A 72089-nucleotide genomic window follows, 5' to 3' on the forward strand; every position below is an offset into this window, starting at 1 on the left:
GGACCATGTCAGAGGCAACAGTTCAATTGATTTTGAACAGAACTGAAAGCACTGACTATGGATATAAAAATGAAAGACACTGATTTGTTTTTGTGAGTAATTTTTATTATGATTAAAGTTTATTTTGATATAAAAAATGGACACTGTCAACATTTTAGAGCATATTACATTCCAAAATTTTAATCATGTATGAGTCGGCTAAGCCCTTGTCTTCTGTACTTCCAGATGTACAACTGTGGTGTGTTCCATTTGTCTGGTGGTCATTCACTCACCACATAGTGACCACAGTTCTTAATAGGCTTAGCATCAAAATTGACTAATGTGAAAGTATATCTATAACCCCGAAGTCTTTATGAATTTATACCTCTGTAAAATGTAATGTGGCAAAATGGAATCTGTGTGATCTCAGAGTGTTTTGTTGGGGTGTTGATTTGTTTGGAAGCTTGCAGTGTATGTGTTTTATGGCATGGCTTAAAGCAGAGACCTGCATACTTACAAGACCTAGCTTAACAGTACATGACGCTTTGGAATGTGGTGGTGAGTAACTGAAGGACAGTTTGAGTACACTCTTCTATTAAAGGACAGCTCTGATAAAAAAGATTGTTCACAACATGCAATGTTTCAATGCAGCAGGGAGAGAATGTGGCAGTGGGAGATTTCTAAGAATGGCAGCTGTAAATGTAATCTATGCAGAGGATGCAGAGTTTAAATACAGAAGGTGGATAGGTGCCAGGTGCAGGATGCTTTGAAATGTAGAAGGTGGATTGGAGCCAGGTACAGGAGATTTTGAGATTGTTCACTTTGTGAAGTGAATAAATAATCAGAACTCCTTTAGTGTGTTTGGAACGTGTAGGTGTGCCAAGGAGTTGAACAGAGCTGTTTCGAAGTTCAAAGTAAATTTATTATCAAAGTATGTATACGCTATGATATTCTACCTTGAGATTAATTTTCATACAATAGAATTTTACAAAAAAGCTATACTGGAACAGCAGCAAGGTTACAGCAACCAGCAACATGGGTTCAATTCCCACCACTCCCTCTAAAGAGTTTGTGCATTCTTCCCATGACTGTGTGAGTTTGCTTCAAGTATTCCGGTTTCCTCCCATATTCCAAAGGCTTGTGGGTTGGTTGGTTCATTGGGTGTAATTGGGCAGTGTGAAGTCTGATACTGGGCTGTCTCTCTAAGTAAGAAGTAAAAGACAAACAACCAATGTTCAAAGTACAAACTGTGCAAACAAGTATACTGAGAACCTGAGTAATAAAGAGTCATTGGGAACGAGTCTGTAGGTTGTAGAATTAATTGAGAGTAGTGGTGAATGTAGTTATCTGTGCTAGTTCAGAAGGCTGATAGTTGCAGGGCAGTAACTATTCCTGAAACTAATGGGTTAAATGCATCTCTGGGGTTCATCGAGTGGTAAAATGCATTTGGTTGTATTGGAATACAGGAAGGAGGAAGTTTGGCTTGCGAATGTGTAGTTTAGATAAATTGGTGAATTGGTTTATTACTGTCTCCTGTACTGAGGTACAGGGAGAAACTTTGATTTGCACTCCATCCACACAGATCATTTCATCACATCAGTTCATGGAGGAATTACAAGGGAAGACAGTAACAGAATGCACAATACAATGTAGACTTACAGAGAAAGTACAGTGAAATCAGACAGTAAGGCCTTTCCAGCCCCGCTTAACAACTCACCTATTTAACCCCAGCCTAATCACAGGGCAATTTAGAATAACTAATTAACATAATAACTTTGGACTGTGAGAGGAAACCGGAGTACACAGAGGCTGGAGGAAATCCATGCGGTCACAGTGAGAATGTGCAAACTCCTTACAGAGGCTTCAGAACGATCACTGAATTCTGATGCCTTGAGCTGTAATGGCATTGCACTAACCACTATGGCACCGTACACCTTACTGTACTCAGAACTGTCTAAACCCAAAACAAATTGGTAGAGGAGGAGGAAGAAATAATACATTAAAGAAGGAAGGACATGTATTTCCATAGCAACTTTCAAAATATCTAAAAACATTTAACCATCAATAAGGTACTTTTATTTGAACATATTTTTTGCTACAGCAACAAAAGTATCACTGACATTTTGTACCAAGCGCACTTCCACAAAAGACCATGTGAATAAACAATGCTGTTTACATTGATCTAAAAGTGACAATAGCCTCACGGGTTATCATTCTATCAAAGTGATGGCATTTCCCACAGATCTGCACTCCCTCAGTTCAGCACTGGAGCATTAGAGATCTTCTTTGTGGAATGGGGTATAGATCCAGAACCAGAACCATCTGCCCAGCCCAGGGAGAATCGAAACCACTGAGCCATGGCTGAGATGTGACTACCAATCAGCTGAGAAAAACTGGACATGAAAGAGGAAGAGCGTGCAAGTGACTGCAATCTGGAATGAAGATCATTGTGTTAAATCAATAACAGCTCAAGAAGAAAATCCTTTCACCAGAGGACAAAGAAACTAGATTTGAATTTGCTACAGAATGGGGGCTAATATTACTGAAACACCCAAGATACTAAGGGTAGATGTTGAGATGTTTCCTCTAGTGGAAGAGCCTTAAATTGGAGGCATGGTTATAAGATTAGAGATTGTGCGATAAGTTGTGCAGAGAGTGGAGTGTTATGGAGAATGGGTCAACAGAGGCATGAAAGGGGAAGGAAAATTGGGGTATCTAGGGTGTTGGGAACTGGCAAAAGCAAGGGAATGAAGCCTGGAGCCAATCACATTGAATGGTGAGGTAGGCTTGAGAGGCTGAGCTCCCACTTATTTTCTTAGATTCTTATGGAAATGACATCTAAAAATGCTTGCAACACAAACAAAACACTGGAGGAACTCAGCAGGCCAGGCAGAATCTATGGAAATCAATGTTTTCGGCCAAGGCCCATCATCATGACTGGAAAGGAAGGAGGAAAAAGCCAGAAAAAGTTCCCCAATATGAAAGACTACCTGATTGATGCACGTTACGAGGATTGGGTCTCATGCACTATTTGCCTGGTCATCTATAGGATGGTGCCATGTTTAGGGAAGATATTAACTTGGGCTGGTGAGTTCATTTGGGTTGAATTGGTAACTTGAGGTTCACTTGAGTGGAATGGGATAGGGTTGAAGCTAATGGATTGAGATAAGAATTCTAAGTTGGAATGGATTGAATTGGGAAAAGATGAGTAGACATAGGTTGAGTAGAGATAGAATGAGTTGAATTGGGATGGCGTTGAGTTGGGATACGGTTGAGTTAAGTTAGGTTACAGTTGAGTTGAGTTGGGTTACGGTTGAGTTGAGTTGGGATGGGTTATGGTTGAGTTGAGTTGGGATACGGTTGAGTTGGGTTGGGATACAGTTGAGTTGAGTTGGGTTGGGATATGGTTGAGTTGAGTTGGGTTGGGATACGGTTGAGTTGAGTTGGGTTGGGATACGGTTGAGTTGAGTTGGATTGGGATATGGTTGAGTTGAGTTGGATTGGGATATGGTTGAGTTGAGTTGGGTTGGGATACGGTTGAGTTGGGTTGGGATGGGTTACGGTTGAGTTGGGTTGGGTTGGGATATGGTTGAGTTGAGTTGGGTTGGGATACGGTTGAGTTGAGTTGGGTTGGGATACAGTTGAGTTGAGTTGGGTTATGGTTGAGTTGAGTTGGGATGGGATACGGTTGAGTTGAGTTGGGTTACGGTTGAGTTGAATTGGGATGGGTTACGGTTGAGTTGGGTTGGGATACGGTTAAGTTGGGTTGGGATACGGTTGAGTTGAGTTGGGATACAGTTGAGTTGAGTTGGGTTATGGTTGAGTTGAGTTGGGATGGGATACGGTTGAGTTGAGTTGGGTTATGGTTGAGTTGAATTGGGATGGGTTACGGTTGAGTTGGGTTGGGATACGGTTAAGTTGGGTTGGGTTGGGATACGGTTGAGTTGAGTTGGGATACAGTTGAGTTGAGTTGGGTTGGGATACGGTTGAGTTGAGTTGGGTTGGGATACGGTTGAGTTGAGTTGGGATACAGTTGAGTTGAGTTGGGTTGGGATACGGTTGAGTTGAGTCGGGTTGGGATACGGTTGAGTTGAGTTGGGTTGGGATATGGTTGAGTTGAGTTGGGTTGGGATACGGTTGAGTTGAGTTGGGTTGGGATACGGTTGAGTTGAGTTGGGTTACGGTTGAGTTGAGTTGGGTTGGGATACAGTTGAGTTGAGTTGGGATACAGTTGAGTTGAGTTGGGTTGGGATACGGTTGAGTTGAGTTGGGTTACGGTTGAGTTGAGTTGAGTTGGGTTGGGATACGGTTGAGTTGAGTTGGGTTACGGTTGAGTTGGGATGGGTTATGGTTGAGCTGGGATGGGTTACGGTTGAGCTGGGATGGGTTACGGTTGAGCTGGGGTAAATGCAATAAGGGCAAAGGACCCAATTATCTGCTATGTAACTCGATGAATAGGGGCGGGAAAAGTTAGGGAGGCTGCAACTAGGATAGAATGTGACGAGAGAAACTGAACTGAGTTGAATTTAGAAAATTGGATTGATGTGAATTAAATTTGGTCAGCTTGATTGAAGTGTAATACATGAAAGCTCAACGCACAGAACTTCTGTCACAGAACCAACACGCAATGTGAGCTTGTTTGTACTTTTAAGACAGGTTTTGTGAAATTCATACTGTGTCTTTCTCACAGATCCATTTGAGTTCTGTGGAGCATTTATTGTCATTCCACCATCCTTTAGCATCAAGGTGGGCACAGTCCTCGTTCTGGAAGGCATCGTTGGGCTCTCCAGTAGCCCAGAATCTTGAAACAAAAAAAAGTCGCAGTTACTAATTGGCCTGATACAGAAAATTGCCTTGGAAGTAATTCATTTGTAAAGGTCACCATAGTGATCGTATTCAAAACAAATACACAGAAAAGTAAAATCAAAAGAGTACAAGTACTGGAAATACATTCAGGCTGATTAGATAGTATCTGCAGAAAGAGAAACACAGTTAACATTACAGGTTGAAGAAACTTTGTCAGACTGGGAGAGTTGGTTTAGGTTGCAGAGAGGGAGAAGACAAATAAGCTAAGGAATGGAATTATTCTCAGACAGGGGCTCAACCCTACCCACCATTGAGGACATCTTCAAGAGGTGGTGCCTCAAGAAGAGGCCATTATGAAGGTCCTTTACCATCTGGGACAAGGCTTCTTCTCATCAGGAAGGAAACACAGGAGACTGAAGCCACACACTCAATGATTTAGGAAAAGCATCTACCCCTCCACCATCAGGTTTGTGGCTGGCCCACGAAACTATAAACACTAACTCACTGATCCTTCACTTCTGAACTGTTTACTTAATTTTGTAATTTTTGGCAATTTTATCTGATTTATGCACTTTAATTTTAGGTTTTATGCCTTTGCACTGTACTACTGCTGGGTTGAGAAGAATAATAAATCAGCCACGATGATAATGCTGAATAGCCCAATACTGTTGATATATCTTACGGTCTAAAGTCTGAGTCTGAACATCTGAATATTTAATGAAGGTTATCTTTTTTCTCTTTGCACAATAAATATAAGTAGAGCAGTGGAAAGGGTGAGCAGTTTCAAATTCCTGGGAGTCAACATCTCCAAAGATCTATCCTGGGCCCAACAAATTGATACAGATACAAAGAAGGCACTCCAGTGGCTATATTTTATTAAGAGTTTGAGGAGATTTGGTATGTCACCAAAAACTAACACATTTCCATAGATGTACTGTGGAGATCATTCTAGCTGGTGGCGTCACTGTCTGGTGTGGAGGGGCCACTGTACAGAATCGGAGAAAGCTGCAGAGGGTTGCGAACATAGCCAGTTCCATCACAAGCACTAGCCTCCCCACCATTGAGATCTTCAAAAGGTGATGCTTCAAAACAGGTGGCATTCATCATTAAAGACTCACATTACCAAGGCCATGCCCTCATCTCATTACTACAATCAGAGAAGAGGTACAGGAGCCAAATGATACACACTCAACATTTTCAGAACAGTTTCTTCCCCTCCACCATCAGATTTCTGAATGGAAGGCGAACCAACCCATGACACTACCATAATTCTCTTTTCGCTCTACTAATTTATTTTTATATATATTAACCCCATCTTGTTCACTTATAGCTTGTTCCAGTAGCCAATTGCTCGCCAAATCGTCCCAGTTCCCCAACCTTTGGCGCCGACCTTGTTAATCCAGGTGATTCTGAGCTGGCATGCCTCTTCTTGCTCTTGTTGCTCTCTGGAGGTATTTGTGGGCAGATGTAGTGGAAGCATGAGGGGTCCAGCCCAAGACCCCCATTGGGCTGCCAACAGGACTCGAAGCCTGGGTCACCCTGCCACAGAGCCTGGATGGTTCCCGGTGTTGGCCTCCGAAGCATCTAGACTGAAACTTGAATTAGCAAGGCCTAAAAGGCTACCGATGCACTTAATATGGGTAAATGGGATTAGAGTGGACATGTTTTGTGCTGTATAAATCAATTACTCTATATCTGACTCTTTATTGGGGAAGGACAAAAAAAATGTTCTGAACAGAAGTCCATCTGCACACTTCACATCCATCAGGAGCATCACCTTTACAAGGATGTTGCCTGGACTTGAGCACCTGAGTTACAGGTAAAGTGTTAATAATTTAGGACTTTATTCCCAGGACCACAGGAAATTTGATCAAGGTACAATATACAAAATGATAACAGGTGCAGAAAGGATTAATACAAGTAAGTTTTTTTCCCACTCAGTTGGGTGAGACTGGAACTTGAGGTCGTAGCTTAAGAGTGAAAGGTGAAATACTTAAGGGCACCTTGGGAAACTTCTTCACTCAGAGGGTGGTGAGAGTGTAATACGAGCAGGCAGTGGAAGTCATGGATTGGAGGGGGAGGAACGTACCAACTCACAAGAAGTCCATGCTCCTTGACAGGAGACACGTCAGCAAGTTATGGTTATGAGGAAGCTCAACAGGCAGATGAGGAGAATATTCACGTGCTCGTAGAGGAAACAGAAGTCACCCGATATAAAAATAACATTCACTAATAAATCAAAGTAATCCTAATGTTTGATATTGTTAATTGATTAATTTCATCACTGGCAAGCAGTATTGATGCAAAGTCAACACTTATTACCTATCCATCATTTCATTTTATTTTATCTTTTATTGAGATACAACTCGGAGTAGGCCCTTCTGGGCCTTCAAGCTGTGCTGCCCAGCAATCCTTGATTTAATCATTTACAATGGCCAATCAGCCTACCATCTGGTACACCTTTGAATGTGGGAGGAAACCAGAGCTCAGGGAGAAAACCCATGTAGTTGTGGGAAGAACATTCAGATTCCCTTCAGGCAGTGGTGGGAACTGAACCTAAGTCGACGCTACTGTAAAGAGCACCACCCCTACTAATGCCCCATTGGGCTTGTTTCAGAGGATTGTTGAATCATCTCAGAGGATAGTTCAGGGCAGTCAGAATTGGTTTGGATGGCATACAGTATCTCCTAAGTCGACGCTACTGTAAAGAGCACCACCCCTACTAATGCCCCATTGGGCTTGTTTCAGAGGATTGTTGAATCATCTCAGAGGATAGTTCAGGGCAGTCAGAATTGGTTTGGATGGCATACAGTATCTCCTTCCTGAAGATGTGATTTTCTTTCAGTAAGATGGTGGCTTCTATGGGGCCAACCAGAAGGTGGCATTGTCTTTTTTTAATGCATTTTTTATGATCACAAGACCCTGCTGGACATTAAGAATTTAAAGTATTGCAGGTCTACCCCATCAGCAAGTTGCTTGTTGCCATAGAAACTGAAGGAGCTGGAGAGGCGTTGGGGTCAGTGGGTGGAGGCAGTTTAACAGCGAGGTATTGTCTTTGTTGGTTTTCTGATGATTGCAAACCAGTTGGACATTGGTAATGTGGGATACTGCAAGTCCAGATACCTGGTTTATAAGCGAGTGGCGGGGGAGCTGTGTGATCTCGGTCTTTACAAGGACTAGGCCCCAAGCTGCAGTATCACCTGCTTGCAGCTGTCCAGGAGAGAGCTATCGGAGTAAGTGCCAGCCCTGCCCTCAGTTCTCACTCTATTCAACTGCAGACTGCTACAATATTCATGGATTCAGGGACTTGGACCATATTCTTTTTTTGTGTGTGTGACTGTCCAGTACTGCTAACTTATACGTGCTATATGTGCCTTATGCTGTGCAGACAGTGGAGGAGCTGTGTGTCCTTGTTTGTGGCGTTGCCTGTTTGTAACTGTCTAGGAGAGAGGCGTTGTGCTGCTTTCCAGTGTTTGCTCACTGCTGTATTGGGTTTGATTGCAGACTTCTACAACATTCGTGGATTTAGGGACTTGGACTATATTGTTTTCTGTGTGACTGATTTGTAGTGCTATCTTGTATGTGCTTGTGCTGTGTGTGACTGTTGGTATTGTGTTTTGCATCTTGGCCCTGGAGTAATGCTATTTGGTTTGTTTAAATACAATAGTGTTCATATAGTTGAATGATAATTAAATTTGAAATTGAACTTTATGAGAACCTCATAGTTCCGTGCTTGCTGTAAGAATATTTTACAAGGCCGAGTTCATTCACTTAACTGTAGTAAAATTCTGTTAATCTGGAATGCACTGGTGCTGAACCAGCAGATTTTACAGTGTTGCTCTTATGGGTACTCAGCACATTTTTATTCCATTCTTTTTTATGTAGCATTTCAGGGGACATGCTAAGTGTAAAGAGAGTGTGGGAAAGAGAACTAGGTGATTGTGAAGGACATGTGAGAACTGGGGCACAATGAGTAGATGGAGAATGTGTTGAATATCACTTGGTGACCAGTGCTGCACCATTAGGATTTTCCAAAGCTTGGATAACAGATTGTTGGAGTTTCACTACCATCAATTTTCATTGATGCACCATCAAAAGCATCTTATTCGGATGTGTCATGGCTTAGTATGACAACTGCTCCACTCGAGACCAAGAAACTGCACAGAGCTGTGGACACAGCTCATTGGTGGGTGCCTTGGGAAAACTGCCAACGTAATCAAAGACACCAGCCACACTGGACGTTCTCTCTGCTCCTCCCTCCTGCCTATTGATCGGAATAAAGAAATGCCTGAAAGCAGGTATCACTGGGCTCAAGGAGAGTTTCTGCCCCACTATCATAAAACTATTGAATGCTTCCCTGGTATGATAAGAGTCAGAATCAGGTTTAATATCACCGGCATATGATTTCAGGTTTCAGTATTCATTCAGAAATTGGCTGGTAGAGGGGAAGAAGCTGTTCCTGAATTATTGACTGTGAGCCTTCAGGCTTCTGTATGTCCTTCCTGATGGTAACAATGAGGAGAGGGCATGTCCTGGGTGATGGTGGGGAATCCTTAATGATGGACATTGCCTTTCTGGGATTGCTCCGTGAAGCCCTGGATGCTGGGGAGGCTAGAGCCCATGATGGAGCTGGCTAATGTTACAACTCTCAGCAGCTTATTTTGATCCTGTGGAGTAGCCCTGCCCCAGCTTCCGTACCAGATGATGATACAGCCAGTTAAAATGCTTCCACAGTAGATCTGCAGACATACCAAATCTCCTCAAAGTCCTAATGAAATATAGATGGATTTTTCACCTCACCATCTACCTCATTTGTGATTTTGCAACAGATTACCTGCCTGTACTGCAATTTCTTCGTACTGCCACATTTTATTCTGCACTCTTTTACCTTGTAGTCTCCCAGTGCACCATTGTAAAGAATAGATCCATATGAACAGTACAAGAGAAGTTTTTCACCGTAGCTCAGTACATGTGACAATAATAAACCCATTTAACGTTTTACTAACAGTACCCAGCTGCCAGTTTGGGATACGAACTGCTAACTTTGAATCTTCAGTTTACTATGGAAAGAGGCAAGAAAGTGAATATGAAATTAGGTATTGGAGGTGTCAGTGGAGACCGATATTATGGATAAATGCAAGGGATGATGGATAAGTACAAGGGAGAAAGGAATAGAAAAGTGTTCTTTTTTAAAACAGGGAAAGGGAGAAGGGCTATTGGGCAATTGGTGAAGAACTTCTGCGTACCATAAACATGAGAGATTCTGCAGCTGCTGGACATCCCAATGTATGAAGTACAGAGAAGCCAGAGTTTCATGGCTGACCAACTCTCCTAGCTGAAAGTGGAAGGCAAGGTTAGAAATGATTGAATTTAAAAGAAATGCATGGAATTATAAATTGAGGACATGCTGTAAGGGGAGACAACACCAGATTGGTGGCCAAGGGTTCTGAGGATCCAAACTGAGCAAGTCTCAAGGCACCTTGCATGGTGGAATCGATCACTCAAACACGGTCCCTGCACTACAGAGAGTGGAGATCATCGGGCAAGGGAATTCCCAGCTCTCGTACAAGCAAGTGCACTGTGTTTATCTCTGTAATCATCATAAGGACCTTCAAGACAGTGACCATCTTCTGGTAATCTACTGTAACATTCATCGGCCCAGCAACTGATCAATATCGTGTTCGATTTATCACTTCAGCAAAGCATGCATTTGTGTATATATGTAGACCCAAGGAGAAAGAGGAGGGGACGACCCAGGTGGAAGTAATGAGCAGGTGAGAAGAGTCTGTGTACCATAAAAAAAGTACCATCAATGGTTGCAGAGAGACTTACCGTGGTGTTGAATCATAGCTTGTGCCATCTTCCCACTGCCAATTTTTTTCCATGGCAGAGTCCGACAAGCCAATCCAATACATTGTGGGTGCCGATATTTTTTTAATAAATGTCTGTAAAAAATATTAAACAAGACAGGAAATGAACAAAAATACCCTTGAGTTGATGTAGCACCTTTACTGCTCTTGGGTTGTGGAATCTGATGGAAGAGGAGCATTGCCCATGGGACTGAGTGACACTAAGCACAGGAGTAGGTGACTCTGACAGGAAGTAATAAAATGAGAAAGTAACCCTCGGCAAGGGGCAGCACCAGGGCGTACAACAGCGCAGTAGTACAGTGAGCTGTTGAGCCAAGCTTAAAGTGGCACTGCATGGGGAGGATGAAAAATGCTGAGTGGTTGAGGGTCTGTGGAGAGGACTGGTAAACATAATGCACAACGTTTACCAGAAAGAACACCATTAGAACAATAAAACAGTCTAATTTAGTGCAATGCAGTCATAGTGTTGCTAAACTATGGTGATTAGGGTTTTTGCCTTTTGAGTGGTTGAAGGGAAGTAGCTGCTCTTGAACTTGGCGGTATGGAACTCCAGGCTTTTGTCCCTCCTGCTAAATGGTAGCTGTGAGAGGATGGCCTGGCCTGCATGGTGGGGGTTATTGATGATGGATTTTGTCTTTATGAGGCAATGCCTCCAATAGATGGTTGGCAGGGATGTGCCCATGATGTATTGGGCAGAGTCCACTACTCTCTGCAAATTATGGTCCTGAACATTCAAATTGTTGTACCAGACCAGGATGCAACAATACATATGATCACTGTGCTTTGTCACCAAAACACTGACAGATCTAAATGTCCTATCTGTAATGGAGGGAAGCACCCCTCCATTACACATTTGGTATGTCCCCAAAGACACTCGCAAATTTCTACAGATGTACTTTGGAGAGCATTGTAACTGACTGCATCACTGTTTGGTATGGGGGAGTGGGGCAGAGCTACCGCACAGGATCAAAGTAAGCCTCAGGGCAGCAAACTCAGACAGATGCCTTAGGGTCACTAGCCTCCATAGTATCTGCAGTATCTTCAAGGAGCGGTGCCTCAAAAAAGAAGCATCTTTCATTGAGGACCCCCATCACCCAGCTCTGTTCTCATTGCTACCATCAGGGAGGAGGTACAGGAGCCAGAAGGCACACACTCAATGATTCAGGAACAGCTTCTTCCCCTCTGCCGTCAGATTTCTGAATGGATACTGAACCCGTGAACACTACCTCACTATTTTTTTAATTTCCATTTTTGCACCTTATTTAGCTATTATATACACACAATTATTATAATAGACATTTCCTGTAATTCACCGTTTTTTCTCTATTATATGTTGCATTGGACTGCTGTTGCAAAGCGAATACGTATAATGACATAGGCTGCTGATATTAAAGCTGATTCTGCTTCCTTGCAGCACCTTTCACAATTTCTCACGACTCCTGTACACCTGCCCACACTGCAATATAGAGAATTTATGTACAATTCATGCTCAAGTTATTTTTTTCCTTGTGATGGTTCTTGTGTGCCTGTGATGCTGCTGCAGGCAAGTTCTTTATCACACATGTGTGTAAATGAAGATTCGGATCAGATGAGATTCATTTCTCACACGCCCATCAAAATATACAGTGAAATAAGTTGTTTGCATCAACGAGCAACACGGTCCGAAGATGTGTTGTCGGCAGCCTGCAAGTGTCACCCTGCTTCTGGTGTCGATATCTTAAAAGCCACACATCTTGGGAATGTAGGTTGCAACTGCAGCGGTCACAGGAAGACAGCAATGGGATTGAAGCTAGGTTGCTCACTCTGCGATATGTTACACTATTGTGCCACTTTCCTGTACCTACGCAATGACCTTGACACTTACTTGCTCTGAAACGCTGTTGATCACAAGCAGATGTGAATCCAGCAAGGAACACCTTCGTTTCGCAAAATGCCAGTTGCCTGAACTGGTGGAGAAGAAGTAACACGACTGGTTGAACCTTACCCAGTTTCCAGGACATGTGGTCAAAGAACAGTCTAGAGAGAGAGAGGAGGGGATTCAGAGCTACTAAAAAATCATTTACATTTACTGTACATGGTTGAATAGAAGTTTTTTAAAAATGTGGGACACCCAGTGTCCAGTTTATTAGCCACCTCCTACACCTAATAAAGTGATAACTGAGTGTATGTTCGTGGTCTTCCGCAACTGTAGCCCATCTCCTTCTAGGTTTGGCGTGTTGCGTATTCGGAGATGCTCTTTAGCACTCCACCGTTGTAATGTGTGGTTATCCGAGTTGCTGTCACCTTCATATCAGCTTGAACCAGTCTGGCCATTCTCCTCTGGCCTCTCTCACTAGTAAGGTGTTTTCACCCACAGAACTGCCAATCCCTCAATTTCTTTTGTTTCTCACACCATTCTCTGTAAACTCTAGAGACTGTGTGTGAAAATCCCAGGAGGTCAGCAGTTTCTGAGATATTCCAATCACTCCATCTGACACCAACAATCATTCCACGGTCGATGTCACTTAGATCACATTTCTTCCCCATTCTGGTGTTTGGTCTGAACAACAACAGAACCTCATGACCAAGTCTGCACGCTTTTATGCATTGGGTTACTGCCATGTGATTGGCTGATTAGATATTTGCATTTATGAGCTAGTGTACCTAATAAAGGGACCACTGAGTGGAATAGTTTAAAATGATCAAAGATTGGACAGAGTACTCACAGAGCAGTTATTTATTACTGCAGAGTCTAGCACAAAGGATACAGTTTGTGTGTGTGACCATCCTGTCATTAAACAGGCTGTGGGAATTCACTCAGAGTGTGAACTAAATGCATTGTTGATACTCAAAGAAAGGGTTGTGTTAAATTGGAGGGAATATTCACAGACAATGGGAACAAAGTGAGGCTGTACCGGTGACAACCAAGGTTCAAAATTAGTCAATGGATCAGAGTGTTCATACTTACTGATTTTCAGCTTGGACAGCTTCTTGACCATGATGCTCTGGGTTCTCTGAAATTCAGACACTGAGAAGCAAATACGGATCAAACATTAACAAGTGGAGATGATCTGATCTTTGTCTCAGGTTCTTGGATGTGCTGTTATAGAAGTTTAGCTTGAACAGGCAGTGGGAATTCACCCAAACTAACTCATGGTGTGGAACTGATCAACTGTTGGCACACATAAAGGTGGGGGTAGTGGTAAGTTGGAGAGGATGTTCACAGATAAGTTACTGACTTCACTTACTTACTGCCCGTCTCACCACTGGTGTTTATGACGGCGGTGAATATCTTCTGTCTGTATAGAGGATTCTTTATTGCTGTTTCTGTAACAATTTTTCAAAATCCGGTCAGGATTGTTAACCCTCAGCTGAACCTTCAAACCAGGAGGACCGATGGACCACTCTCAGTCTGGCCTCTACCCTTTGACCTGTTTGGCATGGGTGACCCTACCAAGAACCAAAGCATAAACCCTTGATTCCAGCCAATATAGCTCTCTGGGTCACTGAGGCACACAAGCCTCCAAACCCTACGACAAGGTTGTGGTGCTCTTGGAGGATGCTATTCTCTATTTAAGTTGTGCAGCCTCTGTTATAGTTGCTTTTATAAAGAACAACCAGGAACAGGCCATTCAGCCCATCTGGTGATCGCCTAGATAATACTTGCACAAGAGATTTGTTCTGCTATAATTGACTCTCCCAACTCCAACCCCATGCACAGCAGCCAATCTCATTCTCCTTTTCTCTTACATCTGCATATGCCCCTCCCCCTCTAATACATCATGTGCTTCGGTGGGCCCCACCCTCCCCTCTGAAAGGTTGTGGAGAGCTGGAAACAAAATTTTATACTGACACCAAGTGAACAACGGAGAGAGTGGTGCACGGTTGGAGATGTTCCCAACAGGGTGTATGATACTATAATCCAGCAGACGGAGGACTTCTTACAGGAACTCCTTGACCAATACTTATCCCTCACTTCTTATCATCGAGGATCAAGGATCAGCTTTATTCGTCATGTACACTTACACGTATTAGGAATTTGCTGTGGTACTTTGGTGCAACATGCAACAAAACACAACAATGTTCAACAACTCTAAAGAATAAAGAGGTTAAATTATGGATAAGACACAAAATGTACATAAATACCAGCATGTACTCACGATGTAAAAAGCATTAAAAAAAACTGGTTTAACGTGTTTACAGTGCTGTGGCTGGGGTAATAGATAGAGGGGGTTGTGGGGGGGCACCAACTAGAATGATCGATCAGATTAACTGCCTGGGAAAAACACTTTAAAGCGGCGTGAAGTTTTCTTACATTCTATGGGATCTTGCTGTGCACAAAGAAGCCGCTCCATTCCCTAAAAAAACAACAGTGATCACAATTCCAGGTTACTGTGAAGTGCTTGGTGATGTCTCAAAAGGGAACAACTGTCAGGGAGTTGTGGGCTTGGCTCAGCCCATTATGGGAACTATCCTCAAGTTCAGATTCAGATCCAAGTCCAATAGTTATTCAACCACACGCCTGCCTACAGCTAAATGAAACAGCATTCCTCTGGGGCCACAGTACACTCAATCACAGATAGCACACCACATACAGTTACAATTCAGCACAGTGTCACAGAAACAATATTAGCACAAGCCCCTGAGTGGCCTGGCCTGAAGATTGATGGATCTTGTCATGGAATCACCACACCTCTTCTATCTGTACCTCTTGCTGCTCAAAAAAGCAAAGATCTACCCTTCCTGGACATTTTCTCTACTCCCTCTTCCAACAGGCAGAAAACACAAAAGGCTGTAAACGTGTACCAGCAGGGTCAAGGACTGCTTCGACTCCAATGCTATAAAACTTACGATAACCTCACAAACCACCCTGATATGACATTGAACCTATTGTCTCCCTACACCGGCGGAGAATAAAGTGAGAAGCTGGGAGGTGATGATGGCAAAGGTAAATGGCTGCAGAAGAAGGAATCTGATAAGAGATTAAGTTGACCAGAGGAGAAAGGGACACCAGGGGGGAGGTGATGGGCAAGTGAGAAGCTCATGCCAGCAAGTTTGAAGCTACCCAGATGGTTAATGAAGAGTTGCTCCTCCAGTCTGAGTGGCCTCATCGAGGCAGTGGAGGAGACCATGGACAGATATTTCAGAATGGGAATGGGAAGTCAAGTTAAAATGGGTGATCACCAGGAATTGCTGTCCTTTGGGACAGAGTGAGCGAAGGTGTTTGATGAAGCAGACCCCAAATCTATGATTTTCAAGGCCAGGTCCTGCCTTCTCTTTTACAGACACTTCGAGGAGTGTCTGGGGGTAAGCTGTCAGAGGTTTTGGCAAACTCACCATTGCTTTTGAGCTGAGAATTTTCCATCATTAATTTATCCTGTAGTTCCTTCATTTCGCTGTAAATCGCTGAGACTGTGTGACAGAAGACAACATAGAGTGAGTCGCACTATTGTTTACTGAGACCTTCATTATGTGCATGAAGATCCTCAATTGGCCAAATCCTCAGCTGTGTGACAGAAGACAACATAGAGTGAGTCGCACTATTGTTTACTGAGACCTTCATTATGTGCATGAAGATCCTCAATTGGCCAAATCCTCAGCTGTGTGACAGAAGACAACATAGAGTGAGTCGCACTATTGTTTACTGAGACCTTCATTATGTGCATGAAGATCCTCAATTGGCCAAATCCTCAGCTGTGTGACAGAAGACAACATAGAGTGAGTCGCACTATTGTTTACTGAGACCTTCATTATGTGTATGAAGATCCTCAATTGGCCAAATCCTCAGCTGTGTGATGTACTGTATGTGTGCACTTGTCCCTTGCAACTCTTTTGTAAACTCCACTGGCTGTGGTTTTACCTCACTAACTCCGATTCACCCACCCACACTTCATCAGGGACCAGGGAGTTCCATGAAAATAATCACAGCAGTGAAGGGTCAATGGATCAGGCGAAGGTGGGATGGTTTGTATCTGACCTGGAGGGGGACTGATATCCCTGTTAGATTTCCTAGTATCGCACTGTTTTAAACTAAGAGTTGCAGGAGATGGGAACCAGAGTGCCAGAGCAGATAATGGAGCGGTTGTGGAGAAAGTTGTTAAGCCTACATAAAAAGGGGTATGGAGGGCTATGGTCCAGGTGCCAGTTGATGGGATTAGGCAGATGAATAGTTTGGCATTTGGAAAAATGGGCCCATCTCAGATGAAAGTCTTGGTCAGCATTGACCATCCTGGTTCCTCGCTTCTCATATTGATGCAGCAACAAAGACGGCGTGACAATGGCTGTACTTCATTAGTGGTTTGGAGATTCGGTACGTCTCCAGAAACACTCGGAAATTTCAGTGATGTACCATGGAGCATGTTCTAACTGGCTGCATCACTGTCTGGTATGGGGGGGTGGGGGGTGGGGGGGGAGAGGGGCAGAGTTAATGGGATTGTAAACTGATTCCATGAACACTACCTCACTGCTTTTTAAATTTCTATTTTTACACTACTTATTTAATATACATGTACTTACTGTAATTCACTGTTTCTTCTTTATTACTATGTATTGCTCATGTGGTTCGATTGTTTAAAAAGGGTTCTAGAAGTAAGCCTAGCAATTATAGACCTGTCAGTTTGACATCAGTGGTGGGTAAATTAATGGAAAGTATTCTTAGAGATAGTATTAATAACTATCTGGATAGACAGGATCTGATTAGGAGCAGCCAGCATGGATTTGTGTGTGGAAGGTCATGTTTGACAAACCTTATTGAATTTTTTGAAGAAGTTACGAGGAATGTTGACGAGGGTAAGGCAGTGGATGTAGTCTATCTGGACTTCAGCAAAGCTTTTGACAAAGTTCCACATGGAAGGTTATTTAAGAAGGTTCAGTCGTTAGGTATTAATACTGGAGTAATAAAATGGATTCAACAGTGGCTGGATGTGAGATGCCAGAAAGTAGTGGTGGATAATTGTTTATCGGGATGGAGGCCGGTGACTAGCGGGGTGCCTCAGGGATCTGTATTGGGCCCAATGTTGTTTGTAATATACATAACTGATCTGGATGATGGGGTGGTAAATTGGATTAGTAAGTATGCCGATGATACTAAGGTAGGAGGTGTTGTGGATAATGAGGTGGGTTTTCAAAGCTTGCAGGGAGATTTATGCCGGTTAGAAGAATGGGCTGAACGTTGGCAGATGGAGTTTAATGCTGAGAAGTGTGAGGTTCTACATTTTGGCAGGAATAATCCAAATAGAACATAGAGGGTAAATGGTAGGGCATTGAGGAATGCAGAGGAACAGAGAGATCTAGGAATAACAGTGCATAGTTCCCTGAAGGTGGAGTCTCATGTAGATAGGGTGGTGAAGAAAGCTTTTGGTATGCTGGCCTTTATAAATCAGGGCATTGAGTACAGAAGTTGCGATGTAATGTTGAAATTGTACAAGGCATTGGTAAGGCCAAATTTGGAATATTGTGTACAGTTCTGGTCACCGAATTATAGGAAAGATATCAATAAATTAGAGAGAGCAGAGACGATTTACTAGGATGTTACCTGGGTTTCAGCACTTAAGTTACAGAGAAAGGTTGAACAAGTTAGGTCTCTATTCATTGGAGCGTAGAAGGTTGAGGGGGGGATTTGATCGAGGTATTTAAAATTTTGAGAGGGATAGATAGAGTTGACGTGAATAGGCTGTTTCCATTGAGAGTAGGGGAGATTCAAACGAGAGGACATGATTTGAGAGTTAGGGGGCAGAAGTTTAAGGGAAACACGAGGGGGTATTTCTTTACTCAGAGAGTGATAGCTGTGTGGAATGAGCTTCCTGTAGAAGTAGTAGAGGCCAGTTCAGTTGTGTCATTTAAGGTAAAATTGGATAGGTATATGGACAGGAAAGGAGTGGAGGGTTATGGGCTGAGTGCGGGTAGGTGGGATTAAGAGTTCAGCACGGACTAGGACGGCTGAGATGGCCTGTTTCTGTGCTGTGATTGTTATATGGTTATATTGTATTATTACTGCTGTCGCAAAGACAACAAATTTCATGACACATGCCGATGATATTAAACTTGATTCTGATTAGAAGTACATCTCAGAAACAGGCCCATCGGCCCATCTAGTCCTGCCAAAAGCCGTTTAAGCTGCCTACTCCCATCACCCTGCACTGGCTGAAGAAGGAATCTGATAAAAGACAAGGGTAGACCAGAGGAGAAAGGGACACCGGGGGGAGGTGATGGGCAAGTGAGAAGCTCATGCCAGCAAGTTTGAAGCTACCCAGATGGTTAATGAAGAGTTGCTCCTCCAGTCTGAGTGGCCTCATCGAGGCAGTGGAGGAGACCATGGACAGATATTTCAGAATGGGAATGGGAAGTCAAGTTAAAATGGGTGATCACCAGGAATTGCTGTCCTTTGGGACAGAGTGAGCGAAGGTGTTTGATGAAGCAGACCCCAAATCTATGATTTTCAAGGCCAGGTCCTGCCTTCTCTTTTACAGACACTTCGAGGAGTGTCTGGGGGTAAGCTGTCAGAGGTTTTGGCAAACTCACCATTGCTTTTGAGCTGAGAATTTTCCATCATTAATTTATCCTGTAGTTCCTTCATTTCGCTGTAAATCGCTGAGACTGTGTGACAGAAGACAACATAGAGTGAGTCGCACTATTGTTTACTGAGACCTTCATTATGTGCATGAAGATCCTCAATTGGCCAAATCCTCAGCTGTGTGACAGAAGACAACATAGAGTGAGTCGCACTATTGTTTACTGAGACCTTCATTATGTGTATGAAGATCCTCAATTGGCCAAATCCTCAGCTGTGTGATGTACTATATGTGTGCACTTGTCCCTTGCAACTCTTTTGTAAACTCCACTGGCTGTGGTTTTACCTCACTAACTCCGATTCACCCACCCACACTTCATCAGGGACCAGGGAGTTCCATGAAAATAATCACAGGAGTGAAGGGTCAATGGATCAGGCGAAGGTGGGATGGTTTGTATCTGACCTGGAGGGGGACTGATATCCCTGTTAGGTTTCCTCGTATCGCACCGTTTTAAACTAAGAGTTGCAGGGAGATGGGAACCAGAGTGCCAGAGCAGATAATGGAGCGGTTGTGGAGAAAGTTGTTAAGCCTACATAAAAAGGGGTATGGAGGGCTATGGTCCAGGTGCCAGTTGATGGGATTAGGCAGATGAATAGTTTGGCATTTGGAAAAATGGGCCCATCTCAGATGAAAGTCTTGGTCAGCATTGACCATCCTGGTTCCTCGCTTCTCATATTGATGCAGCAACAAAGACGGCGTGACAATGGCTGTACTTCATTAGTGGTTTGGAGATTCGGTACGTCTCCAGAAACACTCAGAAATTTCAGTGATGTAGCATGGAGCATGTTCTAACTGGCTGCATCACTGTCTGGTATGGGGGGGTGGGGGGTGGGGGGGAGAGGGGCAGAGTTAATGGGATTGTAAACTGATTCCATGAACACTACCTCACTGCTTTTTAGATTTCTATTTTTACACTACTTATTTAATATACATGTACTTACTGTAATTCACTGTTTCTTCTTTATTACTATGTATTGCTCATGTGGTTCGATTGTTTAAAAAGGGTTCTAGAAGTAAGCCTAGCAATTATAGACCTGTCAGTTTGACATCAGTGGTGGGTAAATTAATGGAAAGTATTCTTAGAGATAGTATTTATAATTATCTGGATAGACAGGATCTGATTAGGAGCAGCCAGCATGGATTTGTATGTGGAAGGTCATGTTTGACAAACCTTATTGAATTTTTTGAAGAAGTTACGAGGAATGTTGACGAGGGTAAGGCAGTGGATGTAGTCTATATGGACTTCAGCAAAGCTTTTGACAAAGTTCCACATGGAAGGTTATTTAAGAAGGTTCAGTCGTTAGGTATTAATGCTGGAGTAATAAAATGGATTCAACAGTGGCTGGATGTGAGATGCCAGAGAGTAGTGGTGGATAATTGTTTATCAGGATGGAGGCCGGTGACTAATGGGGTGCCTCAGGGATCTGTATTGGGCCCAATGTTGTTTGTAATATACATAACTGATCTGGATGATGGGGTGGTAAATTGGATTAGTAAGTATGCCGATGATACTAAGGTAGGAGGTGTTGTGGATAATGAGGTGGGTTATCAAAGCTTGCAGGGAGATTTATGCCGGTTAGAAGAATGGGCTGAACGTTGGCAGATGGAGTTTAATGCTGAGAAGTGTGAGGTTCTACATTTTGGCAGGAATAATCCAAATAGAACATACAAGGTAAATGGTAGGGCATTGAGGACTGCAGAGGAACAGAGAGATCTAGGAATAACAGTGCATAGTTCCCTGAAGGTGGAGTCTCATGTAGATAGGGTGGTGAAGAAGGCTTTTGGAACGCTGGCCTTTATAAATCAGAGCATTGAGTACAGAAGTTGGGATGTAATGTTGAAATTGTACAAGGCATTGGTAAGGCCAAATTTAGAATATTGTGTACAGTTCTGGTCACCGAATTATAGGAAAGATATCAATAAATTAGAGAGAGCAGAGACGATTTACTAGGATGTTACCTGGGTTTCAGCACTTAAGTTACAGAGAAAGGTTGAACAAGTTAGGTCTCTATTCATTGGAGCGTAGAAGGTTGAGGGGGGGATTTGATCGAAGTATTTAAAATTTAGAGAGGGATAGATAGAGTTGACGTGAATAGGCTGTTTCCATTGAGAGTAGGGGAGATTCAAACGAGAGGACATGATTTGAGAGTTAGGGGGCAGAAGTTTAAGGGAAACACGAGGGGGTATTTCTTTACTCAGAGAGTGATAGCTGTGTGGAATGAGCTTCCTGTAGAAGTAGTAGAGGCCAGTTCAGTTGTGTCATTTAAGGTAAAATTGGATAGGTATATGGACAGGAAAGGAGTGGAGGGTTATGGGCTGAGTGCGGGTAGGTGGGATTAAGAGTTCAGCACGGACTAGGACGGCTGAGATGGCCTGTTTCTGTGCTGTGATTGTTATATGGTTATATTGCATTATTACTGCGGTCGCAAAGACAACAAATTTCATGACACATGCCGATGATATTAAACTTGATTCTGATTAGAAGTACATCTCAGAAACAGGCCCATCGGCCCATCTAGTCCTGCCAAAAGCCGTTTAAGCTGCCTACTCCCATCACCCTGCACTGGCTGAAGAAGGAATCTGATAAAAGACAAGGGTAGACCAGAGGAGAAAGGGACACCGGGGGGAGGTGATGGGCAAGTGAGAAGCTCATGCCAGCAAGTTTGAAGCTACCCAGATGGTTAATGAAGAGTTGCTCCTCCAGTCTGAGTGGCCTCATCGAGGCAGTGGAGGAGACCATGGACAGATATTTCAGAATGGGAATGGGAAGTCAAGTTAAAATGGGTGATCACCAGGAATTGCTGTCCTTTGGGACAGAGTGAGCGAAGGTGTTTGATGAAGCAGACCCCAAATCTATGATTTTCAAGGCCAGGTCCTGCCTTCTCTTTTACAGACACTTCGAGGAGTGTCTGGGGGTAAGCTGTCAGAGGTTTTGGCAAACTCACCATTGCTTTTGAGCTGAGAATTTTCCATCATTAATTTATCCTGTAGTTCCTTCATTTCGCTGTAAATCGCTGAGACTGTGTGACAGAAGACAACATAGAGTGAGTCGCACTATTGTTTACTGAGACCTTCATTATGTGCATGAAGATCCTCAATTGGCCAAATCCTCAGCTGTGTGACAGAAGACAACATAGAGTGAGTCGCACTATTGTTTACTGAGACCTTCATTATGTGCATGAAGATCCTCAATTGGCCAAATCCTCAGCTGTGTGACAGAAGACAACATAGAGTGAGTCGCACTATTGTTTACTGAGACCTTCATTATGTGTATGAAGATCCTCAATTAGCCAAATCCTCAGCTGTGTGATGTACTGTATGTGTGCACTTGTCCCTTGCAACTCTTTTGTAAACTCCACTGGCTGTGGTTTTACCTCACTAACTCCGATTCACCCACCCACACTTCATCAGGGACCAGGGAGTTCCATGAAAATAATCACAGGAGTGAAAGGGTCAATGGATCAGGCGAAGGTGGGATGGTTTGTATCTGACCTGGAGGGGGACTGATATCCCTGTTAGATTTCCTAGTATCGCACTGTTTTAAACTAAGAGTTGCAGGGAGATGGGAACCAGAGTGCCAGAGCAGATAATGGAATGGTTGTGGAGAAAGTTATTGCTAATTGAATTGACTATATTTTTTACATCCTTCACATACATGAGGAGTAAAAATCTTTACGTTACATCTCTGTCTAAATGTGCAATCATAGTAATTTATAATAAATAGAACGGTCAATGCAATATAGAGTGCACAAATCAGTGCGAGTTTATCAGTCTGGTGGCCTGGTGGAGGAAGCTGTCCCGGAGCCTGTCGGTCCTGGCTTTTCTGCTGCGGTACCGTTTCCTGGATGGTAGCAGCTGGAATAGATTGTGGTTGGGATGGCTTGGGTCCCCAATGATCCTATGGGCCCTTTTTACACACCTGTCCTTGTAAATGTCCTGAATCATGGGAAGTTCACAATTACAAATGCGTTGGATTGTCCGCACCACTCTCTGCAGAGTCCTGCGATTGAGGGAGGTACAGTTCCCATACCAGGCAGTGATGCAGCCAGACAGGATACTCTCATTTGTGCCCCTGTGGAAAGTTCATAGGATTTGGGGTCCCATACGAAACTTCCTCAACCGTCTGAGGGGAAAGAGGCGCTGTTGTGCCTTTTTCACCACACATCTGGTTTGTACAGACCACGTGAGGTCCTCGGTGATGTGGATGCCAAGGAACTTAAAGCCGTTTATACTCTCAACCCCAAGCCTACATAAAAAAGGGGTATGGAGGGCTTTGGTCCAAGTGCCACTTGATGGGACGAGGCAGATGAATAGTTTGTCATGAACTAGGTAGGCTGAAGACTTGTTTCTTTGCTGTAGGGTTTTATAATTCTACGATTCCTGGAGCATTTGATGGCCCTGGGCCTGTATTCACTGGAGTTTGGAGATTCAAAGAATGAGGGCGATGCTCACTGAATCCTATCAAATATTGAAAGGTCCAGATAGAGTGGATGTATAGAACATGTTTCCTTTAGTGAGAGGGTCTTGGATCTGAGAACACAGCCTCAGAATACAAAGATGTCCCTTCAAAACAGAGATGAGATATAGATTTCTGAGGCATCAAAGGTTATGGGGAGAAGGCAGGAGAATTGGATAATAAATCAGCCATTATGGAATGATGAAGCAAACTCGATGAGCCAAATGGCCTAATTCTGCTGACTTAAGGTCTTATGGACTTACACTGGCTTCTAGTTGAGCAACATAGATTTAAATTTTCTTATCCTCGTTTTGAAATCCTTCCATGGCCCCACCCCTCTCTTACTACATTTAAATTTTGGTCCAAAATACTGTGGAGAGTGTTCTAACTGGCTGCATCACTGTCTGGTATGGGGTTGGGGGGAGGGGGCAGAGCTACTGCACAGGATCAAAGTAAACCTCAGTGAGTTGTAAACTCAGTCAGCTCATTGGGGTCACTTGCTTTCGGAGTATCCAGGACATCTACGAGGCGGGGTGCCTCAAAAAGGCAGCATCCTTCATTAAGGACCCTCATCACCTGGGACATGCCCTCTTCTCATTGCTACCATCAGGAAGGAGGTACAGAAGTGTGAAGGCACACAGTCAACCATTTAGAAACAGCTTCTTGCCCTCAGCCTTGTGATTTCTGAATGGAGATTGATCCCATGAACACTACCTCACAACTTTTTAAAATTCCTATTTTTACACTACTTATTTAATATTCATGTACTTAGTATAATTCACTGTTTCCTTTATTACTATGTATTACGTTGTTACTGCTGCCGAAAGATAACAAATTTCATGACGTATGCTGGTGATATTAAATTCGATTCTGATTAGAAGAGCTCAGAATCAGGCCCTTCAGCCCATCTAGTCCATGCCAAAAACCGTTTAAGCTGCCTCCTCCCATCAACCTGCACTGGGACCACAGCCCTCCTTGCCCCTACTATACACATACCCATCCAAACTTCTCAGAAACTTTGAAAATGAGCTCATATGCACCACTTGTGCTGGCAGCTTATTCCACACTCTCACGACCCTCACGCTCCCTTTAAACTTCTCACCTTTCGCCCTTAACCCATGACCTCTTGTTGTAGTCCCACCCAACCTCAGATTCTGATTCTGACCATCTCTGCAGCTCCTGCTAGTCTGTAATCCTGAAAATCTGACCTCTTGGTCTTTTAATAAGAATTTTTGGATTCTTAATCAGTCCACTATTGATGCTCATAAAAAATGGGCCATTCAGCCAATCAGGTCTGTGCTAACCATCAGACACCCATTTATACTAATTCCATTCTCATCTTCCAACATTTCCATTAATTTAACGCAGACTCCACCGTTCGTTTACACAGTGGGGGTTAAAAGTGTCTAATTAACTCACCAACTTTGGAATGTGGTTGGAAGTCAGGGTATGAGGGGGAGCTCCACATGGCCACAGGGAGAATGTGCAGATTGCCCACAGACATCACAAGTCTGAACCTGCTTTACAAGTGCTCCAAAGCAGCGATTCCGCGAGCTGTGCTACTGTCACCATATGCTCCTGGAATTTCCTCTCTATACAGTACTGTGCAAATACCTTAGACCAGGGGTCGGCAACCCGCGGCTCTTTCATCTCTGTGCTGCGGCTCCCCGTGGTTTGTTAGTTTTTGAAATGTAATTCGAAATTTGAAGATTATGGTGATCTTGTACAATCTAAATAAAACGTTGTGGCGACCCCATTTCCTGGCACATCCGAACCGGCTCACAATTAGCCACTGTTCCGGCTAAGGGAGATAGCCTACGGGGTTTGTGAGTATGTATCTTTTGGAGCATCCGCACCCACGGGGGGCGGGTTGAGGGAGGCTTTAAAGTAAGGCTGTTTAGTTCGAATAAAGTTATCTTTGACTGCAGTGTTGTTATTTTAGCGCAGCGTGTAGCACACCGCTACAACGTGTTTTTTATCGCTATTAATATACATCACCACTGCCAATGCCTGACACCCGCCTGTGCGCGCTTTCTTTTAATTCTTTGATCCAAGGTAGGCTACCTATGTAATAACCTTCAACCCAACGTCTTTTTTCGGAGTTCAAAATGTTTTTGTTGCATGCAGAAATGTAATTTCGTTTTCTCTGCAGGAGTTCATCAATTTCATAAATGCAACACATTATAGTTTGTTTATACATAGCATAAAGGCAAAAAAAACCGTTGTATGCAGTGTTATTTCATTTTAAATGTCGGACGGGTTTTGTGGCTCCCAGTGTTTTCTTTTCTGTGGGAAATGGGTCCATATGGCTCTTTCAGTGGTAAACGTTGCCGACCCCTCCTTAGACACACATAGTCACAGCTAGGGTGCCCAAGAGTTTTGCACTGTACCGTACTTGTCAGTGTGGGGCAGAGAACGAGGTTTATAAATCTGCGGGAGCACAGGATGTTGGGAATGGCGAGGTTGGAGCGCTGTGTGAGGGGTGTGCCAGAGTGGGGGTGGTGTGGGTGTAGACACACCCAGCCCTGAGACACCAGGCAAGGTCATCCAATTTCAAATAATCGGATTATCCTTCATTATACTTGTATCATACACTCCTCACAGCCTTCCTCCATGGTACTCTGAGTTCCACCAGGATGACCTCCTTGTCTTTGGTGGACCAAAGTGTGGTTTGCACCACCTCTGGGAACTGCAGCTTCCTCCTCACATCAGCCCACATCTCCCATGATTTGACAGTTAGCAGCAGATTGGATTTAGGCCTCTTTCATATGACTGGCTTGGCCCCCTCATCGATGAAACTGACTGCCCTGTGTGCCTCTCTGCCAACTGGTCTCTCTGCACTGCTTGTCTGGGCTTCCCACTCCCTCCCTCCCTCTCCTTTTCCCCTTCTCACCCTCAGGAGACCCACATTAGAATCAGGTTCATCATCACTCACATATGTCAGGAGATTTGTTTAGTTTTGCTGCTGCAGTACAGTGGAAAATAAATAAAATCACTACAATCCTGTGCAAGTTTTAGACATTCTTGCACAGTACTCCACATTCTATCCTATCACAGGTAGTTCCCCCTCCCTGGCTCTACGCTTGCTCACATGCTGTTAAACAAATCTCCATAACTGGAGGGATATCCATGAGTTGCTGGTTGGAAGCAAGAAACAATTGCCGTAACAGAAACAGACCCATACCTGATGCACCATCAATAGCTCTCGGAGATGGGAGGCGAACTATAGGCTTTTATTAGCTGCAAGAGACCACGATTAGTAGCGAGAGACCACCACACAACATCCCGGAGACTGAGGGAGGAGCAGTGCCTCCAACCGCCTTTATACAGGGGTCTGTGGGAGGAGCCACAGGAGCAGTCAGCGGGGGGGAGGGGGCATGTCCAGACAGGTATGTGTAGTTCACCACAATACCCACCAGCGTTGATGGTAGCTGCAAAAAGATCTGCTGGAGATCTTTGATGATACATGTTGCCCTCTTGAGGCATCACCTCCTGCAGGTATTAATGATGAGGGGGTGGGGGAAACAGTGTGTCACTGACGTAGTTGGCTGTCGCTGCAGCTTCTCACATTCCTCTGCGTTCTAACTGTCATACCAGACCAGGGTGCAACCAGTCAGGACATCTATCTGCAGAAGCTCGTCTTTTGAGCATTCACTGACACGGCAAACCGCTTTAACCTTCAGGGAAAGTAAAAACGCTGCTGCATCGTCATTATGAATCACAGGGAGGGCTGCTTACAAATCCAGGCATCAGGAGGAGATTGTACTCAGGTCCACTGACTGAGGAGAAAAAGGTAGCGGTGGATCGCGTTTTTCTGGAAAACAAATAGCTCCAGGTAAACTACATCTGTTCAGTCAGGACAGGCGAGATGCCAGGCAGGGAAGTCGACTGTTCCTCTTGCTGGATGTGGGAAGGCAGGAAACCTGCAGTGTCCCTAACGACGACAACTGCGAGAAGTGCATCCAGCTGCCGTTTCTAATAATCTGCATTAAGGAGTCGGAGCTGGAACTGAGTGAGCTCTGGATCACCTGGGAGGCTGAAGGGGTGATCAATAGGACATATAGAGAGGTAGTTACCCCCAAGGTGCAGGACACAGGAAACTGGGTGACAGTCAGGAAGGGGAAAGGGCTTAAGGAACCAGTTCAAAGTACCCCTTCAACACTGGGCATACCACTTTGGATACCATTTGGAGGGGGAGGACCAAACAGAGGAAAGTCACAGTGGTCAGGGCTTCATCACCGAGCCTGCCTTGGACTCAAAAAAGGGGGAAAGACAGTGAACACAGGGGAGTCATTAGTTAGAGGAATGGACAGGTGAGAATGAGATTCCCAGGTGGTTTGTTGCCTCCCGAGTGCCAGGGTCTGGGACGTATCAGCAACAAGTCCTCAGCATTCTTAAGTGGGAAGATGAGAGGTATACAAAATTATGAGGGGTACAGATAGGGTAATTGCAAGCAGGTTTTTACCACTGAGGTTAGGTGGGATTACAACCAGAGGTCATGGCTTAGGGTGAAAGGTGAGAAGTTTAAGGGGAACACAGGGGAAACTTCACTCGGAAAGTGGTGAGAGTATGGAACGAGCTGCCAGCTGAAGTGAAGGATGCAGGTTCAATCTGAACTTTGAAGAAAAGTTTGGATAGGTACATGGACGGGAGGGATATGGTCTTGATGCAGGTCGATGGGAATAGGCAGATTAATGGTTTGGCACTGACTAAATGGGCCAAAGGGCCTGTTTCTGTGCTGTAGTACACTATAGTGTTATGTTTTCTAAATTCAAAATACTAAAGTAATTCAAAGGAAGACATAGGAGTCCCAAATGGCTGGTCTAACATCAAATTTGTGTGTGTCTGTGCGATGCTGGCAACTGAACCATCAATTTGCAGAACATGTTGCTCAGGGACTTGGGCTATGGTTTTTTTTGCATGACTGTATTTTTTGCTTGTTATTTTGAATGTGTTGTGTATGTTTTGCACCTTGGCCCCAGAGAAAAGTTCTTTTGTTTGGCTTCATTCACGTTTGTTGGATGATAATTAACCTTGAATTTGAGATTAGTTTAAGCGACACTGGCATGTATCACGTGCTAGCATGAAGACATACGTGATTCATGTATCTATACATACAACCCATATTGAATTATTTAAACAAAGTACTTAATAGATAATTATACAAGATCACTCAAACATTACTGAAATATTAAATACACAACATAGAGTACTTATTCTGACTGTATAGTACTTACTTTTCCCGATGCCTATGATAAGGCACAACAGGGAGAAGAAGAGAGAGAAAACCAGCAGACCAAAGACAATCTGCAGCAACTTCTTTTGCTTGGCAAAGCTGATCCCTGATAAAAACAGAAAATCTCATTAGAGTTAAAGCACTTGCAATTCTCCATTTCCTGACAACAGAGAAGGGTGCCATTTAGCCCATTGAGATTCTGTTGGCTCACATACCAATCCCACTAAATTTTCCTGCAACCTATTCTGCCACGTCCACATCCACTCTCTTCACGTTCTGCTGTTCACCTGCCCACACTCGAGCAGCACACACAAAATGCTGGAGGAACTCAGCAGGCCAGGCAGCATCTGTGGAAATGAATAAACAGTCGACGTTTGGGGCTGAGACCGTTCTTCAGGACTGAGAAGGAAGTGGGAAGATGCCAGAATAAAAATGTGGGGGAAGGGGAAGGAGGCTAGTTAGAAGGTGATATAGGTGAAGCCAGGTGGGTAGGAAGGGTCAAGGGCTGGAGAAGAAAGAATCTTATAATGGAGAGGGGAATGGACAATAGGAGAAAGGGAAGGATGAGGGGACCTGTGGGAAATGATAGGCTAGTGAGAAGAAACGAAAGGTCAGAGTGAGTGAGGAATAAAGGAGCAGGGTTGGGGGGGTTGGTGTTGGAATTTGTTTACCAGAAGGAGAAATCGATGTTCTTGCCATCAGATTGGAGGGTACCCAGATGTTACTCCTCCACCCTGCGAGTGGCCTCATCTTGGCATGGGAAGAAGCCATGGATTGGCATGTCGGAGCAGGAATCGGAATTAAGATGTTCAGCCACTGGGAAGTCCAGCTTGTAGCAGAGGGTGCATCATAGGGGCTCGACGAAGCAGTCCCCCAATCTCCGACGGGTCTCATTGATGTAGAGGAGGCCACACTGGATACAATAGATGACCCCAACAGATTCGCCGGTGAACCGTTGCCTCACCTGGAAGGGCTGTCTGGGGTCTCCAGATGCACATGAAAGTCATGGAGTCTCAATTCTTTGGAATCAGAGATAGGCAACAACAGGCAAGGTGGCGCAGTGAGTAGAGAGCGGACAGGCAAACTACACCGCTCAGGAACGACAGTTCTCAATCACAATTCTCACCCTCTTTGCAGTAATGAGTAATTAGTCAGAATGTTACAGTAAATTAAAATTTCTTTAAAAAGCAACTGCCGATACAGGAAATCTAACATACCAGCTATTCCTCGTTTCTAATGTTAACATCATTCCTCACAGCCTCCTTCCATTGCATTAGATGCATGCCCCTGGTTTCTGACTGGCTGCATCATTGTCAGGTACAGCAAATCAGATGTTCAGAGTAGCGTAGTGGTTAGCACAACACTTTACGGTACTAGAGACCCAGGTTCACTTCCTGAGTTTGTACATTCTCCCTATGACCGCGTGGGTTTCCTCCGACAGTCCAAGAACATACTGGTTGGTAGGTTAATTGGCCATTGTAAATTGTAGATTAGGCTAGGATGAAATGTAGGGTTTGGGGATGGTGTGGCTCAAAGGGGCAGAAGGGCCTACTCTGTGCTGGACCTCAACAAGCAAGTGAACGCTGCGGAGACCAGTGACTCATGGTACATCCCGCTAACCTTGTGGTCATGCCATGTTGGTTCCAGAAGTGTGGTGATACTTGTGGGTTGCATTGCACAATCATTGCTGATTTGACAAAAATAAAATGACACATTTTGATATACACATGACAAACCGCACAGCTAGTCTTTCTAGTTTTTCTTTCCCCAACATTAGTAGCATACAAGTGGAACTGTCTCACGAAGGCAACATTTATCATTAAGAATCTTCACCGTGCTGAGCCAATCAAATGAGTAATTAAACACCCATCTGAATGGAATTCCTTCTGCATCCAGATTCTGTATATTCATGGGTCTGTCTGAGAACCTTCTTGCATGTCCTTAACCTGCTTTGCCTCCATCACCATCAGATTTAAAGGATGACCTGCTCCACACTGAGTTACAGCTGTACTATATTCTTTCCATTTCTTCAGGAATGACTGAGCTGTACTCCAAGGGATATTCACTGATTTGGAAATTTTCTTGTATCCATCTCCTGACTTGTGCTTTTCAATAATCTTTTCACAAGGTTGCTTGGAGTGTTTTTTTAACTTCATGGTGTAGATTTTACCAAGATACTGACTCACCAGCAGTTGGACCTTCCAGATCCAGGTGTATTTTCACTACAATCAATTGAAACACCTGACTACACACAGGTGATCTCCATTTAACTAATTATGTGACTTCGAAAACCAATTGGCTGCACCAGTGATGATTTAGTGTCTCATATTAAAGGGGGTGAATATTTACACAATCAATTATTTTGTGTTTTATATTTGTAGTTAATTTAGATCACTTTTTGGAGATCTGATTTCACTTTGATATGAAAGATTCTTCTCTGTTGATCAATGTCAAAAAATGCCAAATTAAATCCACTGTGATTCGGTAAAACATGAAGACTTCCTAGGGAGATGAATAGATTTTATAGGCACTCATATAATAGCACTGGCACATTTCATGAAATTTGGTGTCTTTGCAGCAGCAGTACAATGTAATACATAATAATAAAAAAACTGAATTACAATAAGTATTGATATGTATATATCTGCAAAGCACCAAATTTCACAAGTGCCAATGATATTAAACCTGATTCTGATTCTGAGCCTTCAACCTCTCAAGCAACTATCACTCCAACTTCTTGCTCAATTTGACCTCCTTGCTTTTCTATTTATATAAGGCCAACATCACATTTAATAACTACCCTCTGCTGAAGAACTTTAACTATCTAGTCACAGGTTCCTGCATACCTTTGAAAACAGCATCACTTGGCCTATCTTATCTTATTATTCCTGTCCAAAATCTGTCACCTCAGACTTTGTGGTATGTCATCTTATTAAACATATTATTAAATGTCTTATTACGTGCATTGAACTTATCAGACTTGTTAAGGTTTGCCTTCCCCGTAATCCCCAAATACCTGCTTTTTCAATGGGCTTCTGTTCATGCACTGTTCTCTGCTGGTTCTCTTTGAGCTGGTATTCACCAATTTCATACAGGTTCTGCTCAGACATACTTGATCTACTTCCTCGAACGCTGAATGGAAATCAGTTTATGGAGTTCTTTTGACTGCAGTGGAGAAAACCACTTCTGCTTACATCGACACCTCAATTTCCCCTTTATATTAAAATTAAACTGTATTGCAACATGGACAATTCTGCTAGCATTGGCACTTGGGGTCAAGTGGCATTATAAAAGACTTAGATCCTTAAAAGTTAAGAAAATATGTAAGTTAAGGCCAGTGATTTGGCTCCTTGGCAGCAGGTATTTTCAGTAAATAGAACTCTTCTCAGTAAGAAAGTTCAGTATTTCTAAAATATCTTTCATCCCTCTCACAGGATTGTCGTACACTTTAAGGAAACAATAACATGAGCTGGCTGAAAAGTCAAGAAAGCTGCAGATCCTGAAAATCTGAAATGAAAACAGAAACTCTTTGGAAGTGAGATATTGAAGCCATTAATATTTCAGTCCCACAACCTTTTGAAACAATGGGAAAGAAAGAAAATAAGTTAGTTTTTAGTGGGAGAAAAGATGGGGGGGGGGGGTGGGGGGGAAGAAATGGGTTGATCAAAGGAAACATCTCTGGTAGGTTGACACCAAATTAGTTGACATAGCAGTAGATGTAACTTGGTGGTCAGTGCAGACTTGATGGGCCAAAGCTGTCTAAGACTCTGTGGCTCTGAAAAACCAACTTCTCTTTTGCTGACATTAAAGAGTACACTCTACCTATTGAGTCTATGCCATCAATCTCATTAATCCATATTTTCCCGTGTAACCTATTCTCCATCACGTCCGCATTAACTCCACAATGATCCTTCTGCCACTCAGCTACTCTAAGGATGGTAACCTACTGACCTGAAAGTCCATGGGATGTGGGAGGAAACTGGAAGAAACTCATTCAGCACCAGAGTGGTAGTGTGGTGGTTAGTACAACGCATTACAGTACCGGTGACCTGGGTTCAATTCCCGCCACTGCCTGTAAGGAGTTTGGTTTTCCCTCCACAGATTCCTCTCACAGTCCAAAGACTGTTGGTAGATTAATTGGTCATTGTAACTTATCCTGAAATTAGGCTCAGATTAAATCAGGGGATTGCTGGGCGGCACAGCTCAAGGAGCCAGAAGGGCCTTTTCTTCCCTGTATCTCAGTAAATAATTTCATTAAAAAATCAGAATTGAACTTAGATCACGAGAGCCCTGAGACAGCAGTGACTTTATGTTTATAGGTACAAGCTGTAAACGTAACACTTTATCTCATAGCCATGGGTTCTTTTACACATATTGAACTTTCCCGTCCAAAATATGATATGTCACTTTGCTCTTTTAAGTGTTCTTGGAACTCAGAGAGAAGGACCACTGATTTACCAGCTGAGGGAAGGGATGTGATAATCAGGATGAGGTTTCCCTGCCTGTGTTAGACTTGATACTATGAGACTTCATGGTGTCTAGAGTCAAACTCAAGAACAGCTACTCTTATAAGACTATTGAATGGTTTGATAAGACGGACTCTTGACCTCACAAAAACAAGAGATTTTGCAGATCAAGGTTTATTTTATTGCCAAAGCATGCATGTACAAATCAACTCTGATATTTGTCTTCTCCAGATAGCCATGGAATACCCGTTAAAAAGTGAAATAAACAAAACTCGCAGACCCTAGAATCACCCACCCCCTCCCCACAGAAAGAAAAGCAACAATACAATCCATGACCCTCTCCCTGCAGAAGAAAAAGACAGATCCTCAACCCCCTCCCCCTGCACTTCCTGCCCGATGTTAGAAAGGGAGACTAGTCAAATACAGGCAGGTGGTGCTGAACACCTCTTTGGTTTCCGCTCTTGTCCTTGATGTTTTTAATCTTGCTTGATGCTTTAATTGGTGTGGAGTAATAGAATTAACCACAGAATTCGTCTTCTGTCATCTGGCCTCGACACAGCATCCATGCCCAGCGATGGCTACCCTAGCTGTCAAGAGTCTAGTTCGCTAAATCTCCCAGGATATGGCAAAAGCACCAGATTGAATAGTCAGCTCAAAGGAACATAACTAAAAGAGGAATTTCAGATTGCAGCGATTGCAGTTCAGAAGTATATCAATGAGAGTATTGTGGTGAACTATGTGCCTGTCGGGACACGCCCCTGCTGACTGCTCCTGTGGCTCCTCCCACAGGCCCCTGTATAAAGGAGATCTGCGGCCTGACGCTCGGCCTCAGTCTCCACGACATTGTATGATAGACACTCACTCCTGGTTCCTTCTTCCAGTCAATAAAAGCCGATATCTCGCCTTACGTCTCAGTGTGAGTTATTGATGGTGCATCAAGTATCTAGTAATTTAGTGAGCTTTCTGCAAATGTCACTGTTGGTCAGTGGGCATTTTGCAATTGCTGTCTCAATACAACAATTGATACAACAGATTTGCTGTTTGCTGTTTCTATCTGCTTGCTGCCTTAATTCTACAAGAATTGTTACTGTATGAAAGGCAACCTATTAGCCTACCATGCAATTTACTGGCTTCCCATATGAACAATCCTGTTAGTTCCACTTTCTGTCTCTTTTCTAATAGTTTCCAATCTTGTTTTAAAGTCTCCCCCCTCTTCCCCCTTCTCACACGGTCCACTCTCCACTTCTATTAGATTCCTTCTTCTTCAGCCCTTTACCTTTTCCACCTATCACCTCCAAGCTTCTTTACTTCGTTTGTCCTCCCGCCCACCTGGCTTCACTCATCACCTTCGAGCTAGTCCTCCTTCCCCTCTTGCCACCTTCTTACTCTGGCTTCCTCCTCCTTCCTTTCCAGTCCTGATGAAGTTTTTTGGCCTGACACATCGACTGTTTATTCCCCTCTACAGATGCAGCCTGATCTGTTGAGTTCCTGCAGCTGTTGGTATGTTGGCCATGCGTTTCCAGTTCCCTTCAAAAAGTGGCAATCAAATCTCCATCCATTATTCTTTCGGGCAGTAAGTCGTAGATCAGAGTGTATAAGCAGACCCTTCTTCCCCCTGTGAATAAATTTTCATTTGCCATGTATTCACCCATTCCACCAATCTTTTGAAATCTATCGTTATTCCATCACTAAACTTAGAAGCTTACAACATTTTCATATGACAGAAATAATACACAATACTTCCAAGTCCAAGGAATAGGAGTAATGGTGGACAGGTCAAAACTTGGGGAACTCCATGGAACTTCTATAGATCCATGGTGGGGAGTCTTCTGACTGGTTGCATCACGGCCTGGTATGGAAACAGCAATGCCCAAGAGCAGAAAAGCCTGCAAAAATTGATGGATACTTATTCAACACAAACAAAGCCAACTTCACCACTGATCACATCTACAAGGAGCACTGCTACTAGAATGTAGCATCTATCATTGAGGACCTCCACCATCCAGGTCATGTTCCTGTCTCTCTGCTGTCTTCAAGAAGGAAGTACAGGAGCCTACGGTCCGACATCATCAGGTTGAGGAACAGATATTACTGTTCAACCATCAGGCTCCTCAAACAACGTGGACAACTTCATTCACTCCGACACTGAACTGATTCCACAACCTATGCACTCACTTACAAGGATTCTATGACTCATGTTCTCAGTACTATTTATTTACATAAGTAAGCCCCTTTTGGTGCTTCCCATCTGGTTTTGTACCACCATTGCTCGATGTGTCTTGTGCTAACTAGAATGCTACTGTTCAGCCCCAATTTTGGGACAGTATGGGCTGGATTGTAACTATATGTGCTGTGTGTGACTGTATGCACTATGTTTTGCACCCTGACCCCAGAGGAATAATGTTTTAGATTAATGTGCAAACTTAAAGCACACGGTATTGGGGGTATGGTATTGATGTGGATAGAGAATTAGTTGGCAGACAGGAAGCCAAGAGTGGGAGTAAATGGGACCTTTTCAGAATGGCAGGCAGTGACTAGTGGGGTACCGCAAGGCTCAGTGCTAGGACCCCGGTTGTTTACAATATATGTTAATGATTTAGACGAGGGGATTAAATGCAGCATCTCCAAGTTTGCGGATGACACGAAGCTGGGCGGCGGTGTTAGCTGTGAGGAGGATGCTAAGAGGATGCAGGGTGACTTGGATAGGTTAGGTGAGTGGGCAAATTCATGGCAGATGCAATTTAATATGGATAAATGTGAGGTTATCCACTTTGGTTGCAAGAACAGGAAAACAGATTATTATCTGAACGGTGGCCGATTAGGAAAAAGGGAGATGCAACGAGACCTGGGTGTCATTGTACACCAGTCATTGAAGGTGGGCATGCAGGTACAGCAGGCGGTGAAAAAGGCAAATGGTATGTTGGCATTCATAGCAAAAGGATTTGAGTACAGGAGCAGGGAGGTTCTACTGCAGTTGTACAAGGCCACCTAGAATATTGTGTGCAGTTTTGGTCCCCTAATCTGAGGAAAGACATTCTTGCCATAGAGGGAGTACAAAGAAGGTTCATCAGATTGATTCCTGGGATGGCAGGACTTTCATATGAAGAAAGACTGGATTGACTAGGCTTATACTCACTGGAATTTAGAAGATTGAGGGGGGATCTTATTGAAATGTATGAAATTCTAAAGGGATTGGACAGGCTAGATGCAAGAAGATTATTTCCGATGTTGGGGAAGTCCAGAACGAGGGGTCACAGTTTAAGGATAAAGGGGAAGCCTTTTAGGACCAAGATGAGGAAAAACTTCTTCACACAGAGAGTGGTGAATCTGTGGAATTCTCTGCCACAGGAAACAGTTGAGGTCGGTTCATTGGCTATACTTAAGAGGAAGTTAGATATGGCCCTTGTGGCTAAAGGGATCGGGGGTATGGAGGGAAAGCAGATACAGGGTTTTGAGTTGGATGATCAGCCATGATCATACTGAATGGCGGTGCAGGCTCGAAGGGCCGAATGGCCTACTCCTGCACCTATTTTCTATGTTTCTATGTTTTGTTTAGTTGTATACGTGTGATGGTAGAATGACAATACACTTGAATTTGAACTTGAACCTCATTGTTTTTCTGCCACCCCTTTCTTCACCTGTTGGTATAATAAAATGCTTTGCTGTTTCTCATTATATGTCTTGAAGCAGGCATTTGTTCTTTCTGCCTCCTTGTTGATTTCCATCTAGTTTTTCATTAACATCCCTCAAGGTGCTTTTTTTTTGGATGAAATTTCTCTTCGAAAGAGGAACTCCAGATTTTGCAGCATCATCCACTTTCCTCAGAAAGGAAGTGAACACAAGATTCAATAGTTTGCACAGACAGACTGCACACGAGAATATAGAATAGATGTGGCTTTCAACACTTCATTGTAAATCTTGGAATTCTGCAAAGGGAGCCTCAGGTCCCACTCTCCTAGATTCAGGAACAGTTACTACTCCCCAGGCTTTCAGGCTTTTGAACCAGAGAGGATAATTTCACTCAACATCACTCAATCGTTCCCACAACCTATGGACTTACTTTCAAGGAGTCTTCATCTCATGTTATTTATTTATTTATGTGTTTGTTTGTCTATCTATCTATCTATCTATCTATCTATCTATCTATCTATCTATCTGTCTATTTAATTATTACTATTACTATTTCTTTCGTATTTGCTGTTCGTTATCTTTTGCACACTGGCTGTCCACTCAGTTGGTTTGGTCTTTCATTGATTCTATTATGGTTATTGGATTTATTGAATATGCCTGCAAGAAAATGAACCTCAGGGTTGCATATGGTGAGATCTATGTGGTTAGTTACTTAGTTTCCACCTTTACACTGCTGGTGTTTTGGGCAGCAATGAAGGTTCTCCACTTCTCCCTGTCCTTGGCGTTCTTGGTGTGGCTCAGTGTGTTCATTTAGACCAGAACACCAGAAGGCCATAAGGAGCAGAATTAGGCCAATAGGGTTTCCTCCACCATTTTGTCATGTCTGATCCAACTTTGCTCTCAGCCTCAATCTCCTGCCTTCTCCCTATATCGCTTCGTGCCCTAATCAATCAAGAATCTATCTACCTCTGCACTAGATATACATAAAGCCTTGGCCCCCACATATGCCTGTGGCAAAGAATTCCACAGATTCACCACTCTCTGGCTAAAGAAATTTCTCCTCATCTCCATTCTAAAAGAACACCCCGCTATTCTAAGGCTGTGTCCTCTGGTCTTAGACACTCCCACCATAGGAAACATCCTCTCCATCTCCACTCTATCAAGTCCTTTGACTGTTTGATAGACATCAATAAGGTCACCTCTCATTTTTCTGAATTCCAGTGAATACAGCCCCGAAGCCATTAAATTATTCATTTGATAAACCATTCAATCCTGGAAAAATTTTCGTGAACCTCCTTTGAACCCTCTCCAGTTTCAGCACATCCTTTCTAAGATAAGGGACCCAAACCTGCTCACAATACTCCAAGTGAGGCCTCATCAGTGCTTTATAAAGTCTCAACATTACATCTTTGCTTTTATATTCTAGTCCTCTTGAAATGAATGCTATCATTGCATTTGCCATCCTCACCACAGATTCAACCTGCAAATTAACCTTTAGGGAATTCTGCACAAGGTCTCCCACGTCCCTTTGCCCCTCAGGTTTTTGTATTTTCTCTACATTTAGAAAATAATCAACCCTTTCATTTCTTGTACCAAAGTGCCTGACCCTACACTTTGCGACACTATATTCCATTTGCCATTTCTTTGCCCATTCTCCTAATCTGTCTAGGTCCTTCTTCAGCCTCTTGACTTCCACAAAACTACCTGCCCCTCCACCAATCACCAACAAAACCATCAATTCCATCAGTCAAATTATTGGCATGTTATGTAAAAAGAATCAGTTGCAAAACAGACCTCTGTGGAACAGCACTAGTCAGAAAAGGCTTCCTTTATTCCCAATCTGTGCCTCCTGCCAATCAGCCATTGCTTCATCCATGCTAGGAGCTTTCCTTGAACACCATCAGCTCATAGCTTGCTAAGCAGCTTCCTGTGCGGCATCTTATCAAAGGCCTTCTGAAAATCCAAGTATTCAACATCAACCCATTCTCCTTTGTCTATACTGCTTGTTATTTCTTCAAAGAATTCCAAAAGATTTATCAGGGAAGATTTTCCCTTGAGGAAACCATGCTGACTACAGCCTATTTTACCAAGTGCCTCCAAGTACCCTGAGACCTCACCCTTAATAATCGGCTCTAACAACTTTCCAACCACTGAGGTCAGACAAATTGGCCTATAGTTTCCTTTCTTCTGCCTCTCTCCGTTCTTGAAGAGTGGAATAATAATTGTCTTCCGGAACAATCTTTCTAGTAATTCTTGAAAGATCATCACTATTGCCTCCACGGTTTCTTCAGACACCTCTTTCAGAACGCTGGGGTGTACACCATCTGGTCCAGGTGACCTATCAACCTTCAGAACTTTCAGTTTTCCAAGAACCTTCTCTCTAGTTACGTTAACTTCACACACTGCATGACCCCTGACACCTGGAACTTCCACCATATTGCTAGTATCCTCCATGAAGACTGATGCAAAATACTTATTCATTTCATCTACTATTTCATTGTCCTGCATTACTACCTCTCCAGCATTGTTTTTCAGTGGTACAATATCCACTCTCACTTCTCTCTTTCATTTCATGTATCCTCTTTAATATTATTGGCTTTTTAGTTGTCTTCTGTTGGTATTTAAAAGCTTCCCAATCCTCTAACTTCCCACTAATTTTTGGTCTATATATGCCCTCTTTGGTTTTTATGTTGGTTTTGACTTCCCTTGTCAGCCATGGTGGTATCATTTTTCCTTTAGAATATTTCTTCTTCTTTGGAATGCATATATCCTGTGCCTTCCAACTTGCTTCAAGAAATTCCAGCCATCATTCCTGCCAGTGTTCTTTTCCAATCAACTCTAGCAACTCCTCTCTCATGCCTCTGTAATTTCCTTTACTCCACTCTAATACTGATACATCTGACTTTAGCCTCTCCATCTCAAATTTCAGGGTGAATTCGATCATATTATGGTTGCTTGCCCCTGAGGGTTGTTTTTCATTAAGCTCTTTGATCAACTCCAGATCATTGCACAACTCTCAATCCAGAATAGCTTGTCCCCAGTGGGCTCAACCATGAGCTGCTCTAAAAAGCCATCTCATAGGCATGTTAGAAATTCCCCTTCTTTGAATCCTGCACTAACCTGATTCTCCCACTTACCTGCATATTGAAATCACCCATGATTATTGTAACATTCCCTTTTCGGCATGCATTTTCTATCTCCCGTTGTAACTTGTAGACCACATCCTTACTACTTTTTGGGGGTCTATATACTCTTGCAGTTCCTTTTTTTTGTAATTTATTTTTTTATTGAAACTCATCACCAAACAAACATTTCCATAAGATGTATCTCAGACATTGTACATATATATCATATAATCATATATATCACAAATCTCCACAAAGTATTTATCTGAGGTATACACTTATAGAAAAGAGTGGAAAGAAAAAACAAGCAAAAGGAAAGAACTATGTACAAGTAGGGAGTGATCTTTTTTTCTACAACAGATTCATTGATTTGTGAGAATAAAATCAGGCCTATGAGGCATTATGTAGTTAAACCATTTTTCCCAGTATGAATCAAATTGTTCCAGCTTATGGTTAACAGATGCTGTTATCTTCTCCATTTTGTAAATGTCCATTGTAATTTCCATCCATGTATTTAAAGTTGGGCTCTCCTGTGATAACCATTTCCTGGTAAGAGTCTTTTTACCAGCCACCAACAGTATATTCATTAAATATTTATCTCTTTTCAACCATTCTTGAGGTATATATCCAAAATATATACATATATTTATGTCTTACTCTCCAAGGGTATTTCACATTTAAAGATGTCTTGTAGGGCATTGTGTATCCCCCTCCAATAGTTTTTGATAACAGGGCAGTCCCAAAAAATATGATAATGATTTGCATTTTGATTTCCACAATTTCTCCAGCAATCAAGGAGGTTACTGTCATAATGGAATTTATGATAGGGTGTAATAAAATATCTTATCAAGTTTTTCCATCCATTTCTCCCTCCATTTCTGTGAATTGGTACACTCCCATTGATATCTCCATATTGTTGTCCATTCTTCCTCTGATATAATTATCCCTCCTTCCTTCTCCCATTTTGTTTTAATGTATGAAGTCGAATGTGTTTTAAGATTTGACAACCCCTTATACATGCTTGAAATGATTCTACTGACATTATCTGAATTATATGCTTTTCTAAAGAGCTCTATCAAGCACGTATTTGCCTTGGTTACATTTTTAAGCATCTTATTAACATATTGTCACATCTATAAATACCGATAAAAATCTTGTTTTTCTAATAAGTGTTTCTCTTTAAGCATTTCAAAACTGAACAGTGTTCCTTCTTTCATTATATTGCAAAGAACCGTTATTCCTTTAGCTGTCCAGTCCTTAAATCTAGCATCCAATTTATTTGGTGTAAAATCCGAGTCATATGCACACCATTTAAGAATTGCAATATCTCCCTCTAGATTATATTCTTTTATAGTAGTTTTCCATATTTTAAGAGTCAATTTCACTAATGGGTTAAAAATAGTATTTATGTACCTTTGCAGGTTGTTATCAGCCAAAATTGCCTGTATGGGGATGGGAAGTACCCGCTCCTCAATGTTTTTCCATTGAGCATCATACGATGGGTTGCACCAACATATCACAGCTCTCAACTGTGTTGCAAAATAATAATCTCTAAGAGAAGGTAGGCCCCAACCCCCTTTTTCCTTTGCTAATTGCAAAGTTTTGAAACGAACTCTAGGCCTTTTACCCTGCCAAATATACCTTGATAGCATCTTGTTCCATTCATTGAATTGATTTTGATTAATCTCTATTGGTAGGGTCTGAAAGAGATATAATAGTGTGGGCAGTATATTCATTTTAAGACTCAATCCTTGAACTGAGATTGAAAAAAGGAACCAGGTTCATCTTGCCACATCTTCCTTAATTTTTTAATATAAAGGCTGATAATTACATTCTGATAATCTTGCCAAATCTTTTGGCATAATGATGCCCAAATATTTGAAAGACTCTGTTTGCCATGCTCAGGGGTATTGACTTTCAATTTCTCTTGGTGGGCTATAGTAATATGAAAGTAATTGGGTTTTATCTATGTTGATCCTGTATCCTGATAATTGACCATATTGTTCAAAGGATTGCATCAATTTAGTTAAAGAGTATATTGGTTGCCCTAGGTAGATCAAAATGTCATCCGCGTCACAAGCCAATTTATGCTCTATCCCTTTAATAGTAATTCCCCTGATATCTTCATTTTGTCTGATGTATTGTGCTAATGGTTCCAGATATAACGCGAAGAGTAGCGGATGTCCATGCACCACCCTGTTTCATGCCCCTTTCTAGGGCAAGACTATTTGATAAATATCCATTGATTTTAATCCTAGCAGTAGGGTTGTCATATAGTGGCTGTATAGTTTTAATAATTGTGACTTGGAAACCAAATCTATGTAAAACTCTGTAAAGAAAATTCCAATTAACTGAATCAAATGCTTTTTCAGCATCCACGCTTATCACTGTTGCTTCAATTTAATTTTTTTGTATATGATCCATAATGTGAAGTGTCCTTCGTATATTGTCTTGTGTTTTGCGTTGTCGTATAAAACCTGTCTGGTCGTTACATATAAGTATGGGTAGAAACTTCTCTAATCGTTTGGCCATAATGGAGGTAAATAACCTATAATCTACATTAAGAACAGATATTGGTCTAAATGATCCGCATTCCATTTTATCCTTGCCTTCTTTTGGTATAGCTGAGATTATCGCTTCCTTCCAACTAGGTGGCATTTGTGTCTTTTTTAGAGCCCAGTTCAGTGTGGGGAGTAAAACAGGAATTAACTCATTTTTAAATTCTTTGTACCACTCTGCCATAAACCAACCTGATCCTGGTGACTTGCTTAATTTAAGCCTTTCTAATTGCAGCTTTTAATTCAACTTCAGTTATGTCAGCAGTCATTGTTCTATTTTGTTCTTCGCTGAAAGTGGGTAACTCTAGAGAATTCAAGAAGGTGTCAATTTGGGTTATGCATCCCCCTGGAACTTTGGAATATAGAGTTTTGTAAAACACTTCAAAAGCTTCTTGAATTTCACTTAGCTTATTTTTTATCATTTTCGTTCTTGGGTCCCTAATTCTATGAATTGTATTTTCTGCTATCTTTTTTTTCAGTTTCCACGCCGGTAGTTTCATAGATTTTGATCCACTTTCATAATGTCTGTTTCAGAAGCATTAAGTTTTTCCTGATTTCTTGCGTAGCCAAATTATTTATTTCATTCCTAATTCTTTTAATTTCCCCTACTGTATCCTGTGCCAAATTCAATTTGTGTTTTTTCTCTAGTTCCTTCAGCCTATTTTATAATTCCTCTAATGTTTTATTCCTTATTTTTTTCTTATATGAAGATATCGCTATAATTTTCCCTCTTAAGATCACCTTCAGAGTATCCCATAAAATGGGAGGTGAAACTTCTCCATTGTCATTACATTCTAAGTAGAGACCAATTTATTTTTTAATTTGTTCCTTAAAGTACAGATCATTGAGTAGACTTGAATTTAGTTTCCAAATAGTATTCTTTGGTTGTAGGTCAAAATCAACAGATAAGTACATAGGTGCATGGTCACTTACATCTATTGTCCCAATTCCACAGGTGCTTATTTTGTCTTTGTCTTTTCCAAATGTTATGAAATAGTCGATTCTTGTATATACAGAATGTGGAGCAGAATAATGAGTGTAATCCCTTCTGTCAGGGAAAAGATCCCTCCATATATCAATTAAACCAACATCCTCAAAAAGTGTATTGACTTTCTTATGTGAAGATTTTGTTTCATGGGTTTTTCTATTGGAAGAGTCTAAGTTTGGTTGTAATTGTAAATTTAAGTCTCTCCCACATATCAGGAGACCTTCTGTTTCTGTTACCATAATATCAGTAATTTTCTGAAAGAAACCAATATCACTTCCCGGGGGTGCGTATATATTCAATAGGGTAACTGAATTGCTGTCTATATTCCCCCTTACCAGAATATATCTGCCCTTTTTATCTCCCATTTTGAATACTTTTTCAAAATTTAGCCTACTTGAGATAAGAATAGCAACTCCTCTCATGTGTCTTGATTTATATGAGGAGAAAAACAGATTAGTGAAGCCCATTCTCTTTAGTTTTTTATGCTCATTATCACTTAAATAAGTTTCCTGCAAATATACTACATGGGCTTGTTCTTTTTTCATTTTGGATAAAATTCTCTTATGTTTAATTGGATTTAATAGCCCATTTACATGAAAAGAAATGAATTTTACCTTGTCCTTAGCCATCTGTATTTATCTGTCAATGTATCAATGAAATTAGAATAAAACTTAATCGATCTACTCCCTGAACAAATAAGAAACGCAAATAATAACAAAAATGGCAATGAATGTGTGATTCCAAGACTGAGGTCTCTGGTAGATGACCCTGCGTTGAGCTAGAGGAAATGTCTAGCTGTGGGGGATAACCCTTCCTAATTGTGAGTTGAGGGCCCCTGTTGCAGTATTCATAAAAGTCAGTGAACAAATCCATTACACAGAAAAGATTTCCCTGTGTACTCCTCCTATATATACAAGTATATACACATGCACACACACAAATATATATATATATATATATACACATATACATACACACACGCATTACATATATGTATATTTTTTCATTTTGGTGGGGAAAAAGGAGTAAGTGAGCGAATAAAGAATAACAACTAAGTAATATAAAATCCACATTATAATAAGTATTTCTCGAGATAGGTATATCACCGTGTACTTTTGCTTCTGTTTAGCTTCTCAACATTTTAAAAGTTAGCCAAACCTTATGGCTCTTCTGAAGGGGGTGAGGACTGTCTTTGGGAAACTCCCGGTCTCTTCCTGATATATTTCTCTCGGCTTCCTCCCGTCTCCTGCTTTCTCGATTCTCGCATTATTTCCCAAGTGGAGTGGGATAATTCCTCAGTCAGGCTTTCCATCATTTTGGTCATGCTCACGGGCAACCCTCTGGCCTTCATGTCTGTAGTTGCCTCTTCCACTGTCTGGGATAACCGCGTCCCATTGTCATAAAACTCTCGAAGTTTAGCAGGGTATGGAGTTTGAAATCTAATCTTATTTTGCTTTAGTACTCGCTTTACTTCAGAGTATTCTTTGCGTTTCTGGAGGACCGCGCAGGGGAGGGGGGGTAATCTTGGTTGAAATATATTAATTTATCCTCTAAAGACACTCTCTTCTTACCCCAGGCCCTTCGTAGAATCTCTGCCTTGGTGCAGTACCGAAGGAATTTAGTTATTATTGAGCGTGGCTTTCTATCCTGGGTAGGTTTTGGGACTAACGTGTGGTGGGCTCTTTCAACTTACAGCTTCATAACCGAGGGAATATCCAGTGTGTCCCGCAGTAACTTTCCGACAAACTCCGTCATGGACGAGCCCTCCGCTCCTTCGGGAACGTTGTAGATTCTGATATTTTTCTGCCATGATCTTCCCTCCAGGTTACGCAGTTTACCTTCTTGGTGATGTATTATTTTTATTGTCTTACTCAGTATCCGTTCCACGTTTTGAACGCAATCTTCCACCTTCTCAATTCGAGTCTCTGCCACCGCTATTTTTTGATTAATGCTGGCGAGCTCTGCCTTAATATCGCGGAGCTGCTGCTTTATATATTTCTGGACCTCTATTACTTCTTTCAGGATTTCGAACATATTCACCGCTTTGCCTGAGCGAGGCCCAGTGTCCACCTCACTAGCACACAGTCCGGTCGGAGAGCCGCTCGCTGCACTCCCCTCGGACGCAGGCTCCGCAGTGTCACTTTTTTAATTTCAATTTCTTCTCCCCGTTCTTGCCCCTCTTTTCAGTTCAAATATTTGATGGGTTAACGGGGCTTAATACGCGTTTTTCCAGAGGAGCTAGTGACTTCAGCTTCCATTCTTGACAATGACGTCACCGGAAACCACTCTTGCAGTTCCTTAGCTCTTTCAACAATGATTCACCACCTTCCAACCGTATGTTACCTCTTTCTAATGATTGAATTACATTTTTTTACCAACAGAGCAACACCATCCCCTCTGCCTACCTGCCTATCATTTCGATACAATGTGTATCCTTGGACATTAAGCTCTCAGCTACAATCTTCTTTCAGCCATGATTCTGTGATGCCTATAACATCATACTTGCCAATCAGTAACTGTGCTACAAGTTCATCAACCTTATTCCGTATACCGTGTGCATTCAAATATAATGCCTTTACCCCTGTATTCACTCTTTCTGATTTTGTCTGCCTTTTATTGCAACTCATCCTGTTGACTGCAACTTTGCCCTGTCGTCAGCCTCTCCTTGCTTGGAGGCTCACTACACATTGTCTCTGTTTGTAACCCAATTTCCTCATCTTCAGCACTACCACTCTGGTTCCCATTACCCTGCCAGATTACTTCAGACTCTGAGGTAGGGCACCAAGTTGCCTTTGATCTCCTACGTTTCCTTCGCCCTTCATGGGTCCAACAAATTGCTATCTTGATGATGGACGTATAAGTTCTTTGATAATAAATGTACTTACTTTGAACTATTGTAGTTTTTTGTTCTACTGTGAATGTCTGCAAGACATAAATCTCAAGGTGACATACATGCACTTTGACCTTTGGACTTTAAAAGGGAGGTACTCCATCCGGAGAAGCTGCAGAAATAAGTGGGTGAGCATGGAGATTGCATTATCTGAATGATACTGGGTGGATGGACCCAGCTGTTGAGCACATTGACATGAAACGCTGTCACAGAAAAGCAGCGTCCATCGTCAGAGTTTGCCACTGCCCAGGCCGTGCTCGTTTCTCACTGCTGCCATCAGGAAGCAGGTAGAGGAGAATCAGACCCCGCACCAAGCTCTTGAACAAAGGAGGTAACTACGTTCACTTGCCCCGTTATTGAGATGCTTCCACAACCAATGATCTCTCTTTAAGGACTCTTTATCTCAATATCTCATGCTCTTGCTATTTATTCATGTTTGCATGTGCACATTTTGCTGTCTTCTGCACTCTGGTTGATCGTTCACTGATCCTGTTAAGAGTTACCATTCTATAGATTTGCTGAGTCTGCCCGCAGGAAATGTACCTCGGGTGACATATACGTTCTCTAAATAATAAAATTTACTTTGAACGTTGATCTTTGAACGGCTGTTGCTTCACATACTTACACGGCTGTTTGTTTCATTATAACAGTACCAGTAACATGATACTGCCTGACGTAAACCTGCACCTCACATTTTATAATCAACCTGTCAATCTTCAGGCCGTGCCACTCTGGGACACACCAAAGCTATTATTTATTGATTTATCGAGAAACAGCATGGAATAGGCTTATTGGCCCTCCAAGCCACGCCCTCCTGCAGTTTAATCTGAGCCTAATCACGGGACAATTTACAATTAACCTACTGACCAGTATGTCTTTGGACTCTGGAAGGACCACAGCATCGACCAGCATCATCCACATTTTTTTCAGAAATTGGATCAACAAGGAAGTGAACACAAGCTTTGCACAGAGAACAAATTCAACAGATCTTTGAATTTAAAGATGCACCGACAAACTGTACCCAAAAGTGTAGATGTGGCTTCCACTACCCCATTTAAGATCTAGGTATTCTGCAAAGGGAAGGAGGTACAGGAGCCTGAGGTCTCACACCACCAGGTTCAGGAACAGTTATTACCCTCAACCATCAGCTCCTGAACCAACATGGGACAACTTCACTCATCTCAACACTGAACTGATTCCACAGCCTATGGACTCACTTTCAAGAACTCTACAACCCATGTTCTCACTATTATTTATTACTTATTTATTTGTTATTACTATTATTTGTTTTTGTATTTGCACATGTTGTCTTATTTTGCACATTGGTTGCTTGTTGGTCTTCATCTGTGTGTACTCTTTTATTGATTCTATTGTGTATTTCTTTGTTCTATTGTGAATGCCTGCAAGAAAATGAACCTCAGGGTTGTGTATGGTGACATATAAGTACTTTGATGATAAACTTACTTCAAACTTTGAACTTTTCTCCCATGATACTTGAAGACAGTTCCATTGTTGGAAACAGTCACAGGTAGACAAACCCCAGAGGAGCAGTGGTTCTAAAGAAAAGCAAGGCATTTAAATCTTCCATGGCAATGTAAAGAAAATAACTGGCATTTTATTCATCATTTTATCGATAACTTTAAGTATATATGTTGCCACATCTATGATAAAAATAGAATCATTGATGCTGACAAAATGATACATCACTTCTCAGTTTCTTTCAAAACTTGTGAAGTTCTTTTTGGAGGATATCTTAAAAAACTGGCTGACAGTCAGGAGCTATCCAATCAGTCACTGAAAAATGTCTTTCCTCTCCTCCTGGTTGGGAGAAGGAGGGTTGCCATGGAGCTTGATGTGTTTGCCAACCAATGATAGGAGGGTGGGGAGATGGTCATGTGATAACTTCTCAGGGAATATATTCTGTTAGAGCTGGCAAACGTACACAAATCAGGAATGCTTTGATGAGCCAGTTGGCAATGTACCCTTAGTGTGATGCACTGTAGCAGATGGAGTGATTATGACATTACCTTGAAGATAAGTTGTCCATTAAGACATCCTCTTCGACTAAAACGTCAGATGCAAATAACGAGATCAGACATGTTCCCCCTTAGGTCGGTTACCAGCCTTTACTTCAAACTCAATCAAAGGTGAGCACAAGAGATGCGGCAGATGCTGGAATCCAGAGTCATGTTTTGAAAAGGTAAGGTCAGTTCACATGGTTTGACACTTGTCAAGGTTGGTGATGATGTCATCAGTCTAGGACAGAACAACACATGATTTGAGGGAGCATGGAAGCGAGAATTGGAAATAAGGACACGTTCAGAACATGAAGACTCACGTCATGATATCTGCACTATCTAATGAAGTATTAAGATAGGTTGCAAATGCACAACAGTGGTGACGAGGATATGGATTTTGAAAGTAAGTTCAACATTAGTTCATGAGTATGGAGAATCCAGGATCCAACACTTCCAATGTTTTATGGAGCCTGCTATGCTAGGTCCGAAGTGAACATGGTGGCTCAGCTCATTTGAACTGTATGCCGACGGTAAAGGACTGATAGTGGACAATAACGCAACAGATAATACAAAACAAAGATGGAGAGCACTACTTTTGCACCTCGCAGGGCCAGATGTACAGGGTATATTCTCAACACTACCAAACGCAGGACAAGTCACAGACTACGGGGCAGCGGTGGATGTGCTAAATACTTACTCCCTTCCCCAGGTCAACACTACGTTTGCCTGGCAGCATTTTCATCAAGGTGAGATGGTTCATCAGATCTCTACTCATCTTCAGCAGGCAGCAAAAGTTTCTAATAGACTGATGCACCATCAATAACTCTCGGAGATGGGAGGCGAACGATAGGCTTTTATTAGCAGCAAAACGGAGCACGGCATCTCGGAGACGGAGGGGGGAGCAGTGCCTCCAATCGCCTTTATACAGGGGTCTGTGGAAGGAGCCACAGGAGCAGTCAGCAGAGGGGCGTGTCCAGACAGGTATACATGGTTTACCACTTTCACCCCTCCTTTATTTTAAAAGAGAGTCCCCATGGGGCGAAGTTTCTGACAAGTATATTTACAGGTCAAGTCTATCAGGCAGTCGAGTCCGTCACTGCGATCTATGTAGCACCGGTGGTGATTGCACTGGTGACGGTGGTTGTGCTGGCTCCGGCCTGATTTGAGGTGCCAGCCCATTACGCATTAGGTGTTAAGAGCACCAAATTTCTTGGTGTTCACGTGGTGGAGAAACTTACCTGGTCCCTCCACACCAGCTCCACGGCAAAGAAAGCCCAGTAGCAACTCCACTTTTTGCGAAGGCTGGGGAAAGTCCATCTCCCTCCCCCCATCCTCATCACATTCTACAGGAGTTGTATTGAGAGCATCCTGAGCAACTGCATCACTGCCTGGTTCGGAAATTGCACCACCTCAGATCGCAAGACCCTGCAGCGGATAGTGAGGTCAGCTGAGAAGATCGTCGGGGTCTCTCTTCCCGCCATCACGGACATTTACACTACACACTGCATCCGCGAAGGAAACAGCATTATGAAGGACCCCATCCACCCCTCATACAATCTCTTCTCCCTCCTGCCATCTGGGAAAAGGCACTGAAGTATTCGGGCTTTCACAACCAGACTATATAACAGTTTCTTCCCCCAAGCTATCAGACTCCTCAATACCCGAAGCCTGGACTGACACCTTGCCCTACTGTCCTGTTTATTATTTATTGTAATGCCTGTACTGTTTTTGTGCATTTTACGCAGTCCTGTGTAGGTCTGTATTCCAGTGTAACTTTCTCTGTGTTGTTTTTTTACATAGTTCAGTCTAGTTTTTGTACTGTGTCATGCAACACCATGGTCCTGAAAAACGTTGTCTCATTTTTACTATGCACTGTACCAGCAGTTATGGTCGAAATGACAATAAAAGTGACTTGACTTGATTTAAATGAGATTACAGAAAAAGAATGTAAGGGGGGTTTCTTCTTTTTTCTTTGGTACTGTGAATGTAATCAAAATGGCTTCTTTGTTTTGTTAAAGCAGGAATGCTTCTTTGTTGCGAGAGAGTGCTGGAAGCTTGTTTGGGTTAAAATTTACTGATAACAAGAATTGTATTCCTTTGTAAACCAATTGGGATTAATGCTGTTCTTTCTTCTGAGTCTGTAAGCTATTGTTGGCGGGCTTTTGGGGAGATGAGCGCAAGGGGTTGAGAGAGAGAGGACGCGATGCTGTAAGCTGGGCGAGGAATGGACCCCAAGCGGGGGTCCAAGGCCAGGAGGTACTCCGAGGAGAGGAGATGAAGCTAGATGTGCTTGGTTGACCACTTCGGATGGTCCTAAGCTGCGAGTCGAGGAGTTCGGAGGGGATCGAATGGTGGCCAGAAGACTTCAGGAATTGAGCTCCAACGGTTGTGCACGAAGTGGTTTGGACTTTGATAAGTTTGGCGCCTTTTCTTTATTTTTTTTCTTCATATATACTGTATCGTTATTAATCACTTAGTTATAGTAACCTTTATAAATTGTACTCATTTAATCGTATATGGTGTACTGTCTGTTTCTGGGCGAGGCGGGGACATCACACAGCATCCACACCAGCTGATTACACAGTTTGTCGGGCCCGAAGGCTACTCCCCCTAGATGAGAACGAGCTGAGCGAGCCTGAGGCGACCCAGGGGGTTACATGAATCTTCAGTGACCTGTTACACTTCATGGTTTTGTATGCTTGAAGCATGTTGTCAACCAGCTGCATATAGTCTGTTGCTCTGTAGTTGCCAAGGAAATTTTCAACAACATCCCTGAATGCCTTCCATGCGATTTTCTCCGGTCCCACTAGAAGTTCTTTGAATTGCTGTCACTGATGACCTGTTTGATTTGTGGACCAACAAAAATCCCTTCCTTAATCTTGGCATTCAGTTAATTTGCCTATCACCACCCCCCTCTTCCTGATCCATCTATCACCTGATGGTTCTTGCTCCACCCCTTCCCTCTGCCTCTTCATACCGGCTCTCTCCCCTCTTTCAGTCCGGATGAAGGGGTTTGACCCAAAATGTTGACTGCCCTTTTCACTCCATAGGCGCTGCCTGACACGTGGAGCCCCTCCGGCACCTTTTGTAGCTTGATTACGACATCAAGAGTAAGGAAGTTGTTTTCAAATGCGGCCTTCAGAGACCACAATGCACCATTTAAGTGATGTTCCCATGCACCTGGTGCCCACCTCTTTCACTATGAGTGGCAGTGCCCTGGGAACCTGGGAACCTTAGATGCTGGAGTTTTCACCTTTAGGAAATGATATTGAAGAAGAGCAGAACTTTTTGTAAATGTCTATGTTCCCCTGCTGGTAGCGGTAGCAAATATGTGTATCAGATATACTGCCCCTACTTAGGCTCAGCGGTACACCTGCACACCTGCTCGTTAATGCAAATATCTAATCAGCCAATCATGCGGCAGCAACTCAATGCATAAATGCATGCGTGCATGGTCAAGAGGTTCCGTTGGACAGGAATGATATACGTTATTGTATGTTTAAACATATGGCTGACAACTCTCTTGAGATAATTAAAAAATTATGAATCATATTTGGAGTTTAGGCCATCTTCCCTCCTCATGGTAGTAATATTGTCTATCCTAAAACCTGGGAAACCCCCTCCCATTGGATCCTCCTATAGACCAATATCATTAACTTCCCATTTGTGTAAACTTATGGAATGTATGGTAGTAGAGCAGTTGAATTATATTTTGGAAAAAAAGAGGTGATACAGCATTTTATCTGAGTGGATTTCGGAAAGGTAGAATGAATTGAATTCAACTTTATGCCTGGAAGATGATATTAGGAAAGCACAGGTAAGTAAGTTAGAATAGCAGTATTCTTTGATTTAGAGAAAAGCATATGATATGTTACAGAGGGAAGGTCTTTTGATTAAATTATGGAAATTAGGAGTGAGAAGAAGGTTATATAATTTTTATTGGGGCAGTCTATGCATGTAAAGGTAGGTAAGGTATATTCGGGCTTCTATGAGATAGAGAATGGGACCCCACAGGGCAGTATTTATAGCCCTTTATTGTTTAATATTATGATTTAATGATACTTTCTCTGAAATAGGTACCGGGGTGGGTAAATCACTTTTTGCAGATGATGGAGCTTTATGGGTCAGAGGTAGAAATTTCAATTTAACTGTATATAGGATGCAATTAGCGATTAATAAGGTCGAACGGTGAGTAAGATAAATGGGGTTTTAAGCTTTCTGTAGCTAAAACCCAAGTTATGTGTTTTACAAAGAGGATTAATAGACCTGCACTTGATTTGAAATGATATGGTCAAGTGTCAGTGGTAAGATTTCTTGGTATGTGGCTGGATAATGAGCTAACATGGAAGCACCATATCAGTGAGATAACTGACAAATGTAAAGGGACATTAAATATCTTTAGGTGTCTATGTGGGTATTCTTGGGGTGCTGCATGAAAATCTCTGTTGGCCGTTTATGTTTGTTCAATTAGATCGGTACCTGATTGTGGCTGTGTGACTTATGGATCAGCTTCATCTTCAAATTTAAAATGTTAGGCTGTGATACAAGCTCAGGCTTTAAGACTGTGTTGTGGTGCGGGAAGTCGTCCCCTGTTTTGGCTTTTCCGGTTGAAATGGGACAATTGCCCTTACAGTTGCAGAGGTTGAAGTTGTTGTTAGCATACTGGGTTAACTTGAGGGGACAGAGGAATGATCACCCTGTTAAAAGTGTGTTGGAAGACTGTTGGGAACATCACAAGAAGAGTGTTTTTAGTTCTGGGAGGGCTGGTTCTTATCATGCGAGGAGTATGGGTTTGTTGGATTATGCAATATGTCCCTCTGCAGCTTTTTTGGTAACCCCACCATGGTCTTTCCCAATGACTTTGTTGACTTTAGATTGCATGATTTAATGAAGTTCAAGGATCCTCATATGCCCGAGAGTCTGCTGGTTCATCAGTATGTTAAGGAGAATTATTGTGATATGCTAACCATTTTTACTGATGGATCAAAAGGTAGTTTAATTGGGAATGTTGGTGCGGCTATTCTTGTGTGAATTACAGAAAAAAATAAAGAAATGCCTCACTAAACATTTATCAGTAAATACAGCAGAATTGGTTGCCATCATTTTGGGCCTACAGTGGGTGGAGGAAATCTGTCTTTGCAAAGTTGTGATTTGTTCAGATTCTTTTTAAGTTTTGATTAGTCTTAAAACAGGTCATTCTAGAAGTAGGTCTGATTTACTGCTGGAAGTATTGGAGTATAAAAGTTGCATTGTTTGCTGTGTAACCAAAACTATGTAGTCAGCTTTGAGTTTGCTATTTGCTATGCATATATCCAATTTAGTAGGAGATAGAAATCTTAAGAATGTAGAAGACAACGGTGTGTTAATGAGAGGTAGCTAAGAGATGTAGATTAGAACATGATTAAGTCAATGGGTAGAAACAATAATGGCGGATGTACGTGTGGTACGCAACTGTAGACCGATTGGATAAGCTAATGCAACTAAACCAGGAGATAAAAAATAAAAAATATAAATATAAAAAATGCTATGTACAAGGATCGGTGGGCAATCGGCGACTAGCTCAATGACTGTCTCAGCTTTGATTTGCAAATTAAAGTTTAATACTTCTTGAAGAACCTTCTGCATCTCCTGGTCGTTTGTGGGGCACGAGAAACCACGACAGAAGCTCTTCAAACATTATTTCATATTCAAAGTATTGGTTTACATGTCTGGTTCTTATGGGTCTCTGCACAGAGGGCTGTTGAGGGGAGTGACAGGCTGATTGTTTAGCTAAAAAAACTGTTAAAAGTTCATCTCTGGATGTAGACCTTGCATTTAGCAAATCAGAAGCTAAGGGGTCGTTGGGGCTAAGAATTAAAGGATTATGGCAAGGTTTGTGGGATAGTGGGCATAAAGGGAGACGCCTTTACAGAATGAATACACAAACCTGTTGGATTGATGGGGGAAGGGGGTAAAGCAAGAAAGGAAGGGATTATGTTGACTCAACTTAGAACTGGGCATACTTTGCTGAATTACTCCTTATATCTTGTTGGAAAACATCACTCTGGAGTGTGTAAGTTTTGTCATCATTATGAAACACTTGAACACATTCTTTTACAATGTGAAGCATATAAGGTTGAAATAAATCCAATGCAGGCTTCACTCCTACCTTTGGGGGTTGATACTTTTCATTTAAAAATGATCTTAAGCTATGGAAGTGACTTTAACTTATTTCACAAAATTATCTTTCATTACTTACAATCTATAGGGTTTTGGGGGCTAATATAGTTTCCATTTGATAAAGAGCTCATAGGAGCTTTATTTCCCAATTCTCTGAACCACACTCCAGTCTGCTTGGTGGTGGTAATGCACCTTTAAGTTGGACTGCCAACCACCATTAACAGTCGGAATTAGAAGAAGAGGTTCAGTTGTTGTTCAGACTAAACATTATAATGGGGAAGAGATGTGATCTAAGTGACTTTGACCGTGGAATGATTGTTGGTGCCAGACAGGGTGGTTTGAGTATCTCAGGAACTGCTGATCTCCTGGCATTTTCCTGTATTATAGTTATAGTCATGTATTATAGAGTTTACAGAGAATGGTGCAAAAACCAAAAAAAATTCAGTGAACGCCATTTCTATGAGCAGAAGTGCCCAGTCAATGAGGGAGATCAGAGGAGAATGGCCACACTGCTTCAAGCTGATAGGAAGGTGACAGTAACTCACATAACCACAAGTTGCAACAATGGTGTGCAGAAGAGCATCTCTGAACACAGAAGATGTTGGACCTTAAAGTGGATGGGCTACAGCAGCAGAAGACCATGAATATACACACAGTGGCCACTTTATTAGATTCCAGAGGTTCCTAAAAAGTAGCCACTGGGTATATATTCTCATAGTAGCCTAGAAGGAGGCTATTTCACCCCTTGAGACCATGCTGCCACCCCAGAGAGCAATCTCATCAATCCCATTTCAATTTACCGTTTCTTTGTATGCCAACAACTTAATTTCTTTCACACATGCCCATCAACTTGATTCCTTTTGCCGTTACTTGTTTTGCACAAACAAAGATTGAATTTCCCGAGTGGCTGGAGCTGCGCTGATCCAGTATGGTGGAGAGCGTTCCCTCACACGTCTAGCTTGCTGATGGTGGAACGGCTCTGAAGGGTCTTGTGGTGGATCACTGATTTCAGAATGTCCACGTTTTGCTGTCAGACCTTCTCCCAATGCAGGTGGATTTGATGATAACAACAGCATGATTTGAATAAACACTTATAGTTAGACACACAAGAGATTCTGTAGATACCCAAAGTCTACAGCAACACACACAAGATGTTGGAGGAACTCACCAGGTCAAGCAGCATCTTTAGAGGGAAAGAAAGAGTTGACATTTCTGGCTGAGACCCTTCATCAGAGCTGGTCCCAACTGGTCCATTTGGATCAAGTCCATGAATATTCCTTTAAAGCCATTGTGTCCAACAGTCCTGTTGAAGGGTCTGGCCTAACACATCAACTCTTCATTTTCCCTCCTAAGGCCCTCCAGCATTTTGTGTGTGTTGCTAAAGATTTCCAGTGTCTGTAGAATCTTTTGTGTCTCAGTTAGACCAAAGGACCTGTGGCTGTGCAGTATGAAAATGACATTATGATTCGGCAAAAAAAACTGAATCACAAGCTCCTACAGTACATCCGTCAGAGAGTCACTTACCTCAACAGTATTGATGCATCTTCCCTCGTGCTCACAGTTTCTTCCTTGGTGCTCTGAGACTTCACATTCCCCCACAGTGTCCCTGGTTCTAACACTCTCCTGCCTGCCTGTTAGAAGTGACAGACCTTTATATTCTCAGATCTGATCTTCTTTATTTTCACTTTCCCTGAAGAACTGTTTTCCTGTTTAATGGGAGCAAGTTGAAGGTTTGAGCTGATGGCCTTTTTGAGTACATGCGTAAAATCAGACTGTGATGTTCTTGCTAACAAAGTGCACACGGTTATGACAATGGTCACTCCTAGAGTCCCTAACCGTCTATGTTGCTATGAGTAAGTATCACACACAATTGGTCAAGAAATCACACCAATCCCTCAACTTCCTAGAAGGCTAAGGAAACGCGACATGTCCCTGATGACCCTCACCAACTTTCAGAGATGTACCTAGAAAGCATCCAATCCGGATGCATCACATCTCTGTCCATCACTGCAAGAAACTTCAGCAAGGAATGGACAGAGCTCAGGCAATCATAAAAACCCTCACTGCCCACTGTGTCAGAAGGCAACCAGCAACATCAAGAACCCCTCCCAACCCAGTCGTTCGCTTGTTTCCCAACTTCCATCAGGTAGAAGATACAGAGACTTGAGAACCTGTGCCTCTGAGCTTGAGGACTGCTTCTATCTCATTGCCAGGACCTCCTGACCTATCAATCTACTTCATGGTGGACCTTGCACTTCATAGTCTACCTGCACTGTACTTACCTAAAACTGTAACACTATATTCTGCAATCTGTATTATTTTATTCTTTTGTACTACCTCCACGTTCTTATGTTTGGCATGATCTGTCTGGATGGCATGTAAAAAAAAGATTTTCACCGCATCTCGTTGCAAGTGACAATAATAAGCCAAAGTCAATGATTCATCACCATGGTGGAGCAGCTGGTGGGATTGCTGTCTCACGCTCTGTAACCTCATGGCTGTTTGTGGGGAGATTGCCAGTTCTCCTTTTTGATGGGCAATTGCCACAAAACAACACATTTCACGAGATACTGAATCTGATTCTGATTTCCACATCCTGAAGAGCTGCTGGTTTAATTGGCCACTGTGAATTGCCCCTAGTGTAGGTGGGTATTAGGAGAATCAGAGGGGCAAGAGGTTGCATGTCACTGAGCAATACAGCCCTTTCAGCCCAGCGTCTCCGTGCCCACCTATATCATGTGAGGCAACTTACACGCAATGGCCACTTTACTAGATATCCCAGCACATTTTCTTAGGTACCTAATCAAGTGGCCACTGAGTGTAAATGGAGGAATGGGAGCTAGCACAGAATTGATTAGCTGAATGGCCTCTTTCTGCAGTAATAGGGAAAAGGGAACCAGAACTGTGACAAAGGGCTGGGCTGTGGCTCGTAATGTTGGCAGTTGCACGAAGAATCTGCCTCTGATCATTGATGGTTGGTAGTTCTGGGTGGGATTTTCACAACATCAACATCAATTAACAGAGACTCCAATGATCCCAGTCTGCTCAGGAATTTGATGGATTTCTGGACTGTTGGATTTTACTTCTATTAATAACCTAAAACATTAATTTTGTTTTAACGTATTACACAGCAGCACAATAAATTTTCTAGTGAACGGAATGGGTTTAAATGGAGTGGGGAATGAAACCCGATGAGTTTCAGTTTCATTCCTCCCCCGAATCCAAAGTTGAAAGTGAAATTTATTATCAGCGTACATACACGTCACCACATACAATCCTAAGATTCATTTTCCTGTGGGCATACTCAGCAATCTATAGAACAGTAACAGTAAACAGGATCAATGGACAACAACATTTCAAATGCAAATATAAATAAATAAGGAGTGAGAAATAACATGAAATCAATGAGCATGAAATAACAAGAGTCCTTAAAGTGAGACCGACAGTTCTGGGAACACCAGAAATTGAATGAGAGTAGTTATCCTGTTTTGTTCTGGAGCCTGATGGTTGTGGGGTAGTAACTGTTCTTGAACCTGGCTGTGTGAGTCCTGAGACACTTGTACCTTCTGTCTGATGGCAGCAGAGAGAAAAGTGCATGGCCTGGGTGGTGAGGATCTTTGATGATGGATGCTGTTTTTCTACAGCAATGTTTCATGTAGATGTGGTCCAAAGTTTGAACCTTGAGCTTGAATGCGCACTTGACCCATGACTCTGACTTGACACCCATTGTCAGTTTGGGTCCTTAGCTCATATGCTGGATTCATTGACGTTTGCTAATTGATAAGTGGATTATTATTGTCACATGCCCAAGGTATACCGAGAACATGTTGTCTTTGTGCTATCCAGACAGAGTACTCCATACGTAAGTGTTCCAAGGTAGCACAAGAGGAAAAGCATTGCCAGAATGAGGAATGTAGAGAAGGAAACGCCTCCATTTCCTGGACACCTGCGCCCACCCCATCTTCCCGCCTGCTCTACCCCGATAGAATTCCTCTTGTCCTTACCTCCATCCCATCAGCCTCTGCATCACATTAACCCCTACCACCTCCAAAGGGACCCTTCCACTAAACATATCTTTACCCCTTGGGCCTGCTTTCTGCAGGGATCACTCCCTCTGCAATTCCCTTCTCCATTTGTCCCTCCCCACAAATCTCCTCTTCTGCCCCCCCCCCCCCCAATCTCTTATCCCTGCAAGCAACAGAAGTGCTACACCTGCCCATTTCCTGCTCCCTCTCCTTCATTCAGGTCCCCAAACAGCCCTTCCAGGTGAGACAACACTACACCTGAGAATCTGCTGGCATCGCCTATTGTGTCTGCTCAGTGCTCCTGATACAGTCTCCTCTGCATCGGTGAGACCCTTTGTAAATTGACAGACCATTTCATCCAGCACCTCTGCTCCATCCGCCACAGATGGGACTTCCCTGTGGCCAAACATTTTAATTCCCGTTCCCATTCCTGTTCCGAAATGTCAATCAGTGGCCTCCTCTTGTGCCAAGATGAGGCCACTCTCAGGGTGGAGGAGCAACATCTTCTATTCCAAGTGGATACCCTCCAACCTGATGGAATGAATATCGATTTCTCCTGGTGAACAAAATTCTCCCACCTCCTTCCTCCGTTCCCCACTCTGACCGACCTTTCACTTTCTTCTGGGTCCCCTCCTCCTTCCCTTTCTCCCATGGTTCACCCTCCTCTCCTATCAGATTCTTTCTTCTCCAGCCCTTGTCCTTTCCCACCCACCTGGCTTCACATGTCACCTTCCAGCTATCCTCTTCCCCTCCCCCCATCTTTGTTATGCAGGCATCTTCCCCCTTCCCTCTCAGTCCTGAAGAAGGGTCATGGTGCTTGATGCTGCCTGACCTGCTGAGCTCCTCCAGCACTCTGTGTTGTAGGATACAGTGTAAAGGTTACAGAGAAAATGCAGTGTAGGTATAGGTAGTCAGATAACATGCATTGGCCATGATGAGGTAGATTAAGAGAATGAGAGCTTTTTTTTCTCAGAGGAGAGGTCCATTCAAGAGTCTTACAAACAGAACCTGAATCAGGTTTAATATCGACAGCATATGTCATGAAATCTGTTAACTTTGCAGCAGCAGTACAATGCAATACATGATAAATATAGAGAAATAAACTGTGAATTACAGTAAGTATATGTAAAAGCATATGGGGAAGAAATGTGAAATAAAAAAAGTAATGAGGTGGTGTTCATGGATCGAATGTCCATTCTGAAATCAGATGGCGGAAGGGAATCTTTCAGTATGTGTCTTCAGACTTCTGTACTTCCTTCCCGATGGTGGCAATGAGAACGAGGCATTGCCCAGGTGCTGACGTTGCTAAGTGGTGCACGCCATCTTTTTGAGGCATTGCTTCTGGGCACTATGGAGGCTAATACGCATGATGGCGGTTTACAATTCTCTGAAGCTTTTTCCGATCTTCTGCAGCAGCCCCATACCAGGCGGTGATACACCAGTTAGAATGCTCTCCACGGTACATCTGTAGAAACTTTTGAGTGGTTTGGAGAGATACCAAATCTTCTCAAACTCTTAATCAAATTTAGCCACCACTGTGACCTCTCTGTAGCTGCATCGATACGTTGGGTCCAGATTAGAAGCTAGAGAGACAGTCACCCAAGAACTTAAAATTGTTCACTCTTTCCACTTCGGATCCCTCGATGAGGACTGATGTGTGTTCCCTCATCTTATCCTTTCTGAAGTTCGCAATCAGACTTTTCTTTTGTCTTGCTGACATTGAGTGCAAGTCAACGACACTACTCAACTAGCTGATCCTGTACACCCTCTTATTGCCATCTGAAATTTTGCCAACAGCAAATTTGTAAATGGCGTTTGAACTGTTTCGAGCCATGGCCATGGGTCATGGGTGGAGAGCGAGTAGAGCAGTGGGCTAAGCACACATCCCTAAGGTGCACCAGGGCTGATTGTCAGCAAGGCGCAATCCACACAACCTGTGGTCTTCCGGTGAGGAAATCGAGGATCCAGTGGCAGAGGGAGATACAGAGGCCCAGGCTCCAGAGATTTTTGATCAGGACTGTAGAAATGAAAATGATGATGTTAACTGCCGAGCTGTAGTCAATAAACAGCGTCCTGACAAAGGTGACTGTATTGTCCAGGTGATCCAAGGTTGCATGAATTGCCAATGAGATCATGTCCAATGTAGACCTTTTGTGGCGATAGGTCAATTACAGTGGGTCCAGGTCCTTGCTGAGGCAGGAATAAATAAATCCCAGCACTTGATAAAATCCTTCAGCACCCCACCCTCTGTCAGGAAAGGGTTAATGATCTGGCCCTTGAAATGAAACTGGTGCATCTCCTGCTTACTTCATTCTATTCAGTTGCCTAAGACCTTGGCGTCCATGGGAACCGTGCGTGACAGTGCGATTGTCTGAACATCAATGGACCTGTCACAAGGCAATTAAGGATTTGGCATTCCGCGCCGAGAGAATGGGAGGATGAGGAGATTTGTTTGTACAAAACCATGATACCGGAAAATGTGGCAGGAGCATTGGAGTGGGCAGTGGAGAATGTTACAGCGACAGGGGATGCAGCTCACTGATCTGAGTCCAGAGGAAGGGCTGTGTAATTGAACAGATGCTCTCGGTTCCTGCTGTGCTCCAGCTGAGGTCGAGGAAAAGACTGCGCTTCAATAGCCCCCTGCACATCCTTGGGGTTGCAGCCAATGAAAGGTTTAAGGGGAACATGAGGGGAAACTTCTTCACCCAGTAGCCAAAGGTGTGAGGAATTTGTCTGTCACACAGTGAGTGGTGATTTGGATCTGGGGACAAGGACTGAAGGCAGCCTGTCCTGGGGTTGAGGTTGTCTGGGTACGTGAGTGGCTGGGTGGGATGTTGGGAGGGTGGAAAAGGGACTTATTTTGCTGTTGTTCTGGTGCTAGAGGTGGAAACTATTATCATAGTTGTTTTGGTCCGAGGGCATCTTGAGCCTAATGGCCAGGCTGCCCACAAACAAAGCATGCCCCTTACAGACAACCTCATGTTTTACCCCTACTATGTCCACCGTCCCACTTCATGTTTGATGGTGTGAACCAAAGAGCTATGAAACCATACATTTATAATAGCAGAATGTGAATAAATATGCTGTTCAAAACAAAGCTCATACCAGTTACAAGTGGGTGACGTGAGCCATGCAGTATGTGTATGAAGCAGGTAATGTTCAACATGAAGTTTCCAGTGAAATTTTAATCTGGTAATGATTAACCAAAATTTGGTTTTTGTCAGTTTGGTTAAAGATAAAACAAAATTGTAAGTTACAATAATATTCAACTTGATTAGGGCAGCTATCACAACATTTTTAAAGCAATGTACAATATTGCCCAGAGGCTTTAGTGGAGCAGCCTGGGAAATCTTACACAAGCTTTTCCCCCATTCCCCTTAACAGTTTTAACCCTTTGATGTTGCAGTTGCTTTTGGCATTTTTGTAAAACACTCACAGTTTTACTTAACTGTTCGAGTAACAGCACATGTTTTCCTTTAGCCTAGCTTGCAACTTATTTACAATAGCATTTATTAAAACGGGCATCCCCTCTTCTAGAATTAACCTGGACTACTTTTGAAAACACTTCCACACGTGTTCTACATAATCATTAATAACATTCTCTACTACCCAACGCTGATGTATTTTTGCCAATTCACAGTGTGAGGGAGATATTTTCTTTGTGCTCCTACTAAATCAGTTCAAGGTACATTTAAATAAAGATTTTCCCATCCCCTCTGCAACCCTATGTCTCCCGTCTCCTGCAGTGCAATTGAGAGGGCACCAGCTGACGCCAGCCAGCACCGGGTACTGAGAGGTGCCACTCGGTGTGGGCTTGCAGGGGGAAAGCAGCAGTCCAGCATTTAGTCCATCCTCAGACCCAGGTGCTCATTGTTTCTTTACAAACACTGTCGTTGACACTACTATCCTCTGCCTGTTCTTCCTGTGTCTTTTCCTTCTTTCACTTCTGCTTGCTTTATCTGCCTTTTTACAGGATTCAACGATAACCACTTCTGCATTTTACACCTTTGTTGAACAAACATAGGCCACCTTACAGTATTCTCACACTTCCCTTTCTCTAACAAGCCCGCAGACACTCACTCAATCCATTCTACTCAAACAATATTCTTCTCAACATACTTAATGCCTGACGAAGGGTCTCGGCCCGAAACGTCGACTGTACTTCTTCCTATAGATACTGCCTGGCCTGCTGTGTTCCATCAGCATTTTGTGTGTGATACTTAATGCTATCTGGTCCATAATATGCAAACATGCACACTACTGGAGTTCTTCAGGAGTCCATGATGAGGACTTTGACACTCCCCCCCCCACCCCCCCCCCCACACACACACACACACACACACACACACACACACACACACACACTTTCTGTGGGACCCAACCCAGACCAGGGCAACTTCAAAGGCTCAAGGTTCAAAGGTACATTTGAACGTCAGAGAGATGTATACAATATACATCCTGAAATGCTTTTCCGTTGAGCTGGAACCGACCCAAGCTGGGAAGTTGATTGGTGAAAGAGGTAAAGGGCTGGAGAAGGGAGGATCTGAAAGGAGAGAATCGAAAACTATGGAAGAAAAGGAAGGGGGAGGAGCACCAGAGGGAGGTAAGCAGATAGCATGCCCCCCCCCCCCACTTCAGCAGTTCCCCATTCCCGTTTCCTCTCTCACCTTCTGATTTTTCTTGCCTGTTTTTTTGTCCTGGACCCATACAGGTCCTGTCGTGATGATATACTGTTACCAGTGTCCTTGGTAGCTGACTTGACAGTTAACAGAGATGGAAAAGTGAAGCAGCTGGTGGAGCTGCTGCCTTGTAATCAGAGATTCTGCTAACGGTGTGGAGTTTGCACGTTCACCATTTGGGTTTCCTCCAAGTGTTCTTGTTCCCTCCCACATCCCAAAGGTGCGTGTTGACCTTGGACCTTGTAATTTGCCGCCAGTGTGTGAATGAGGAGAAGAATTAGAGGAAGTTATTGGGAACAGAGGGAGAATAAAGAGTCAGAGAGTAAAGCAGTATAGTATAAAAACAGTAGGTTCTGCAGTGACTGGAAACCTTGAGCAACACACACCAAATGCTGGAGGAACTCAGCAGGTCAGGTACCATATGGACGGGAATAAACAGTCTGTGTTTTGGGCCAAGACCCTGATCTGACCAGTCTTGATGAAGGATCTCAGCCAGAAATATTGACAGTTTATTCCCATCCATAGACATAGCCCTGATCTGCTGGGTTCCTCCAGCATCCTGTGTGTAATACAGCAGGCCCTTCAGCCCAATGCACCCATTCCGACCAAGGTATCTATTCGGGCTTGTGCCCTTTGCCTGTCGCTCTGATCCATTCCTCTTCATAAACTAGCAACAGCGTGGGAGGGTGTGAGCTGATCAGTATGGATTTGCTGGGCTGGAGAGTGGATTTAGTGTTGTATAACTCTATGAGAAGGGGGATTTGTACTGGAAACAACTTTTATTCCATCAACATCACCAAAACTGAGTGACAAGGCATTCATCTAGCTGCTCTTTTTGTGATTTTGGTACCTCTTAATTACTGAATGAATTAAATTATTTATCTAGAAATACAGTGCAGAACAAGGTCTTCTGGCTCAATGAGCACACGCCAGCAACCCAGCTATTTCACCCTAGCCTAATCACAGGACAATTTACAATGACCAATTAACCTACCAACCAGTTTGTTTCTGGACTGTGGGAGGAATCTGGAGCACCTGGAGAAAACCTACACACATCATGGGGAGATACGTACAAATTCCTTGCAGGCGATATCGGAAATGAACTCTGAACTCTGATGCCCTGACCTACAATAGCATTGTGCGAACCACTACACTAATTGCAGACACAATAACCATATAAGTTATTTTGTACAAAAATTTTAACCGTTCTTCGGTGAATTATCACAACATCAAAACGCACAAAGACTTGCCTCTAACGCTTGCTCCTGAATGGTATCGCACAAGACCAGCACCCACTGCCCGTCACCAGGCCGACTGCCCGTACCAAGCAAGAGTCAACCCAAAACATCACAGGTACTGGAGATCCAAAACACAAACTGAAAATGCTGGAACACTCGGCAGGTTGGGCAGAATCTGCGGAAAGCAAAAGAGAGTCAATGTTTAGGCTATGGAGAATAAAGGTGTAAGGGACTGGAGATTCTGGAATCTAGAGCAACACACAAGGTGCTGCAGGAATTCAGGCAGAGAAATTGACAGCTGTATTTTGAGTCAAGACCGGGATTAAAAGATAAAGAGGAGATGGCTGGTACAAATCCCCTTTCCCTCTATCTCCCGCATTCCTCATTCTCTCTGTCTCTATTTCTCCCTCCCTCATCTGCCTATCACCCGAATCTGCCTATTACTTGCTCCACCCTTACTCTCCACCTCTTCCTCAACCAACGTGACAAGAGGACACTTGTCTTCTCTCTCTCCCCATCTGTCCCCCCTCCCTCTGGCTGACATGGGAATTCAAAGACGCCATCATACAGATCACTTCTTAACGTCAGCATGTCAAGGTTGCACGAGTGAAATGCAGAATACAGCGTAACAGTTACAGAGAAAGTGCAGTACAGGCAGACAGTAATTTACAAAGCATGACAGGGTAGACTGTGAGGTTAAGAGTCTTGTCCATACAACCTGCCTCTCTGACCAGGCCAGGGCTAATATCAGAATCAGGTTTATTATGAAATTAGTAGTTTTGCGGCAGCAGTACAGTGCAGGACATAAAAAGTTACAATAAAAAATAAATACTGCAAAAGCAGAATAGCAAAGTGGTCTTCATGGACCATTCAGAAATCTGATGGCAGAAGGGAAGAAGCTGTGCCTTACACATTGGGTATGGGCCCTTAGCCTCCTATACCTACTCCCTCTGGTAGTAATGAGAAGAGACCGTACAGAGACAGTGAGGGTCTTTCATGATGGATGTTGTCTTCTTGAGGCACTGCTTCTTGAAGACGTCCTCCATGGTGGGGAGGGTTGTTCCCATGACCCTACAAGCCTCTGCAGCCTCTTGTGGCCCTGTGCATTGGAGCCTCTGTAGCAGGTGGTGGTGCTGCCAGTCAGAATGCTCTCCGCCATGAAAATCTTCTCTTCATCGCTATGACAGATCAAATCTTCTCAAACCCTTAACAAAGAACAGCACTGATCTGCCTTCTTATTGATTGCGTCAATGCGCTGAACCCAAAGTCAAAGCCAAGTTCAAGGTATCTTTATTACCGAAGTAAATATATGTCATTTTCTTGTGGGAATTCACAGAATCAGAATCAGGTTGAATATCACCGGCATGTGTTGTGAAATTTGTTAACTTAGTGGCAGCAGTACAGTGCAGTACATGGTAATATAGGAAAAAAATAAAAAAGTAACTCAATTACAGTAAGTATATATACGTGTATATTAAATAATTAAATTAAAAATAGTGCAAAACCAGAAATAATTTTAAAAGCGAGGTAGTGTTCACAGATTTAATGTCTATTTAGGAATCAGGTGGCAGAGGGGAAGAAGCTATTCCTGAATCGCTGAGTGTGTGCTTTCAGGCTTCTGTACCTCCTCCCTGATGGTAACAGTGAAAAGAGGGCACGTCCTGGGGAATGGGGGTCCTTAATAATGGACATCACCTTTCTGAGGCACTGCTCCATGAAGATGTCTTGGATATATGGAGGCTAGTACCAATGTTCGAGCTGACTAATCTCACATGTTGCTTCTTTCGATCCTGAGCATTAGCCCCCACCCCCCATACCAGACAATAACGCGGCCTGTCAGAATGCTCTCCATGTGTCACAACCACAGATTCGGCAGCGCAGTAGATATGGCAATTGTGTTTGTGAATGTGCACGTGTCAGCTAATGATTATTTAATCGTGATAGTATTTAACTCCATACTTGTTGTCGTAGTGCTTATCGAGACTTGGACAGAGCACAGCAACGCTTCGCTGCCTGCTTGCATTCAGCCTTCCCTGAGAAATTGGACCATCGAGTCAACTGACTCTGAAGACGAGCGGTATTCGTTTGACGTCACCAGGTTCGGATGTGGCCCAAGTGCAGAGTGAGAGACACTGAAGCAGGTCGATAGCTCACAGACTTTAATACGAAGAGTGTTAAAGGGAAAATAAAACAATAAACACTAGGCCAAACAGGGCCATTAACTAAAACTCTCAAATGGAAAGCAAAGCCTACACCGCTGCTGAAGAGAACAACTAAGTATAAAACGAATACCGCTAGACTTCAGAGTCAGTTGACTCGACAGTCCCATTTCTCAGGGAAGGCCCAATGCAAGCAGGCAGCGAAGCGTTGCTGTGCTCTGTCCAAGTCACAACAAACACTACAACAAGAGGCATGGAATTAAATACTATCAGTATTAAATAATTTTTTATTAAACAAAATATACTTTATTCAAAAATAAAATTGTGTACAATAAACCATTCAATGACTCTCAATCCTTAATAATTAGCTGACACGTGCATATTCTCAAACGCAATTGCCCTATCTACTGCTTGCTGAGTTCATGGTTTTCACACCATGGTACATTTGTGGAAGTTTTCAAGTGCTTTTGTGACAAACCAAATCTTCTCAAACTCCTAATGAAATATGGCCACTGTCTTGCCTTTTTATAGCTGCATTAATAAGTTGGGACCAGATTAGATCCTGTTTCTGTCTCTCACCTTGTTTCCCTGCCTGGCCATCACCTGGAATTGCCCTCCTTCACCATCCCCCATTCCTGGTTTCCGCTCTCACCTTATCTCATCTATCCATTATCTCCCTCTGGTGCTCCTCCCCCTTCCCTTTCTTCCATGGTCTTCTACCCTCCCCTATCCGCTTCCCCTTCTTTAACCAACTTCTCAGCTCTTTGCTTCACCCCCCTCCTCCTCTCCTGGTTTCACCTGTCACCTACCACCTTGCACTTCTTCCCACCCCCCCCCCCCCACCTTCTTACTCTGACGTCTTGTGAGACTGTGATGATTGTTTGGGTTTGTGGCTAAGGCCACATTGATGCAACAGTACATTAATAAATACCCTTTGGGGAGAGGTATATGGCATGGGGAGCATGGAGAGAGGGGTTGTATTGTTTAATTGTCTTTAGGACGAGGGGAATTAAACAGAACAATATAAAAGCTTAATCTCCACTCACATTTCAAACACTCCTCTGGCCCCTCCCTCCTTTCTCCACACCCTGTGTCTACTTGATGAAGCGTGTCATGATCCTTTGACTGAGACAATTGCTCTTTCACACAAGTTGTGCAAGGACAGCTCTTTATTGACTGTTCTGACTCCATCTCCATCTCTGCTGTTTACCAAGCCCTTCTCATTATTCCTTTCACCTTTATCCATTGTTCTCTGTAGGTTGTAATCACACACTTTGCACTAAGACCCAGGAAATGTATCTGCATTTTAATGAATTCCTATTACCCTCCAGCTAACATTTCTATGTCCCAATGGGTTACAAAACTCTGTTGGAGTTTCCCAGTTTTCGTTTGTAACAGTAAATTATTTTATGGACAAACTGTCCCATTTCAAAAAGCTGTTACTTTAACATCTGATGATCCTTTAATTGTTAAGTTCCTTGTGAATTATTGCAGCAACCTGATTTAATTTTTCTTAAGCCACTCTGTCTCTTCCCCTCTAGTCCCTTCCCCTGTCTCTATCTGTGCATCTCTCACAAACATTCTCTGTCACTTACTCTCTCGGTCACTCTCCTGCTCACTCTGACACTCTTAGTCTCTGTCTCTCTCACTCTCTCGGCCCCCCTTTCTCCCTCTCTCTTTGTCTGTCTGTCTCCCTCCCCCCCCCCCCCCACCGCCACACTTCTATTCTCTCTTACTCCCCTCCACCTCTCTCTGAGCCATAGGGAGATACAGCATGGAACAGGCCCTTCAGTCAACTGAGTAGATCACCCATTACATCATTCCCCCCCCCCATTCTCATCAGCTCTCCCCAGATTAAACCCACACCAGTTTGGAAGTGGGAAGAAACCAGAGCTCCTGACTGAAATCCCCATGGTTACAGGGAGAATGTATGAACCCTGAGAACCCTGCTCGGAGTTAAATCTGAGTCTCTGGCTCTGCAGGGTGTCAGAATCAGACTTAATATTATTGGCATTCGTTGTGAAATTTGTGAACTATTTATATAAGTATATGATATATTTAATATATATTACATATAATAGTTAAATTAGCAGTGGCTGGACTAGCTGTCAAGTTTTATTGAATTGAATTGGCTTTATTTCTTACATCCTTCACATACACGAGGAGTAAACATCTTTACGTTACTTCTCCTTCTAAAAGTGCAATTTACAGTCATTTGTAATAAATAGTACTGTATGTATAACAAGACAGTCAATATAACACAGAAATACAATTAAATCAGCGTGAATTAATCAGTCTGATGGCCTGGTGGAAGAAGCTGTCCTGGAGCCTGTTGGCCCTGATTTTTACGCTGTGGTACCGTTTCCCGGATGGCAGCAGCTGGAATGGATTGTGGTTGGGGTGACTCGGGTCCCCAGTGATCCTTTTTACACACCTGTCTTTGTAAATGTCCCGAATAGTGGGAAGTTCACGACTACAGATGCGCTGGGCTGTCCACACCACTCTCTGCAGAATCCTGCGATTGAGGGAGGTACAGTTCCCATACCAGGCAGTGATGTAGCCTGTCAGGAGGCACTCAATTCTGCCCCTGTAGAATGTTCTTAGGATCTGGGGGCCCATACCAAACTCCCTCAACCGTCTGAGGTGAAAGAGGCGCTGTTATACCCTTTTCACCACACAGCTGGTGTGTACAGACCACGTGTGGTCCTCAGTGACGTGGATGCTGAAGAACTTGAAGCTGTTCGCCCTCTCAACCCCAAATCCAGTGATGTCAATAAGGGTTAGCCTGTCTCCATTCCTCCTGTAGTTCACAAACAGAATCCAATCAGAATCAGGTTTATTATCACCGGCATGTGACGTGAAATTTGTTAACTTAGCAACAGCAGGTCAATGCAATACATGATCTAGCAGAGAAAAAAATAATAATAAATAAAATGAAGTAAGAATAATAATAAATAAACAAGTATATCAATTATGTATATTGAATAGATTTTTAAAAACGTGCAAAAACAGAAATACTGTATATTAAAAAAAAGTGAGGCAGTGTCCAAAGATTCAATGGCCATTTAGGAATCAGATGGTGGAGGGGAAGCAGCTGATCCTGAATTTCTGAGTGTGTGCCTTCAGGCTTCTGTACCTCCTACCTGATGGTAACAGTGAGAAAAGGGAATGTCCTGGGTGGTGGAGATCCTTAATAATGGACACTGCCTTTCTGAGACACCACTGGGTACTTTGTAGGCTACTACCCAAGGTGGTGCAACCAGCTCCTTTGTTTCTGCAACATGAGGGAGAGGTTGTTTTCTTGACACTGCTGTAAGCTGCCTCATTATTATTTGAGATAAAGCCAATCAATGTAGTATCTTTAAAAACGCAAACACGAGAAAATCTGCAGACATTGAAAATTCAAGCAACACACACAAAATGCTGGTGGAACACAGCAGGCAAGGCAGCGTCTATAGGAAGAAGTACAGTCGACATTTTGGGTCAGCAAATTTAATTAGCAGATTGGAGCTGTGGGCGGTGCCACAGTCATGGGTATACAGAGAGTAAAGGAGGGGGCTTAGGACACAGCCCTGAGGGGCACCTGTGTTGAGGGTCAGAGGGGCAGAGGTGAGGGAGCCCACTCTTACCACCTGCTGGCGATCTGACAGGAAGTCCGGGATCCAGCTGCACAAGGCAGGGAAAAGGCCAAGGTCTCTGAGCTTCTTGTTGAGCCTGGATGGAGTTATGGTGTTGAATGCTGGAGTCCAAGAACAGCATTCTCACATAAGCATCCCTCTTCTCCAGATGTGTAAGGATGGTATGTAGAGCAGTAGCTATTGTGTCATCTGCCAATCGGTTGTGTTGGTAGGCAAACTGTAGGGGGTGGCAAACTGTAGGGGGTGGCAAACTGTAGGGGGTAGCAAACTGTAGGGGGTAGCAAGCTGCAGATGTAGTCCTCGAGCAGCCTCTCAAAGTATTTGCATTTTATTGAGGTGAGTTGGACAGGATGCCAGCCGTTCAGACATGTTACCTTGGTCTTTTTACATCTTTTTTACCAGCATGAACTGAGAAAAAAATAAAAACACAGTAATAACATTATGTATAAGTTATTTAATTATGTATGATTTATTAACATAAATTATAATTAATTTTGTGCACAATAAACAGAACATGAACATGATGACACAAAATAAACATAATGCTAGTGCAAGACTGAGAGAGGTTAAAAACAATACAGTCAGAGGTAGTGTGCAGCTTTACAGAATGGTTCAAGAACCTAATTTCTGACGATACTGCTGCAGGTCAGTTTTTCATTACACACATACATACCTGAGCTTGTGCGGATGGCAATAAATTCAACTTTGACTGTGATGCGAGTGGGGGAGAAGCTGTTGTTGAACCTTGGGGTACGGGCCTCCAGTCTCCCGATGGCTGGGTCGTGAAGAGGGCTTGACCTGAATCAGGTTTAATATCACCGGCATATGTTGTGAAATTTGCTGCCGCAGTACTTTGTAATATGTAATAAAGAAATAAATTACTATATATATATATACAGTGTATATTATACACAAATAAATTAAGTAAGTAATGCAAAAAGAGAGCAGAAAAAAAGAAAAGTAGTGAGGTTGTGTTCATGGGTTCAATGTCCATTCAGTAACCTGATGGCAGAGGGGAAGAAGCTGTTCCTAAAACACTGAGTGTGCTTCTTCAGGCTCCTGAACCTCCTCTCCGATGGTAGCAATGAGAAGAGGACTAGTCCTGGGTGACGAGGGTCCTTACTGAGCACGCTGCCTTTTTGAGGCGTGGCTCCTGATGCTGGGGAGTCTATTGCCCACGTTGGCGCTGGTTGAGTTTACAACTTCCGGCAGATTTTTGCGCCTGGATGGTGGGGGTCACGGATAATTGACGTCACCTCCTGGAGACGTTGCTTCTTGCGGATGCCCTTCGGTGGCGGGGAGGGCAGATGGGACAGGCTCGACTCTCTGCAGCCCTCTTGCATCGGTGTTTCCAAACCAGGCCGTGATGCATCCAGTCAGAACGGTTCCCACTCGACATTTGTAGGCATTTTAGGGCTCGGTTTGAGTTTGGTAGCTCTCCAGTAACTTTCCCAATAGGAAGTACGCTGTTTTAAACAAGTGTGAGTGGAGGCCGCTGAAGGATGGGAAAGGAGGCTACTGAAATGCAGGATGTTCACCCTGCCTAGTGTTCAGTTTAGCTGTGTCTCTCTCCGGCTAATCCCAGTGGTGTCCGTGTTCAGGCATAAGAATGAAGTGCCA

General features: G+C 43.0%; 1 protein-coding gene across 1 annotated transcript; it reads right to left on the bottom strand.

Moving 5' to 3' along the window:
• Nucleotides 1-2032: 2032 nt before the first annotated feature.
• LOC132406545 (hepatic lectin-like) lies at nt 2033-32469 on the bottom strand. The gene is made up of 7 exons (XM_059992354.1): nt 31913-32469; nt 28898-29002; nt 19155-19229; nt 13603-13662; nt 12520-12671; nt 10618-10730; nt 2033-4780 (listed from the first exon to the last, which is right to left on the bottom strand). Exons 1-7 carry the CDS (start codon nt 32004-32006, stop codon nt 4648-4650), a joined length of 732 nt encoding a protein of 243 aa, XP_059848337.1. The 5' UTR covers nt 32007-32469; the 3' UTR covers nt 2033-4647.
• Nucleotides 32470-72089: the final 39620 nt, after the last annotated feature.

The sequence above is a fragment of the Hypanus sabinus genome, chromosome 16 (genome assembly GCF_030144855.1).
Source record: "Hypanus sabinus isolate sHypSab1 chromosome 16, sHypSab1.hap1, whole genome shotgun sequence".
NCBI lineage: Eukaryota > Metazoa > Chordata > Chondrichthyes > Myliobatiformes > Dasyatidae > Hypanus > Hypanus sabinus.

Coding starts and splice junctions, on each gene's coding strand:
- LOC132406545 (XM_059992354.1), bottom strand. CDS start 32,006: ATGTCTGAGCAGAACCTGTATGAAATTGGTGAATACCAGCTCAAAGAG. Junction 29,003..31,912: donor GAAGCCCATTGAAAAAGCAG/GTATTTGGGGAT, acceptor TGTTTTTATCAG/GGATCAGCTTTGCCAAGCAA. Junction 10,731..12,519: donor TCAACAGCGTTTCAGAGCAA/GTAAGTGTCAAG, acceptor TATTTTTTACAG/ACATTTATTAAAAAAATATC.